The sequence below is a fragment of the Microtus pennsylvanicus genome, chromosome 21, assembly GCF_037038515.1.
Source record: "Microtus pennsylvanicus isolate mMicPen1 chromosome 21, mMicPen1.hap1, whole genome shotgun sequence".
In the NCBI taxonomy this organism is placed as follows: domain Eukaryota; kingdom Metazoa; phylum Chordata; class Mammalia; order Rodentia; family Cricetidae; genus Microtus; species Microtus pennsylvanicus.
Genome location: NC_134599.1, coordinates 7,065,122 through 7,116,117, shown reverse-complemented (window position 1 = coordinate 7,116,117; position 50,996 = coordinate 7,065,122). Strand labels below are relative to the sequence as shown.

Sequence of the window (50,996 nt, the reverse complement as noted above, 5' to 3'; positions counted from 1 at the left end):
CCCCGATATTCTATGGCAGTTAGCTAACTATTGCCACCATTCAGCTAAGTGGAAAGAAATGATGTATATCATGGCGTTCTTTTACATGGCCCTTAAAACTGACCCCTCCGCTGCTGCTCACTGTTCACCTGCCTACATGTTCTTAGCAATGCCATCCCTCCAGGAACCCTCTGCTCCTGCCATGGACCCCGCAGACGAACCTCCACCCCCCCACCCCTGTCTCGGAGAGCCACCTCCTCTGCCGGGTCAAGCGACACCTCACCTAAGCCTTCTTCTTCCAAAGTTTCTTCCAGGCATACAAAGCCCTCACCTGAGCTTTCTCACTATGACACCTCACGTAAATCTTCCAGTTCTAGGTCTCCAGAAGTCCCACGTAGATCTTCCAGGTCCAGGCATAAGAGAACCTCACCTAACCTTTCTCCTTCTAAGTCCCCGGAGACCCCACCCAAATCCTATTCCAGATCTAAAAGAGTCTCACTTAAACACCCTTCTTCTGCCAGCAGGTCTCCATCCGGCTCCTCAGGCTCCGCTTCCTCCCACCACCACCCCTCGTCGTAGGTCATACAGGTCATCAGAAGCCTCTTCAGATTCATCCTCCCCATCTCCCTCCCGCCCTACTCTGCCTCCTCCGTCTTCCAAAGCCCCGCGAGTTCCCCTTCCTCTCACACCGGCCGTCTAGTGCTAGCACCTTCCTTCACTCCTCTGCTCACGCATTCACGTGCCGCCACGGAGCCTAATCCTAACCAAGCCAAGCCTGCTGCCATCCTGCTGCTGCGGGAGGTGGCTGGTGCAGACGGGTTGGTTAGGGTTCATGCTCTGTTTTCCCTGTCGGAACTTTCCCATATAGCCAAATTACTTGGGTCCTATACATCTAATCCTACCACTTTTATACATGTGCAATCGACTGGGAAAGTCTATGGCCACTACCCAGAACCAGGGAAAATATTATATACCACACATTGCTATCCTGATGGGAAAAAAATCAAAATTCAAAGCCCCCAATAGCTCCCAACACTCTGTTCCTTTCCCACTACCACACAGTCTGGGAAATTCCTTGTGTGTATTTTCTGGTTCATTGGTTCTCTCTCTAACTATGTTTCTTATGCTGTTAAGCCCTTTTGTAACACTAAGACAAATTATGAAAAAATAATTAACACACAAAATCTGAGCACTAACTGGATGTTTTGGTAGGAAAAAAATTACTTTATATGTGATGAGATAATTGTGGGGTGTATTTTTTAAAAGGTCTTATTTTTTGTAGAAAAATATACTGAAATATTTTGGAGTAAAATGATATAATTTCTGGGATTTTCTTTAGAAATTAGAATGATTAGGGCCATCGTTGGCTTAGTAGGTAAGTGTATTCTCCATTTAAGCCTGGTGACCTAGGGTTGATCCTTGGAACTAAAGGTAGAAGGATAGAACCAATTCCATGATGTTGCCTCTGACGCCACACATGTACCACACTGCACGTGTGCCCCAGTCATCTGCTTTCTCTCTCTCTCTCTCTCTCTCTCTCTCTTACACACACACACACTGATAATAAATAAATTTAATCAAACAAATTAAAAGGACTAAGGAGATCAAATAGATAAAGTTGACCATGAGTTAAACAATGATTTGAGCCTACACTGTGTCAGCGTTGTGAGTTGTTTGTTTTTGGTTTGTATTTGAAATCTTCCAGTCTAAAACTAAAAATCAAACACAAATTAAAATAAAACCAAAACAGAAAAATGATTAGAACTAAAAGTTCTAATTTTTAGTATCATGAATTTGGTCTCAAAAAGCTTTCAAGTAGAAGGCCCATCAAGACAAAGGTTTTTTTTTTTAATAAAGATTTACTTATTTATTATGTAAACAGTGTTCTGTCTTCATGTACGACTGCATGCCAGAAGAGGGCACTAGATCTCATTACAGATGGTTGAGTCACCATGTGGTTGTTAGAAATTGAACTCAGGTCCTCTGGAAGAGCAGCCATCTCTGCAGCCCAGTTGGTTCTCTTGTGTTGCTTTAGCAATCTGTCAGTTTCAACTTCCTCTTCCTAAATATATGAAATAGGCTCAATTTTATTTTCAAATTCTAATGCTTGTCATATTACCTAGTCTGGTTCTGAACTCCTGGGCTCAAGGGATCCTCCTGCCTCAGCTCTTTGGGCTGAGTCCACGCCACCATGCCCAGATGAGAGACATTTACTTTATGTTCAATATCTGCAGTGGTTGCCAGTCTGTTTCTGTTGGCTCATTCATAGAGGATTGTTTGTACATGTGTTCAGGGAGCTGCTTTCAATTGCGACTTCATGTTCTTGAGGTTTTATCTGTGTGGCTTGGCATTCCTGCAGAGAAAGTTCACATGGTTTCTGCCAGGCAGACAGAAGCATCCAGAAACACTTTAAACATGATGTTTAGCTTTTACTTTTTGTGTTGAGTTCTTTTTAATAAGATTTATTTGTATTTACATGTCTGTATAAATGCCTGCCACGCGTGTGTGGATCCCCTGGAGCTAGAGTTACAGGCGGTTGTGAGCTGCCTGATGTGGGAACTGAACTTGGGTCCTCTGGAAAGATGACAGTCAGCACTCTTACTGCCTGCACCCACCTCTCTAGGCCCTGTAAATTCTTGTTGAGCTCACATGCACAGAGGCCTCTGGTTAGGAATTCTGTTCTCTTCAGCTTCCAGACCCAGCACACGACCCTTCCCCCATCCCCTTCCAAGTAGGTCTCTGACTAAGAACCCTGGCTTTATTCAGGAGAGTCGTGCGCGGCAGTGGCAGGGTGGAGGATGTGTCTCCATTTTGTTCAGGCTTCCTCATTTGCTGATCTTCAACCCAAAGATTGTCTTTTTTTTTGAGAGAGATTTTTATTTATTTTTATATGTGTGTTTGTTTTGCCTGAATGTACATCTGTGCACCATGTGTGCCATTCCCACAGAGGCCAGAAAGGGGCATTGGACCCCCTGGAACTGGACTTACAGACAGTTGTGAGCTGCCATATGGGTGCTGGGAATTGAACCCAGTTCCTCTGGAAGAGCAGCCAGTCAGTGCTTTTAACCATTGTGCTGTCTCTGCAGCCCCAAAGACTGAGTCTCGATGCCCACACTTTAGGTCCCCAGGTTGTCTCTTTGCCCTCCTTAGGAAACTCTGCCTCCCTGCTGGTTTCTTCTGTTGGGGAGAGTTGTCTTTTAGGGGTGGGATTTTTCTGTCAGTTCAAACATGTGTTAAAAGGCACTGTGACTCCCTGTTCCAATCTTCGCTCCCCCCCCAGCCAGGACACACCAATTTCCCAGCAATGGCAATGTCCCCTAACTTCCCCTACACAGCTCAGCGGGTCATCATTCAGATTCCAGTGACAGATTCTTCAAGGACTAAGGATTAAGAAAATGGTATTTTGGGGGCCTGGAGTCCAGTGTGGTTCCCAGGACTCATGTCAGGCAGCTGACAGCTGCCTATAACTCCAGCTCCGGAGGGATCTGATGCCCTCTTCTGGCCTCTGAGGGTCCCCCTCTAACATAAGTATAAATAAAAATAAATTTTAAAAAGAGAGAGAAAGTGACATCCTTGAAGTTTCCTGGGTAATTCTTGTTCAGATCCGAGACCCACCCTAGGTCACAGATGGGCAGACTCTCGGCCGCCCTCAGAACCGCACAGCTGTAGCGGATGAGCGCCAAGCACTCCCTGCTGCAGGTGCAGGGAGGCAGAGAGGAAAATGTCTAAGATTCGCTGAGCCCAGGAGTTTCAGGCTAGCCCAGGTAACAAATCTGGTCTGGAGGAGGAGGGAGAAAAAAAGGAGGGGAAAGTGGGGAAGGAAGAAGGGGAAGAAGAGAAGGAAGGGGAGAAGGAGGGAGGAGGCAAAGGAGAAAGGGGAAGAAGAGGAGGAGGTGGAGGAGGAAGAAGAGAAGGACGGGGAGGCGGAGGGAGAATAGCAAATCTTTGCTTATGGATGCCGAACTCTGCATCTGATTGTTTCCTGTCATCAGGAACGCACTGCTTCCCCTCCCCACTTCCTCGGCCTCCTTTTTCTTTCTGTGCTGGGATGGAAGCACACAGCCTACCTTGACTCTTCATTTTTTCCCCTGACCATTTACAAGTATAAAAACTATGCTTTGGGGGGCTGGAGAGATGGCTCAGAGGTTGGGAGCACTGTCTGCTCTTCCAGAGGTCATGAGTTCAGTTCCCAGCAACCACGTGATGGCTCACAAACATCTGTAGTGAGATCTGGTGTCCTCTTCTGGTGTGTTTGAAGAAGAATGTTGTACACATAATAAATAAATTAAAAAAAAACAAACTATGCTTTGCTTATGGGCAGGAGGGTGGTTTTGGCAGGGAAACTGGAATCTGCCTGACATAGACTGTCAGCCTCCTGGAATCTCTGTGGAGAAAGTGAACTGTCTTCATTTTCCACAGCAGAGCATCGGAACCAAAGACTCAGAAGTGGCCTTCCCCTCCTCCCCTCCGTTTGATAGATGAGGAGCAGAGAGGGAGGGGCAGACGCCTAGGTCCCTTACTAGTGAGACTGTGTCAGGCCAGAACCCAGGCCTCTCCACTCCAGCCCTATCTACTGTTTGGCACTCACTCAATTCCAAGGCTGATTTTACAATCACCTCCACAACCCAAACCCTCCTGCCACGAGCTCATTAACGGCGCCTTTCTTTTCAGGAAGGCAGAGACGGACTCATCCCACTCAAGTCTTGATGTCTGTTCTGTGCAGCTGTAAGGAACACACACTTGCACTGGGATTGTAAGGGGTGCTCTGATTAGTAGAGAGACACTGTGAGATGCCCTGCAAGGTTAGGCACAGACCAAGAACTGGCTAAGTACTAAAATTCTGTAAGAGCCAACAGGCCTGTCTTAAACTGTTCTACTGCTGTGAAGAGACACCACGATCAAGGCAACTCTTACAAAAGGAAGCATTTCATTGGGGCCTTGCTTACAGAGAATTAGTCCCTGACCAATATGGCAGGAAGGATGGTGGCAGGGAGGCATGGCACTGAGAGCTTTCATCTGATCCGCCAGCAGGCAGGTAGGCAGGCAAAAAGAGAATGAGCCTGGCATCCCCTCCCCCCCACCATGACACACCTCCTCCAACAAGGCCATACCTCCTGTTCTTTTCCAAACAGTTACACCAACTGGGGACTATGCGTTTAGATACGTGAGCCTATGAGGACTATTTTCATTGGAACCACCACAGGACACATTCGAACTCACCTCAGGGAGAGCTCTAAGGCAGCATTCACTCGAGATCTTGAGAACAAAGGGCCGGCTACTGTTATACAGAAGTTGCCCTTGCAGGGGAAGCGAAGGCCAGTGAGTCTGGCAGGCCAGAGCAGTCTCTGCAGAGACCTCATGCCCAGGACACACAATGCTGGTCTGGATCGAAGCTCCCATACACTCAGTCCTTGTATCTCTTATCATCTTCATTCTCTCCTAGACCCAAACCATCCAAGCACTGAATAAAAGTGATCAAAATCAGTCTTCAAGGGGTGTTCTTTGATTGTGGACCTTTGGAATAGGTGTCTTTGCAGGGCGCCTATCCCAGCTGCATGGAAAGCACTCTTCAACAGCAGCAGTAGCAGCAACAACAGCAGCAGCAGCAACAACAGCAGCAGCAACAACAACAGCAGCAGCAACAACAACAGCAGCAGCAGCAACAGCAACAACAGCAGCAGCAACAACAACAGCAGCAGCAACAACAACAGCAGCAGCAACAACAACAGCAGCAGCAACAACAACAGCAGCAACAACAACAACAGCAGTAGCAACAACAACAGCAAAAACAACAGCAACAGCAACCACCTTTGAAGGAAGGATTACCCTCCCCTTCCCCCAACCAGGGTCCAACCAAAAGGAGGCCACCTTCATCCTCTGGGTGACTGTTCATTCATCTGCTCTTTGTCACCTGAGCTTAAGAGTTAAGTGCGTTCTGTGTGCGATGAGCGCTCTGAAAGCATCGCCCCCCCAAACTTTTACATCATGGAAATTCAACTCCAGGAAACCAGTATTTATGAATGACTCAGAGGTGCCCAGGATGTAAACATTTATAAAAACCCTAGGAATAAGAAAGTCCTGAGCCGCTGGGTGGTGGTGGTGCACGCTTTTAATCCCAGCAACTGGGAGTCAGAGGCAGGCGGATCTCTGTGAGTTCCAGGCCAGCCTGGTCTACAGAGCAAGTTCCAGAACAGGTTCCAAAGTTAGAAAGGAAGGAAGGGAGGAAGGAATGAAGGAAGGAAGGAAGGAAGGAAGGAAGGAAGGAAGGAAGGAAGGAAGGAAGGAAGGAAGGAAGAAATTAATTTAATCCCTGGAATAATTTGTTACCTACACTCACTTTCCTTGGGAAGTTCAATTCTCAGCCATGGATCAAGCCATTCCTCTATCTCTTAGGCTGTTTTCTCCATTTTGCAGATAATGCCCCTAGAAGTTAAATGGCTTCTTGTCAGGACCACTTGGAAATATAAATGGACACAGTCTATTATTTCAGACCTCTTTCCTGCTATTTGTTAGATTAAAATTGGTTAGATGAAGCTAGATAAAGGCATGGACCTGCGGACTTGGTGTCTTACGAATTTGCTGTTCTCTGCTGCCCCCTGTTGATGGGTAAAGGAAGACTGCGCCCCAAGCCCATCTTGCTCAGGTCCTAGACACAACCCCTCTGCTGACCTAGAAATCCCAATCATGGGATCCCACCTCCACAAGACTGCCTTAGAAGCCATGGGGGTGTGGCTCAGCATCTGTCGATTCTGCTGCAACCTGAAATTGCTGTTCTGTTTTAGATACTAATGATCTGGCTCTTTAGGCATTATTAAAAAAACCAACCAAACAAACAAACAAAAACTCTCCACACTTGAGCTTCTGTCCTCAGGCTCAACGTGCCTGAGTATATATACATAACACTAGCCATACCAAGAGTGCCTTTACTTTCATATCTTTTCATTACTGGGAGTCGCCTTGTCCCCCCCCCCCCCGCATGCTAGACAACTGCCCCACAACTGCCATCTGTCCCCCCTGCTCTAGCTACATTCGTTCTTGCAGGTGGCTCTGTAGCAGCCCCGAGAAGTACACTAGAGGAGACAACATACCCTCTAAGTTGAGACAGAGATGGGAAAGGCTCCAAAAGTGTCACGGCACTAGGTCACCTGCCTCTGAGTGTCAGGATTGGGTCCAGAGTCAAGGCTTCTGTTTGGATATCCATGCCCAGGACTTCAGTGGTTTCTTTGCTATGGGGCTGCCCTACGGATTTCAGTGCGTTCAGCAGCATCTCTGGGCTCTCCCCACTAGATGCCAGCAGCATCCCACTCTGGTTGTGACAACCAGAGATCTCTCCAAACATTGCCAAGCACCCCTGGCTTAGAGCCCTTGCCCCACCACCGTCATACAAATAAACAGTTGGCCAGCAATGTTTGGATTCTTTGGAGGCCCTTTCCATACAAAAAGCTTCTTTCTGCTTCTAGGCCATCTAGGGTCAAAAATGCCACACTGAATGTGGTCCCCAGCAATGCCTCAAGGAACAGTTGTTCTGTAACACCAGCTAGTGTTTGGGGGTGTAGCCAGGTTTTCCAGTTGTCCCTAAACTATTGTTCATGGCCGTTTCCTACCCCCATCAAGGTAGATCCAATCCGGTCTCTCGGATCGCATGTGGTCACTGTTGAGTCTCTGCTGGTGTAGAGCAGACAATGTCTCGTGGGTCAATCGTGGCCCCCGCATGCCTTTGAGATAGGTTTCTGCTGGAAGGTCGCTGTGCTCATTCGGTGATGCGCCTCTGGTTCTCGGGCTACCGAGTTACTTTGAAAGAAACTCCACAATGGCTAAGATGTTTGCAAACTTCATAGAAAAAGTTCACCAACTCGTTAACTAGCCCCTTCTCCTGATTTGTCATGTGATGTTGGCAGCTCAGAATTAAAGACAAAAGGCCTCCTCTCTATTTAAAAACAAAACTCCCTTAGTTAAATTTCTTTTTCTTTGCTGGAAACAGAACGAAGGGTCTTCGTGCACGCTGGGCAAGCACTCCGCTGCTGCGCTGCATTCTGGCCCCAAACTCTCCTTTTATATTTTGATTATAAACACTTAGACACTAAATTTGTAAATTAAAACTTAATGACACATGCGTGTACACACACACACACACATCTTTCTGAGACAGGGTTCCATGTAGTTCTAGCTGGCCTCAAACTCTCTATGCAGGTGAGACTGGCCTTGAACTCCTGATTCTCCTGTACTTCCCAAGTGCTGGGATTAAGGGCACGAGTCATGATACCCAGCTCTTAAAATAGAAACTCTTGGGGCTGGAGAGATGACTCAGGTTCTGAACACTGCCTGTCCTTGCAGAGGACCCAGGCTCAGACCCCAGCACCCACATGGTCGCTCACAGCCATCCTCCTCTGACACGGACACCAGGCACACACGTACATATACACACATGAAGACAAACATTCATACACATAGAATAAATCTAAAAAAGTATGAGAGTATTATTGCTTTTTGTGAGGCATTAAAAGACTTTATTACTAAAATCATAAATGTAACTGAAAAGCAAACAATACATTAGAAATAATACCACCACCCAGGGCTCATCGCAGCCCACATTTTATTTTTCCAGGAAGTAGAAAAGAGAATGTCATTGGCACTGGACTTGAGTTACAAACAGAAGTGAGCGCCTTGATTATTTCCTGTATGAGTTTTCACACATTAACTGGTAGGAAAAGAAGTGGCCTCCCTTAGAAAACCATAGCACATGATTCTACGTGCACGCAGCAGCACACACTAAGAGCCAGATGTGCACAGGAGAGCCTCAGCTCTGGGGGCAAGCCCAAGTCCCAGCATCATGGTCGGTATTCAGAAAGCACTAAATAAATGCTCATGGCTAGATGAATGGATGAGTGCGTCAGTCAACTAGACAGGGAACGTTTTCCCTGATAGAATAACCACAGCAGCTTGTTAGGCTGTCTCTTTCATGAGCGTAATATGTACACACATACACCATACAAAAGGCTTGTAGTACCGTTCTGCCAGGAGCTCAGGCATGCTCAGCGAGCTGAAATGCAGTTGATGGACCTGGTTTCAGGTCAGGACTAGCTGGCTCATGCACGTGGTTATGTGGAAAACTAGAAGCAGGTGATCTCTTCTCTCAGTTAACCTACAGTCTTCAGGGGCGGCGACGTCTCCCTCGGTCCTCAGACACAGTAAGCCCATCCTACTAACAGTGTAAAAGCCACAACACAAATGGGATAAAACACGAGGTCGTTTCTTCTTCTCCAAAGTGCCATTGAACTAGCCTCCCCAAGCCATGATATATATTTCACAATAATCCTTCAGAAATGAGAGTTACCAGTCACGTGCTTCTGCGCAGCTCACGTAAACACACCGGAGTAGGATCCTGGTCAGAAATAAGGCTTAAGACTTAGGGCATTCCTGGCTTGCTCTGCAGCAGCGGATCCTTCTCCTGGTTTCCTCGGAAGAACGGGGCTTTTGCACGGCTGAGGAAAACACTCAGGCTTCTGCCTTTGACCGTCTTCCCAGGGCAGTTTCCTATAGGTTTGTACGCCTTGTGTTTTCTGAAAACAATGTGTTAGACAGGATTTTAAAAAATACCTTCCGCTGAACTAAATTCCTTTCTACAGTGTTTTTCATGCCAGGTGCAAAAGAGCTAACCATTCCACCCAGTCTGTCGCTGGCGACGCCCCAGCATCTTAGGGGAGTACAGCTATTTTCTCTTCAAGTAAAAAGTACCCACTTTGAAATTTTGGTAAACATTATATAGACAGACACAATTTTGCCAAGTTACTGATGTCTGGCAGCACTTTCGGGATTAAAACAAACAAATCCAAAACCACAGTAAAATTAATAGGTCCCAGTTTGGTATTCACGGTTCAATGGATGAGTTTCTTCTCATACACACAATATTTAAATGGGGAAAAAAGAAATTGGTATGTTTGTATGCAAGAATGCTATTTGCTTTTGACTGTCTGCTATAGAGATACAGTACAGTGTTACAATCAGAAACTTACTTGTATAGCAAGATGGTAACCATGGTGACAAACACGGCCAGGCAGCCGACGGAGATCAAGGCACCATTTGCCATTCTCAGCGGGGAGACTGGGTCTTAAGGCAGAAGGAAAACCCTGTGAGTTGTGTTCCATTGAAGGCCATCTGCTTGTGATGCTGCTGAATGGGGAAAGGAGCTGCGACAGAAGATACTACCCCACTCTGGCTGTATAGACTACCCCATCAAGCAACGTATAGACCTGGGTTGAGCATAAGCGGGCAGGCATGGATAAATGCCACAGTCTGGTGACACCCTCTCAGGACACTGCTGAGCTGTTGGCACCTGTGTGCTAACAGGCTCTTATGTTCCACTATGCTGGCCTCTGGTCCCATCTCATGCTATATGGCTGCCCCTATGCTAAAAACCCTAGAATTGTGGGAAACCTCCATGGCCCCTGTTGGGACCTCCCTTCCCTGGCTCATCTCAGTTTCCTCGATTCTGAAGGCACCACTCAGTCCTTCTTACTTCCTGCCTGCCTCTTCCTAGACCTGGGTCAGAGCCTTTCATTATTGCTTTCCATAGCTCTCCTGTACTGCAAGGGCCACAGAGGCAGGGACTTCATCTTCTCGTTCCTCTTTAACCAGCAAACCAACCAGTTCCGTCTCTACCCCAGGCATAATTAATTCAGTTACCTAAGCCGTCTCCATCTGCTCTGTCCCCATCCTATCCACCAGGCCCCTCCTAGGAGGTCCTCCATTGGTTGAGCCTCCTCTTACAATCATCTCTCCACTGTGTGCATGTGTTGTGGAATATTACTTTAACTAGGCAAAGATATGCTACATTTGCTTCTGCTGCAAAGTACTTTAACTGGATAAAGGTGTGTCACATTTGCCTCTGCTGCATGTCTCTAACAACGGAAGGCTGCGTTACATTTGTTTATACCACATTTGTTTAATATGAAAAGATGTTTTGCTGTTTTGCCTTGCCTGCCTAAGGTACCTGATTGCTCTAATAAAAAGCTGAGTGGCCAGCAGCTGGGCAGGGGAGGGATAGGCGGGGCTGGTGGGCAGAGAGAATAAGTAGGAGGAGAAATCTAGGCTGGAGAGGAGAGAGAGGAAGAAGGAAACGAGAACGAGAGAGAAAGAGAGGGATACCCCCGGGGCCAGAAACCAGGCTAGCCAGACTCTGGAGGAAGCAGGAAAGTAAGACAGACAGAAAGAAAGGTAAAAGGCCCTGAGGCAAAAGGTAAATGAGGAAAAACAGGTTAATTTAAGTTAAAGAAGAAAAAGCCCGAAATGAGCCTAAGCTAGGCTGAACAGCCATAACTAATGATTTAGAGCTGGGTGGTGGCCCCAAAGAAAAACCTAGTACGTGCATGTGAGCTCTTAGCCGCCAAGGCCTCACTCTTGCTGACGGAATGAAGCTTCGGCGACCCTAGCAGTGGCCTACAAGTGCTCTCTAAATGCGCTTAAATCCTTAGTCAGGAGGTCCTTTACCAAGATGGCGCTGCTGAACAGCAAGACTTGTGCCCACACCCAGTCTAGGGTGCTAACCACCGCCCTCACCTCCCACTCCAAGCCCACCCCTCTGACCTGGTTTGTTTTCCTCAAAATACCATCTTGTTAATTTGTTTACTGCCTGCGTTAGCTTAAGGCTGATTAGGTATTCTGAGTTCTGACCCAACTGACAGGTTCATAGGCGAGCAAATGGTAACCTCCTATGAGAATACTTTGTAAACAAAGACAGAAACAAGACAAAACAAAAAACATCTAGAGAGATGGCTCAGGGTTTAAGAGCACTAACTGCTCTTCCAGAGGACCCGGGTTTGATTCCCAGCACCTACAAGGCTACAAAAAGTAACTCCAGTTTACTCTGTTTACTGTGTCTTTTTCTGTACAATTTTTTAAATTTATTTATTATGTATACAATATTCTGTCTGCATGTATGCCTGCAGGCTAGAAGAGGGCACCAGACCTCATTACAGATGGTTGTGAGCCACCATGTGGTTGCTGGGAATTGAACTCAGGACCTTTGGAAGAGCAGGCAGTGCTCTTAACCGCTGAGCCATCTCTCCAGCCCCCCCTTTATTAGGTTTTTGATAGTGGGTTTAAGTCATCTCTAAAGTGACCTCTCACTAGAACAAAAATCACGGAATGCTAACAGTTGAACTTATAATCCTCACAGGAGGTCAGTGGGTTGCCAGTAGAAGGAAACAAAATGGAATAAATTAAGGTACTTTCAGGGTTTCTGTGTGTAACACTGGTTGCTCTAGAACTCGCTTTGTAGACCAGGCTGACCTCAAACTCACAGAGATCTGCCTGCCTCTGCCTCACGAGTGCTGGGGTTAAAGGTGTGTACCACCACGGCTGGCAGGCTAAGATTCTAAAGTTAATTCTGAAGGGCATACAGCTGGGGCAGCCCCAGTTCCACAGCTCCTGGAGATCCGGGCATTGAAACACCCACAGCCCTAGCTGCTTCACTGTATCTCTCTCCTCCCCAGCTTTCTGGCAGGCGCCAAGGTACCCTGTCCTGCAAGAGACAGGATACTTTTGCAACCTTGTTCTTAGGCAGGTTTTTCTTTTCCTTCCTTCCTCCCTTCCTCCCTCCCTCTTTCCTTCCCTCCCTCCTTCCTTTATTTTATCTTTCTTTCTTTCTTTTTTTTTTTTTTGACAAAGTCTCACTATGTAGCCTTGGCTGGCTTGAAACTCACTATGTAGATGAGGCTGACTATGTAGCTCTGACTATGTAGTCTCTGCCTCCCAGTGCTGAGATTATGGGTGTGTGCCACCACGCTGCATTGAGGCAGGCTTTCCAAAGCTCTCACGCGTAGCCCAGACTGGCCTTGAGCTCATGGTTCTCCTGCTGTGGGTGCCTGAATCCCAGGATCAGAGGTAAGAAATACCAAGCCTGGCTCAAGGAGCAGTCTTCTGGATGAGTGGGTAAACTGGCTTGTACTGTCTCGGGCAACTCTTAGTAGACTTGAGGAAGACTTTTTAAAAAGGCCACATGAGAATGAGAGGAAGCAAGATTCCAGCTCAGTTTCTCATTTCTTTTGGCTTTGCCCTGGTGGCTTCTCCTGAAACCCTGGTTTTGGCCTCTCCTTTATGATTGTCATTTTGTTTGTTTGTTTGTTTGTTCAGTTTCCTCTGGAAATACAAACCTCTTGGTCAGTGCCTTGACGACATCTCCTTATCACACCTCACTGTCCCTGGCCTGTGGTCTCGATGGTACCCTTCACGGATGGGCTTTTCTCTGGTCATTATCTCACCAAGTCTCTCTCTTCATCACGCTAAGTAGATTTGTGATTGGGTTTTAATGCTAGTTCTTTGCTTTTGATACATGGTTTCACTGTGTAGCCCTGGATGGCCTAACTCTGCAGACCCAACTAGCCTCGAACTCACAGAGAAGCGCCTGCCTCTGCTTCCTGCGTGCTGGAATTGAAGGCGTGCGCCACCACATCCAGCTTAATGCCAGAGCTTAAATCCGTATTAACAAGCGTTCAAAGAATCTTGCTGTGATACGAACACTGCTAGAGAAGCCTTTGGGGGCTTTAAATTGGGTGTACACTTCTGCAGTAGGAAATGTCCATAAAATTATAAGCCATACCTCACCTTTGCCAGGGATAGAGATCAGGGCGCTGGTGAGGGCGAGGCTTGTATCATCACCCAGAGTGATGTTCACACAGTACGTTCCAGACCCATTGAAGGCTCTTCTCACGGATAGCGGGCACAGCTCGTCCAGAGCCACGGAGCTGCAGACCCTGGTCTGGGCCACCTGGCAGGTGGGGTCAGAGACGACGGTACAAACTTCCGTGGGAGTGCTGTGACATGGGAGCAGGGTGAGCACATGAGGGAGGAAAGAGCAATGTCAGGGCTTGTGGGGGTGGGGGTGGGGGTGATGGTGAGGGGTTTTGCTGTTTTTGAAACAGGGTTTCACACTGTTGGCCTGGAACTCATGGTGATCCTCCTGCCTCAGTTTCTTAAGTTCTAGGATTATCGGCACAAGACACCGTGCTTGCCTCTGTCACGACAGCTTTAAACAGCAGCCTTTGCTTTTCTCCCCCGCTCCCTGCCTGCTTCTTTCTTTCTCTCTCTCTCTCTCTCTCTCTCTCTCTCTCTCTCTCTCTCTCTCTCTCTCTCTCTCCTTCTAAGACAGGGGCTCATGTAGCCAGGTTGGCCTTAGACTCACTATGTAGTTAAAGATAGTCTTAAACGTCTTCTCTTTTTTTTTTAGATTTTCAAAATAGGGTTTCTCTGTAGCTTTGAGGCCTGTTCCAGAACTAGCTCTTGTAGACCAGGGTGGCTTCAAACTCCCAGAGATCCGCCTGCCTCTGCCTCCCGAGTGCTGGGATTAAAAGCGTGCGCCACCACCGCTTGGCTCAGTCTTAAACTTCTGATTGTCTAGCCTCCACCTTTGGAGTACTGTGATTACAGGCACTACCCCATGTCCTGTTTCATGCGGTGATGGGGATCGAACCCAGCTTTGTGTATGCTAGGATGCGCTTTACCCTGTCCCCTCTTTGTTCTTTGTTTTGAGAGAAAGGCTCCCTATACAGCCCATGCTCTCCTGCCTTACTTAGCCTCTTGACTGCTGGGGTTACAGGCACGCACCCCCTCTCCTATCCCAGCTTGTCTGGGTTTTCTAACATGTAGGGTTTTGAATCAACTTCAAAGGGATGACTAGTAGCCGAGCCCTTTATTCAGGCTTGGGGTCCTCATGCGGCCTTTCCCCTGGCATGACACTGTACTTACGTCCCTTTGCAGGTCACAATGAAGTCCTTCAGGGAGTTGTCAGGCTGTGGCACGGGCATTGGGACATCTGCTATCTGGATGATGCTGACTTCTAGGATACCCTCTAGCGAAACAGCCACCGAAGAGAAATGTTAAAATACAGCAGAGACCAAAGGAAACCATTCTGCCACAGGCTCTTTTTCCTGGGCTGAAATCCCAGCTAAGTGAAGGAGTGAAGGGGCAAAGCCTTTGTTGGAGATGTGATCAGTGCCCTTCTGGAGAAACCTCAGGGAGCCCCCTTGTCCCTTCTGCTACGTGAGGACACAGCAAGGGGATGGTCTGCCATGAACCAGGAAATGCTCCTCACCAGACAGTGGAGCTGACATCCAGCCTTCAGAACAGCAAACAGTGAACCCCCAAACCTACCTACTACAGAAACTTAGATGCAGTAGGAGATGCCCCTTAACAAGAAGGAAAAGCAAACAGAAACAGCCTTCTTGCTGAACAGAAATCTAGCAAACATGGAGATTTAGCCCCCAGTGTTTTGCATTCATGTCCATGCAGGTTTTCATAGTCACATGGACCAGTTCTGCCCACTGAGACTCTTTCTCTAGAGCCTGGTCCATGTGAGAAAGTAGCATCCCCTTTCTGGGTGATGGGTTAGGAAAAGGTGACTTGGGCAGATGCTGACCCCGTGGATCACAGGTGGCTGACCCATCCTGTCCTCAGAGACAGTGTACAGCTACAACTTTTACACAATCCATGTTCTCAGAAACATGGATGCCCCAGCTGGCTGTGGTGCCCTCTGTTTTCTCTGCTGGGACCTCGGGGCAGTCCCTGAAGCATGCGGTACCTGAAGAGTGCAGGCCTCCCCTTACAAGTAGTAAAGAGAGACTTTGTAAAAGTCACACTGGAAGCAGAAGCAGTGAGCACTCCTTGCTGGCTTTCTTACCCCCACCCCCCATCCATTGAGATTTTTGGAGGCTCACATGGGATTCAAGCCCAGGTTTTTTAGCATTTGGGCGCCCAAGGGATAAATTTCTACCGGAAAGCATAAGGCAGGCAGGAGAACAAATGGAACATGCGAACTACAAGATGCTGCTTCCTGCCAGGCAGTGGTGGCGCACGCCTTTAAACCCAGCAATCGGGAGGCAGAGGCAGGCGGATCTCTGTGAATTCGAGGCCAGCCTGGTCTACAAGAGCTAGTTCCAGGACAGGCTCCAAAACTACAGAGAAATCCTGTCTTGAGAAACAAAACAAAACAAAAAACCAAACAAGATGCTGCTTCCTATGTTTGCATCACCTTGGACCAGACAGGTGACCCTGCTCCTTCCCCTCTACCCTTCTAGTGTTAACAATGTGAATGGGGTTGGCCTTGTAGACTGTGGCATCTTCTCCACAGGTCTTAAACCTTACCTACGATTGTGAGGGTGGCTCTGAAGTAACCGTATCTGTTTATCTGGCAGCTTTTGCTGGAAATGTCACTCAGCTCCATGGAGTTGTAACCTGTAAGCACTAGAAAGTTTGAGGAATAAAAGTTTAAAATAAGAATGTAGTGGAGGTAACATGATATAACAAAAATAAAGATACTTGTCCATCTGTTCTTTATTATTTTTGTTTTGGTGGGTTTTGGTGTTACTCTTTCTGCAGACAGGGACTCATGTAGCCCAGGCTGGTCTAAACTCACTATATAGCCCAGGCTGGCCTTAACTCCAGGTCGTATTCTTCCTACTGCCCATGTTCTAAGATTGTAAGTGTGAACTGTATACCTAAGGCACCATCTACTCCAAGCTCCATCTTCCCTTTAGAAGAAGCCAGGCGTGGTGGCACATGGCTCTAATCTCAGCACTCGAGATTGTAAATTCAAGGCCAGCCTGGTCTACATCCCAAGTTCCAGGACAGTCAGGACTAAGAACCAAAAACCAAAATTCAAGACCAAATCAAAACAAGCACTCTACAATTTTTTCAATTAAGGCAGAAACTTGAAGTAAATGTGTGTAGATTTCTATAGGTGTAGGCATTATGGCCATTTAATTCCATAAATGAACTGTGGGGAGGGGAGGGAGGAGAGTAAGCCCTGAGTGAGTGAAATCCTAAGTGAATGCGTGCTATTGGCATGGGTGTGGCCATATCAAGGACCCCAAGGGCTGAGCTCCGTGAGAAATGCAGAGCCTTCCTCAGGTGTCCAAGTGTGTGAGCAGTGTGTGCAGACAATGGCCACCGCAGCTTCCTCTCCCCAGCCTGAGTGTTGACAATGTGTGCAGGCAACAGCCGCCACAGCTTCCTTTCCTGAGCCTGAAGACTGTTCCCACGGAGCTGGACCATGCCCCTAGACCCGGCTGTGTGCAGTAACTCTGCCTCTCTCTTCACCTGAATATAATAAACATGCTAAGCTTCTGGGGTGCTGAGGCTTCTCCATCCGAGAGCCCAGACCACCAGACCCCGACTTTCTGTCTGAGTATGCGTCTGTCTGTCTTGTCTTCATTCCCTGGACATCTAGTCTGGTCAAGTCCCCAGCGGTGTAGCGAGGACCCAGGAGTAAACACCCTCTCCTGTTCAGGCGGAGATGGCGATGGGAACCGATTGCCCACACCAGGCAAGCAGTGTGCTGCCAAGCCACACCAAGTTCAAAGCACAACCCCAGATGTTTTTCAGAATAAGGAAGCAAATGAAAAGTGGAAACCCTGTTAAAGTGCACGGACAGGCCGCAGTAGAGAAGCCCCCTTCTCATCGGGAGGCAGCTGTCCTGGCCTTAACTCTAGCAGCCTGTCTGCTCATACACCATTTAGCTCATCCTTGCTGCCGTTCGCTCATCAGCAAAAGAGCTCTCTGACCTCCTGAATTTAAACCATTTAAAGCAAAGTGAGCTAAAGCAAGTGTTGCCTGCTTCTCTGCCAGGTGTGGTGTTCATGCCCGTGATGCCAGCACTCAGGAGGCCGAGGCAGAGGGATTGCTGTGAGTTTGAGACCAACTATATAGACTTAACCTATATAGTTAAGTTGGGTTACCATGAGAGACTTTGTCTTAAAGCAAACACCTGAATCTGCTGAGGTGTTGAAGAAGATGACTCCCATAAGTCATAAGTCACCCAGTAGATGCCTGGGAAGGATGGAGAGGTGTGATCTGAATCTAGTGGAGGAGGTATGTGGGGGTGCGGAGGGAGGGGGTGCTTGCAGTTTGAAAAGCTTCCTGTCAAAGTGCTCTTTGCATTCCTGTTGGCAAGTGAGCTGTCTCCAATGCTTTTGCCTGCTTTTGGGACCTGACTCCTCACACTGGGTTGCCTTGCACACCCTTAACACGAAGGGAGGTGCCTAGTCTCACTGCAACTTGTTTGGTGGATATCCATTGGGGACCTGCCTTTTTCTGGAGAGAAACAGATGAGTGGATGGGGGGAGGGGCTGGAAGGAGAGGAGGGAGGGGAAACTGCAGTTAGGATGTTAAAAAAAATGAGAGAAAGAAGATAAAGAAGAGGAGGAAGAAAGGGGGGAGGATGGGGGGAAGGAAAGAAGGAAGAGAGAAAGGGAGGGCCTGAGGAAGGAAGGGTGGGGGGAGAAAAGGGGCCTGTGTTAAGTTCATGACTTATAAGGAGGAAGCCTGCTGGGAGATCTCAATGGCTTCTCAGAGCCTTCTGAGGGTGACAGGCCCGTGGCTGTGGGCTCCTCAGAATCTTCCCATGACACGCTGGAAAATGCTGTTCCATGAAGCCCAGAGACATCCTGACACAGTTGGATTCTCACACAGGGGTTCATTAGCAGGACAGGCTTTCCCACTGGCCCCATGGAGTGACCACAGACCACAGGCTTTCCCGGTGGAGTCTAGAGCAGGAGGCTGGAGCAAGGCTTTGAAGAATACTAGTTCTTCCCCCGAGAGCTGTAGGACCCCTTCGTTTAAAGCTCAGGGTGAGCAGAATTTAGCTGTCAGTTTGAGCACAGAACCATGACTCTGTTGTATTTTACAGTAGAAAGCCTCTTTAGGAAGAAAACAGGGAAAGTCAGTGGGCCCGCCTTAGGTAGAATTCTGCGTATACAGATGCGTGTGGAGTTCTGCAGATGTCCATCTGTAAAGACAGATTTGTTCTTTAACAAATCGATCCTTTGATCCTTAAAGGGCAGGTGAGAAAAACTCAGTACTTAGTTCCCGCTCGCCCAGAGATTGATGGGAGAGGTGTTGGCTACAGTATGAAAACACATGAGACAATAGGGTGTGAGTAAGTGTGTGTGTGTGAGTGTGTCTGAGTGTGAGCATCTGTGTGTATGAGTGTGTGTGTGGAGTGTGTGCATGTCTGAGTGTGAGTGTGTGTGTTTGTGGAGTGTGCATGTGTTTGTGAGTGTCTGTGTGTGTATGAGTGTGTGTATGTTTGTGTCTGTGTGAGTGTATGAGTGTGTGTGTGTGTGGAGTGTGTGTATGTCTGAGTGTGAGTGTGTGTGTATGAGTGTGTGTGTTTGTGGAGTGTGCATGTGTTTGTGAGTGTCTGTGTGTGTATGAGTGTGTGTATGTTTGTGTCTGTGTGAGTGTATGAGTGTGTGTGTGTGTGGAGTGTGTGTATGTCTGAGTGTGAGTGTGTGTGTATGAGTGTGTGTGTTTGTGGAGTGTGCATGTGTTTGTGAGTGTCTCTGTGTGTATGAGTGTGTGTATGTTTGTGTCTGTGTGAGTGTATGAGTGTGTGTGTGTGGAGTGTGTGTATGTCTGAGTGTGAGTGTCTGTGTATGAGTGTGTGTATGTTGTGTCTGTGTGTGTGTATGAGTGTGTGTAAAGGCATGGTGATATTTAATGTAATACACATGACATTACACTGACCAGCATCTGTCTTACAAAGGCTGTTCTGTTGCTCAGATTTATTCACAAAAGCCTGGAAAATGAACAAGAGCAGCCAGAGAAAGAAAATCTTCTTTAATAGAAAAACTGGACAGGCACCCGCTCTCATGATTCAGTCAGCTGCCCAGTGCTCTCTTCAACTTGGCTATGATTTCCAGGGCTGGGTTGCACTTGGCTATTTATTCATTTCAGAGACAGGGCTTCAGGTTGCTGCCTGTTTATTTACTGCAGTGCTGGGAACGGAGCCCAGGCCTGCATGCTGCTTCCCAGCTACATTCCTAGAGTCCTTGACTTCTGGGTTCAGCTGAATTTTTCCTGAAGCTACTCGCCAAAACACAGGGCACACACTTCATTGCCAAACAATGAGGCTCACTAATGCAAGGGCCAGTGAGATGGCTCAGCGGGTAATGAAGGCTGTTGAGTGAACCTGATGAACTGAGTCTGACCCCTGGGTCCCATGCCTTACATCTGCACACACACACACACACACGCACACACACCCCACTACCACCACTGCCAATAATAATGATAATAATAATAATAGATAAGATTTTGTAAAAGAAATACAGATTCATTTATATGTTCTACATAGCTGGAAATGCTATCTAGGGAGAAAATTCTTTTCAAAGTCATGCTTAGCTCTCTGTCAGTGCCTACCTATAACCCCAGCCCTGGGCTGGGTGGAGACAACCAACCTAGCTGACAAGGCAAGCACAAACTCAGCAAGCTATCCTGCCTCAAAAGATAAGGTTCAAAGCCACGGTGGAAGACACCTGACATCAACCGCTGGCCTACACACACAGACTACTGTGGAGTGAGGTGACCCAGACATATATGTATACACCACATATACATGCACACATACATGCACACAGCACACCCATACAGACACACACACACACACACACACACACACACACACGGCTAAAATGTAAAAAGTCACGGTTAACTTCTGTAGTCACTTGGGGCCCTGTTTTTTAGCCCGCCCTGACCCCAGCTGCTTTAAAGCATCCTGAATTGATTATGGTTGAGTTAGCACCTTTGCATAAAAACAGGCCTCTTCCTTTCTAAGTAAAACTGAGCACGCAAGGGGTGCTGGCTTTCGACGTGAGGAAAACGAGAGCAGCAAATTAGAATACTTTTAAAATTGGCTTCAGAAATGCTTTTGATAACTGCCATGACATAGCTCCTGAGAAAAACAAGCTGGTTTATAAAAATGTGACTCTAAAAGCCAAAAGCAAGCGACCTAACCAGATTTTTAGACAGAAAGGCATCCGTAATTTATTTAGTTTTACAGCTGCTCTTTCGGTTTTTAAGGAAGATTATCTGCACTTGCAGATAAAGAAATTCTGGGGGCTGGAGAGATAGCTCAGTGGTTAAGAGCACTGGCTGTTCTTCCAGAGGTCCTGAGTTCAATTCCCAGCAATCACATGGTGGCTCACAACCATCTGTAATGAGATCTGGCGCCCTCTTCTGGCATGCGGGCATACATGGAGGCAGACTATTGCATACATAATAGATAAATAAAATCTTTAAAAAAAAGAAATTCTGGAGAGATGGCTCAGAGGTTAAGAGCACTGACTGCTCTTCCAGAGGTCCTGAGTTCAATTCCCAGCAATCACATGGTGGCTCACAGCTATCTGTAATGAGATCTGGTGCCCTCTTCTGGCTTTCAGGAGGCATCATGCAGGCAGAACACTGTATACATAATAAATATTGTGTTTAAAAAAAGAAATTGGCTCAGCTGGCAGAGGACTTGCCCGGCACTCGGTGTGGTGGTGCACACACACAATCCCAGTGGAGGCAGGAGAAGCAGCAGCTCTGGGCGGGCCAACACCCTTGATGATACATTGAGTTTGAAGTTAGCCTGGGATATGTGAGACACTGGGGAAGGGTGGGGAAGGAGGGGGGAAGACAGAAGGAGGGACAGAAGGAGAATAAGAAAGAAAGAAGGAAAGAAGTTTCTTGGAGGCATGCTAAGATGAAGCTGTCTGTCTGGGCATGCCCAGTGCGGCTCCATGTGTAACTGGACTGGGGAATCCCGGAGCCGCTCACCAGCAATCATGCAGGGTTAGCACATCCTGTGGATACCATGCTGCTACCCAGGCAGGTGGGATAGGTTTCTATGCAACAGTAACTGAAAACTGTTTGTGTTTATTTAGTGGAGAGAGGCAGATTGCAGAACAAAGCATCTGGCATGAACCCATTTACATAACATCCCAAATGACAAAGCCTACGTGTCCATGGAGAATGTTTGTAAACAAGTAGAAAATGGTCAGGACAGAAACACGGCAGCCACATCAGGGGGACTGGGGAAGAGAACACACAGGGACTTTCTTCTTATGCTAGGCTTCTTCGTGGTTTGTTAGAATCTTTACTAAGAAATGGGAATTAATTTTACAATTTAAAACATTCTAAGTTGGTCAGTGGTGGCACACGCCTTTAATCCCAGCACTTGGGAGGCAGAGGCAGGCGGATCTCTGTGAGTCTGAGGCCAGCCTGGTCTACAAGAGCTAGTTCCAGGACAGTCTCCAAAGCCACAGAGAAACCCTGTCTCGAAAAAACAACAAAACAAAACAAACAAACAAAAAACAAAAAAACCCAAAAAACCCAAAAAAACCACCACAACAAAAACCATTCTATAAAGGAATAAAATGGGCGCCGAAAACCTAACAGCAGCAGGGAAATCGCTACAAGTTTGAGGCCAGCCTCGCTCAAATATCAAGTCCAAGGCCAACGGGGCTACACAGTGTCTCAAGCTGACTGACTACGTTATTTAATAAACAACTGACAAAAACAACCACACGACCACCACCACCCTTCATTACCCAGAAAAATACTCACTTAAAGAGGGGCTAGGTGTTGGCGGTGTGGGTGAAGCTGATGAAGTTGGTGATGAAGTTGGTGGTGAAGATGGTGAAGCTGGTGAAGTTGGTGGTGAAGATGGTTGTGAGGATGGTGAAGTTGGAGGTGAAGTTGGTGAAGTTGGTGAAGTGGGAGGTGAAGGTGAAGGGCATGGCCCGGACACTGCAGCTTGCACGGTGAGGTTAAGATTGAAGGTTCCGTTGAGCACGTACGTGTGATTCAAACTGTGATTGTTGGAGACAAACAGGCCAGTGTTGTCCCCAAAGTTCCACTTGTAGGAAATGGCAGAGTCGTTGAGGAAGTGGCTGGGATCATGAATGAGGACATCGAACACAATGGGGAGGTCTCTGAGGAAGGTTCCCTCGGACGAGTTCCGGTTGTTCTTCTGGGACATGGTCACAAATACAGGGATCTGATCTAGAAGATGCACCAGGAGAAGGAAGAAAACACACTGTGTCTCGACTGTGAGGAGGGGGGCTACAATGATGTGTTCTGGCTGAAGAGTCAAATGGGACCTTCTCATGTGTAAACTTTAGAGTGTTCCTGCTAAAAAGCAGGTGGGGTACCACATAATTCAACATTTCGGCTCTGCTCGGAGCCGAGTCTTACCCTAGCCCAGACACTAGGTGTGAAAAGGAGCCCATGCCTTGTGCCCCACTGATGTGAGTTCACACCACGCACCTGTTATCACATACACGTCTTTCACCTGCGCGATGGGAATGTATGTCCGGCCGTGTCTTCGAAAGACAGTCACTTCCATGACCTGATGGCCAAGTGTCATATTGACTGTGTTTACAGAAACCCGTGCTGAACACCGACCCAGTTTTTGGAAATACTGACCTGTGGAAGACGGACATTTCCAGTTATTGGTGACATGCTGTGATCATTCGACAAAGCTATTTCTAAAAGGTTAAAGCCTGCCTTGAGAGGGCTGGAGAGATGGCTCAGTGGTTAAGAGCATGGACTGCTCTTCCAGAGGACCCAGGGTCAGTTCTCAGCACCCACATAGCAGCTTACAACTGTCTGTAACTCAAGTTCTAGGGGACCTGACACCCTTGAGCCAATGCACATAAAGTTAAATAAATTATTATTATTAAAAAGGCTGCCTTGAGGAGAGAACAGTTTGGAAGCTCCAGAAAAGGAGATGGTGCCTGGCTCTATGCAAAACCCGATGAAGCAACTCTACAGTTGCATGCAGGTAACTGCACACAGCTGGTTACAGTGAGAGAATTCTAGTGCGACAATATAGTTCCTAATTTATAGAAGAACACTTTATTAAGTTTCAATGAACATCATTTAATGTCAGGGTGAGGTATCTGGGAGAGCTTTAAATGGTTCTTTACTCACAAATCTACCATATTTTTATTATCATTTTAAAAGCAATTGATGTAAGTAGATGGGCATGGTTGTTTAGATTTTTCTGGGATATTGGAACTCCACTTTCTAGAAGTACTTGTACCTAAAACAAGCAAGACATGAGAGAGCAACTGTGGATCACGGATACAAAGGGAGTGTCTTCCATTTCCCTCTGCAGCCACTCATGAAACTCGTAGCTGCTGGCCACAGGGGTGCAGGTCAGTGAATGGCGAGCTTGGGGAGCTGACCAACAGGGCTATGATGGCATCAGGGAAAGCCAGCTTCATTTGTTGTTCAAATGGCATGCTCTGCTAATGCTGAAGGAAAAGGATGCTCTCAGCCAAAGGTCAAAACCTTTGGAAATCTAGGAGTTGCTCAGTTTGGAGCAGATCCCAAATATCAGCCTTGGTTGGTTGTGTGTGCGTTGCTGACCCTGTAACTCAGGGATCTTTGTACATGCTGGGTATGCATTCTACCACCGATCCATAGACTTGGCACTCTAGTGATAGACTGAGAATTCAACAGCCTTGTTTCTCTTAAAGTAACAGTTCGCTAATAATGCAGCAAAGTGAATGAACGCCTTTTGTGTTTTTGGAAACCAGAGAGTAGACTATGCCAGAGAAAAACAGTATCTAGATTGTTCTGGGCCCACACAGTGGTGTATTGTGCAGCCATTAAAACAATGTAAGGACATTTAAATAATACAGTCAAATGCTATGATAGCAAAATAAAAATGTGTATCCATTATGACCTTAAACAAGAATTGTCAAGATTGAAAACATCATTTAATAGCAGTAATTTCGGATGCTATCCGTAGATGATTCTTTTGTATTTTGTTTGTGCTCGTCTATGTTTTCAACCGTCCCATGCTTCTATAACTAAGTTCACTAATTCACTTAGAACATTAACAAATTAACAAATAAACAAGTGTACAACCATGTACTGTTCAAATAGATATTTTCATATACTATAGAAGACTATTCTGCTGCTGTGTAGAGAGCCAAAGTCACTTCCTTCTCCTTCTCACTTCATTCTGTGGTGTCCTACAGACTTGGCGAGGTTAGCCAGGACTTCATTTCCCTTCCCTGTCCTCTCCAGTAAGGAACCGACTGGGGATGGGGGCTACCCTCTCAGAAAATACAGAAAGACAATATTAAAGTGTGACAGGAGTGTAAAGAGCTAAGCGAGTTTGTAAAAGCCAAACCAAGTGTGTGAAAGACGTAGACGAAGCTCCACTTCTTCCATCCGTGGGGGCGAGGGAAGGGCTTCCCGTCGGGGAACGCCAGGTGCTGGCTCTGGCCGGTGCCGCCTTCCCAGTCACCACCCTCCGCGCCTGCTGTCCAGTTGTAGACCTACCGGTCAGGAGTGAACCCCAAATCTAATCGAGAGACAGACAGGGTTGAGTTAGTTTTCTGGCCTTTAAATGCCCAGTGCTCAACCCTCAAACACTTGCTTTCCCCAGAAGCCCTGTAGAAGCTGCTGCAGGGCTTTAAAGCACCCATGGCGTGCTGATGGCTCAGGCACTTTCCTGTGCATGTGCTGTATTCCAATAAAGTGTTATACCAATTATCAATACCAACTACCAATTACTATACTATAAACTTCCACTTGGGAGGCTGGAGAGATGGCTCAGTGGTTAAGAGCATCGCCTGCTCTTCCAAAGGTCCTGAGTTCAATTCCCAGCAACCACATGGTGGCTCACAACCATCTGTAAAGAGGTCTGGTGCCCTCTTCTGGCCTGCAGACATGCACACAAACAGAATATTGTATACATAAATATTTAAAAAAAAAACTTCCACTTGGAGATTTTACTTAAGCCACGTGTCTTCCTGTTGAGTCTCCGAATCCCGGTGCTATTCACACCAGACTACAGGGGACATCATCTTTTAGTGCACACTTTCCCTCACTCATTTGTCACCACAGCTAAGTCCTGGGTCACAGTCGACCCTGCAGAGCCACGCCTTCGCCCACCCCAGCACGCCATCCCGCATAGAACTCCCCTCCCACACAACAGCCTGGGGATCTGTCACCCTCTGCTGGCCTTGGAGGACACTAGCACACGCAAACACAGACACACAGCTACACAAAATAAAAAACATAAAAACAAATCCTTAAAAGAGAATCTGACTTTGCAGACACCAGGACTGCAAAATGGCATCGCTCATGCCTCTGAAAGAGAGGCTTTATGAGGGTTGAACCTGGAGAGCTGCCAAGATGGATACAGATGTGGAATTTCACCCCCGGCGGCACTGCAGGCGCTTTCCAGAGATGCTACATGGCATCACAAGTTCATCAACGTGCAGAACAGCAGCATGGTGGGGTTTAACATGGCGCTGGAAGCCTATGTGGTTTTCAGCTACTGCTTTTTTGTTGTTGTGGTGGTGGTGGTGGGGTGATTTCTTTGAGAAAGGGTTTCTCTGTGTAGCTCTGGATGTCCTGGCTATAGACCAGGCTGGCCTCGAACTCACAGAGGTCTGCCTGCCTCTGCCTCCCGAGTTCTGGGATTAAAGGTGTGCACCACACCCAGCAGCTACTGCCGTTCTTACAAGGAAGTTAAACATGAGCGATCAGGGCACGAGTGTCACGGAAGAGGGGTCAGTATGTCAGGCACCGCTGCCTGAGCAGAGCCTTTCCAAATGTGTGATATTACGTTCTGAGCAAGACCTGGTCACTGTCTTCCATCTAGGACATCCCCGAGTCTGTGTCCTGGAAGAGCTCCTTTAACCAGCTACTATTCCTTCTTATTCTTAAATGGTCCCGGTCCAGCCAGAGAAACCCCTTGAGCTGGTTCCTGGGTCCTTTAGCATAGCGTCACTGGTCTTTGTGTTCTTCCTGTTACAGTTACGATGCCTCCAGTCAGGCGTGACGGCGCACAGCTTTAAGATTAGCATTTAGGAGGCAGAGGCAGGCAGATCTTTGCGTTCAAGGCCAGCCTGGTCTACAAAGCAAGTTCCAGCACAACCGGGGCTACACAGAGAAAATCCGATCCCTGCTATGTAGTCCAGGCTGGCCTCAAACTCGAGATTCCCCTGTGTCAGCCTCCCAAGTGTGGGAATTACCAGCATGTGTTACCATCCTGGGCAGAATCAGCTTTTTCTTTTTTAAAAATAGGAAGTAGGGTATAGTAACACATACCCGTAATTACAACACTCTGGAGACTGAGGCAGGAGGATCATGAGTTTAAGGCTCGTTTGTGCTATATAGGAATATGAGAGAGAGAGAGAGAGAGAGAGAGAGAGAGAGAGAGAGAGAGAGAGAGAGAGAGAGAGAGGAGGGGGGAGTGGGAGAGAGAAAATATTAAATACTTACCACTAGATAAATAATTATACCCTGTGTATACAGAATTTAGTGTTTGCCTCAAAGGGAGATAAAAAAATTAATGATGGATGAACACATCAACAGATTCATAAAAGCCCCGGATGACACAGGCAGGGGCATCTTCGCCATTGGAGTAATCTCAGTGGTTATCTGAGTTCTCCAGAGTGAACCGACCTCGCGAGATAATGTTCCTTATCTCTTTAAGAGCAAAACAGAATCAGAGCATGCCCGTTAGCATCTGCACAGCAGATCATTTGTTTCAGAACATTAATCAACAGAAATAACCCCTTCAAGTGGAGCCCCGGGTGGTATTTCTTTTGTTTAAAATCAGGCGATAAAATGAGACTCTGAGCACAGACAGTGAGTTCACTGCTCAGTGGACGTGAGGGACAACCTGGGGGTCTCAAAGGAGGAAATAGACGTTTGGAGTTTTGAATGCATGTGTAGCCCTGGGGCTGGAACCCAGGGCCCTGATCGTTCCAGGCAAGTGCTAATTCACTGAGTTCCTCCCAACTCAATAGTAGAGCTTAAAGGGGGGTATTGGGAAGAGCTGGAACCAGAGAGGGGAACTGGAGGGGGACATGATCAAAGTCCATGACGTATATATAGGAAAAATATCTTGTACAAGAAAGTGACACCCCCCCACTCCACCACCCCCACCGCCCCACTCACTGCACAGGTACCAAGGAGCCATCAGTCTGCTAAGGAGGCTTGGCTAATACTAGCGTTATAAAAGAACCGGACAGTTCCACACATCCCTGCCATCTAGCTTGAAAGGAGGGTGGCAAGGGGTGGTGAGAGCACCTATGAGCGCTAGGATTATGGGTGGGGCTCCAGGAGAGCTGGCCTTCTTACCATTTCTGCAGTTCTTCTCATAAACGATGTTGCCATTGGCATCTTCCTTCTGGCATCTGGGGAACACCAGGTTCACCACAAACGTGATATTGGATCCCACCAGAGCTGGGGAGTCACTGGTCAGGACTGCTTGCACACGGCCTCCTAGGGTAACAAAGAAGGAAGCTCGTTCTCCCAGACGGCCTTTCACCAAATGTGTAAGTAATATCTGTGGATAAGGACCATGCGATCCATATGCCTCTTTACGGTGTGTTCAATTTATCTCCTGGACAGTAACTTTAGCTTTCACAATATTATAGAAAAATAAGTCAGAATAGTTCATGGATTTTATAATCATGGGAAAAAAAATCACTGAAGATAGAAGGGGCTGGAGATAGGACTCTGTGCTAAGAGCATTGGCTGCTTTTTCAGGGGACCCTGGTTCAACCCCAGCACCCACACCACAGCTCACAAGCTCCTGTAGCTCCAGTTCCAAGGGATCTGATGCCCTTTGATGGCTTCCTTGTGCACCAGGCACACATGTGGTGCACAGACACACACACAGACAGAACACCAATATTCACACACATAGCAAAAAAAAAAAGTCTGGCTTTTGGATTGAGGAGGCACATGTTGAAAGTTTGTAGACTTTAACCTTGAAACCAAATGACTGGAGACTCAGCCTGTGGCCTCTATGAAAGGATACACTTTCCGGGAAGTCACACTTCCGGATGATCAGGTCATGTCTCTGCTTTTCTGAGGTTGCCTAAGCCATGGTAGCCGCCAGTTTTGAAGCCAAATCTGCTTGCTCTCTAAAATATCCCAATAACCACAACCTTAGAAATGTCTGAAAGTCCAGGTGATTTGTGACTTAGAAAATGAAAATGGGGGTTGGAGGGATGGCTCAGTGGTTAAGAGCACTGGCTGTGCTTCCAGAGGTCGTGAGTTCAATACCCAGAACCCACATGGTGACTCACAACCATGTAATGAGATATGATTCCCTCTTCTGGCCTGCAGGCATACATGAAGGCAGAACACTGTATACATAATAAAAATAAAAAGAAAATAAAAATGGGCTGGGCCGTGGTGGCACACATCTTTAATCCCAGCACTTGGGAGGCAGAGACAGACAGATCTCTGTGAGTTCGAGGTCAGCCTGGTCTACAAAGTGAGTTCCAGGAGAGCTAGGACTGTTACACAGAGAAACCCTGTCTCAGGAAGAAAAAAAAATTGAAAACGCTGGGAGAAAGGGAAGCTTGCCAAATCCAGGGGCTGCTCATCTGCAGCTAGAGCGCTGTCGTTCAGGGCAATCTGAGGCCTTCTGTCCAAGGCTCTGGCTGAGGAGCTCAGCCATGGCTGTGGGGTGGAATTTCCGGCTTACCTTCCCAGGAGTTCTTCCATCTGCCATCTCCCCTCTTCCACACCGGGTACAGGTTTTCATTCCACTCCGCTTCATCAGAAGACCAGCCACGTAATTGGTTTTGCTCCCTCACGTGACCTGGAGACTGCTCGTGGCCCAGCACGTCACGGAATCCTAGGTTTGGGAAACAAAAGATCTTGTCTCTTCCATTTCTCATTTAGCGCTTCAGTGAGAACGGCCGATGAGGCTTCTCAGCTTAGGTCATTGGGAAGCGCATATATGATATAGCCAATAAATCAAGTAAACGAAGGTGCTTTAGAAACGGCAGCCTGGGCACAGTGGCTCACACTAATCCAGCCCGCAGGATGCAGTGAAGCTCTGCTGTGAAGCGGAGGCTAGCCTGGTGTACATCGTGATTTCTAGGCCAGCCATAACTGCATAATGAAACTCTGAGTCCAAAACCAGCCGGGTGAGGCTGGTGCACTGTCCCAGCAGGTGAGGTCACTGGCCACCAAGACTGACAACCCGTGTTCTCTTCCCTAGAACTCACGTGATAGAAGCAGCCAGTCAGAGACTTGTCCACTGACCTCTGCATGCCCCGCCCCAACACAAACAAACAAATAAATGTAAAAATAAAGTCAATCGATGGGACTGTTTGCAGAGGACTAAAGAAAGACATGTTATTTGGTTTTTGAGATTGCATCTCAACACCAGGATAGACCCTAGCTGTCCTGGAAATCACTATGTAGACCAATCTGGCTTCAAACTCACCTAGATCCACTGCCTCTGCTTCCTGAGTGGCTGGGATTAAAGGGCCTGACCACAAAGCCCAGCCTTTAAGAAAAAATTTTAAAAATATTTATTTATTTATTATGTATACAATAGTCTATCTGTATGCTGCAGGCCAGAAGAGGGCACGAGACCTCATTACAGATGGTTGTGAGCCACCGTGTGGTTGCTGGGAATTGAACTCAGGACCTTTGGAAGAGCAGTCAGTACTCTTAACCTCTGAGCCATCTCTCCAGCCCCTAAGAAAAATTTTTGACAGCCAATTTTTCTTAACTGTACTTATTAGCTTCTCAATATATAGCCTCCAAATACTTAGACGTGGTAATAGTATCTAAAGGGAAACTTGAATGCTGTTTTCTTCATACAGATTTGCATCTTTCCCCAGTCTTTTTCCTGTCTTGTCTAAATCCCAGAATGCCAAGCTTGGGAATGCTCCCAGAATGCCAAGCTTGGGAATGCTCCCAGAATGCCAAGCTTGGGAATGCTCCCAGAATGCCAAGCTTGGGAATGCTTCCAGAATGCCAAGCGAGAGATACATATGCAAGTACAGAAAGGCTCATGGTAGAACTCTAAGTATACATCTCGGTGAAAATTCCATATACATTGTAGAGTAATGCAATTGCATCATATCTATGCCCAGGAGGCTGAGACAGGAGGATTGCCATGAACTCAAGGCTAGCCTGGGCTACAAAAAGAGGCTTTGTCTCAAAAACAAACATCCCCCACTCAAATAAAGCATAAGCCAGTGTATAGTCTACATTTGCTAAGTAGTGATTTTTTTTAAAAAAAAAATGTTATTTGGGTTAGAGTTGTACCTTATTTCCTTTTTCCAGTTGCATCTCTTTTTAAATGCATTTTGAAGCTCTGTGGTTACGTATATATGCATTTAGAATGATTGCTTTTTAGATTGAATTGGATATTTTCATATTAGTGATACCCTTCCTGTCCTTGGCAACATTCCTTGCTCTGAAGACTGCTTTGCAGGGTTTACCTTTTCCCACTGTTTTTCTTTTTCAAAAAAAGACTTATTTATTTTATTTGACGTGTGTAGGTGTTTTGCCTGCATATATGTTTGTGTACCATGTTCATGGAGTGCCCACCGGATTCCAGAAGAGGTCACTGGAGCCCCTGGGACTGGAGCTACAGCTGTGAGCTGCCATTTGGTTACAGGGGAATTGAAACCTGGGTCTTCTGGAAGAGCAGCCAGTGCTTTTAACCTTGGAGCTGTCTCTCCAGCCTCCATTATTTTACTCCTAACTTGCATGTGTTCTTATTTAATGTGGGTTTCTTGTAGATGGTATATATTTAATTGTGTTTCTATAAATCAAATCTGAAAATTTCTTTTGTCTGAAGTCTAATATAATTTACATATAATGTAATAACAGATTGTGGATTTGAAGCTACCATCTTGTTTTTTATATATCCATCTTTCTTTTTTCTTATTTATTTATTTTGATTTTTTTTAAAAAAAAAAAACAAAGGGTTCAGTTTGCACTCAAACTTATTATACAGCCTAGGATAACCTTGAGCTCTTGACCTTTGTGCCTTTATCTCTCAAGGGCTGAGATCATAGGCACGCATCAAATCTACCTTCTTTTGTAGTTTGGGAGATTACAACTGGATTCCATTTTGTCTCCACCACTTCATAGTAATTATATCTCTTTATTTTGTTTACCTGCCTACTCCTTTCTTTTAATCCCCTTGGTAAAATAGATCCTTGTCTGTAGCAGATCACAACCCCAAAGGCTCTTTTTCCCAGCTTTCCTTGCAGTTGAGTAGGGGAAGACGATTATATTCTGGTTTAGAAAAGCTGAGAGGAAATCTCCTGAGTTCCTGGGAAGTGTTCCTCCCTTACAAAGGAAGACGAAGGAGAAATGGCCTCAGTCTTTTCTCTTCTGAACTGATTTCAGAGATGAGGTAACTGGCCTGATGTTTGGCCATCACAACCATCCTTCACCATGGAGATGCAGCTGTGGGAACACAGCCAGCACGTCGGTGGTGTCAGACTAGAATGCTGACAGAAATAACAACCACCTAGGTGACACTATTGAGTCATTGCTCCTGCGCTGCCCGTGGTGGTTTGAATAAAAATGGCCCCCATAGGCTCAGTGGGAGAGGCTCTGTTAGGAAGTGTATCACCAGAGGGTCAGGGGGTGGGGGTGGGTCTCTTTGAGGTTTCAGAAGCTTAAGCCAGGCCCGGTGTCTTTCTCTGTTCCTGACCCCCGTGGATTCAGATGCAGATCTCTCATCTCAGCTCCTTCTCCAGAACCATTCTGACTGCATGCTGCCGCGCTTCCCCATGCTGATAATGGACTGAATCTCTGAACTGTAAGCCAGCCCCAGTTAAATGCTTTCCTTTACAAGAGTTGCCGTGGTAGTGGTATCTCATCACAGCAGTAGAAGCCCTAACTAAGACATTATCTCTGGGCTGGATGTAGGAGATAAGAAGAATCTTAGGCTTTTCTATTCTAGCCCAAAGTTTACCTGCCAGGACCTAAGCAGCCTCTAGCCGGGCAGTGGTGGCGCATGCCTTTAATCCCAGCACTTGGGAGGCAGAGGCAGGCGGATCTCTGTGAGTTCGAGACCAGCCTGATCTACAGAGCTAGTTCCAGGACAGGCTCCAAAGCCACAGAGAAACCCTGTCTTGAAAAAACCAAAAAAAAAAAAAAAAAACCTAAGCAGCCTCTAACTACACAGCGTCTGCCACTGTTCTCTCATCAGTTTCTATGGTCCTGCATCTTGGCCATGTTTGTAGACCAAAACCTGTCTTTATGTCTTCGATGCTGGAAGAGATACCATGCGGTGTGGTAGTTAGTGACTTTGCGGAGAAGCCATTTTGAATGCATGTACTAATCTGTTTCTTCTAGTCAAGGTTTTACCTCTTACATGGAGAGCAGTGGCGGCACAGGATACTTAGAACTCGGGCCCCCTGCATTTTAGGTAAATGCTCGCATGTTAGGGAAGCTGGGCTACATCCCCTGCCCAGTTTATTTTTAGTGTGTGTGTGTGTGTGTGAGCATGTGCACGCGCCATACTCTGAAACGCTGTATACCTCCTTTTGAGACACAGTCTCTCATTGGTCTAGAGCTCACCAATTAGGACAGACTGGCAGGCCAACCAGTCCCATGGAGCCACCTGTCTCTACCTTCTTCACACTAAGAGACGAGTGTATGTACTGTTTTTGTGCATGCCCCCTCTTTTGGTAGGTGCTGTATACGGAATTCAAGCTTGTGCCTATGAGTCATGCAATGTACCCACTGAGCCATCCCTTAACCTCCCAATTCCTTTCTCAACAGAAAGGCAGGCACAGCGGGAAACAGCAGTGAGGTAGGAGTCATGATGCATGATCTCTGTGGTAAACGGCTGTGTGGCCTCAGCCTTCAAACCAGCAAACCCCAAGTCAGTCTTAGGACTGTTTGCACCGGGAGAAGACATTGGCATCAACCCATGTTTATAACTGGAGGTTCACTCTGGAGTCGTGTGGAAAGAGTGAAGCTGCTGCCATTCCAACCCACTTTAGAGATGCCGACACCTAGGTTAGAGATAGGGTTCCCCAGGGCCCTCGTCAATTTAGTGCATAAGGAGCTTCACCTCCTTCCATGCCCACAAGCTCTTCTCGCTGTTTCAGAATCTTTGCCACAGATCAGGTTGGAGTGTGGGACAGTGGGTCAGTGCCCCTGGCTTTGAACTCCAGCACCAACAGAAAAACAAAACCAAAAAAAACCAACCCTGACAAAACCACACAGATTGCTCCTCCGCTTGTAAATTTCAGAAGTCTAAGAAAAATACAGCCAGGCAGTGGTGGCCACGCCTTTAATCCCAGCACTTCAGAGGATCCACGCACGTTCCAGGTCAGCCTAGTTTGCAGAGTGAGTTCCAGGACTGTCGGGCTGCACAAAGAAACTCTGTCTTGAAAAAAGGAAAAAAGGAAGAAAAGAAAAAAAGAAAGAAAAAAGAAAAGAAAACTACAGGGAGCAGTGGAGGAGCCGGGAAGCCAGGAGTAAACCTGTTCGATCTGCCCTTCCCGTGTTCAGCCCAGACAGAATCATTCACCAGGGGAGCCGGAGGAGGACCCAGCGGTTAAGGTTGCCAGCTCCGCTTGCTCAGGACAGGAGCGGGGATCTTAGCTTAAGTTAGGAAGCTCACAAACATTCCAGTGCCAGGAGATCTGGCGCCCTCTTCTGGCCTCTGCGGGCATCAGCCCCCCCCAAATACATTTTTTTTAAAGGTTTCAAAAAGAAAAATAACACGATAGAGAAAAGAGACATTTTAAAAAGCAGCAAATATAGATGGAAACATCAGGACTTAGGGCTAGAAAAAAATTATTAGGTTAACCAAAAGCATAATCCATAAAAAAAAAAACCGATGGATGGAGCCCTTATTCAACTAAGAAACCTCTGCGCTTTGATATCCTGTGGGGAGAAGCACAGGAGAGCCACAGACTGGGAGCGGACCGTGAGAGAGCAATCCCGTCTGAAAGCGGAAAAAGACATGAGCGCAGGCTACAGAGGATGTGTAGGCATCAGACACTAGAGGCTCACTGATGAACCCTCCAACAGACCTGTCAGTCACTACCACCAAACCAAAAGTAGTGCCGGTGCCCGCCAAGTGATGGCAAGGACCTAGAAAAATTGCGTCACCACAGACTGTTGGCAAGAACTTGAAAAGGTGAAGCCATCCTTCTAAATTCTAATAAAACTCAACGTGCAATTAACCACGGAATAACTTCTCTCCCCCCCCCTTCTTTTTTTTTTGAGATAAGGTCTCTCTAGCTGTTCTGGAACTCACTTTGTAGACCAGGCTGGCCTCAAACTCACAGAGATCCGACTGCCTCTGCCTGCCGAGTGCTGGGATTAAACATGTGTGCCACCCCCACCTGACATGACTTGTTTTAGTTGTATTCTTTGGTATGAATCCCAGAGAAACAAAACTTGTAACCACATAAAAATTTACACATGGGAATCCATAGCCTCTTTATTCGGAAAAGCCCACCTTGGAATAACTCTGATGTCATTCAGTGGTTGAGGGGTTAAAGGGGTGTGTCCTGATTAATTCGGCAATGCCAACAATCCCCAGAAAACTACACAAAGAGAACTCTCCGGCCAATGTCTACAGTTACATGCCGTGCACAATTTCATTGTGCGGCATTCTGAAAACAATAATAATAAATATAAATTATTTCAAATGGACAGATTCCTAGTGGCCAGGGTCTGGAGTTGGGTAGAGAAGGGTATTTGGTGATAAAAGGTACTGGGATTGTTGGCGGTGGCAATGCGCATGTTCTGTATTTTGACTGTCCCTCCTCCAGGATCTTGCTGTAATTCTTGATTGTGTTTTGCCTAACTTTGCCCTTGGACAAATTGGGTAAAGGTTATTTGTCTGAATCATTTCTTTCAATTTCACATGAGTGCACAATTGCTCTAAAACATAGAAGTTTAATTTAAAACCAATAGCCCAATAGCGAGCAAACTTTAACAGGGCGGAGGCGGGCAGGGGTAGAGCGGAAGTAAACCTGCCGCTGCAGCAGGTAGAAGGGCTCCCCTCTTCATTAGGACTCCCTAGACCTGCTCTGCCAGCGCTTCTCCTGCCTCCTCCTCATTCTAGGGCTTTGAGACTTGGTCTGAGAGCCCCATTATTCAATTTCTGGCTACTGTTTGGTTGGTTGGGCTTTTGTCGGGGCACGTCTCTATGTAGCTCAGGCGGTCCTTAAACTCATTATATACACTAGGCTGTCTCACGGAGATTCACCTGCGTCTCCGAGTGGGGGGATTAAAGGCGTGGGCCACTTAGTCCAGCTTCGGCTGCTATTTTAATGAGCAGAGCCGTGGAGTTTTGGGGAGAGGACTTAGCTCCCTTTTGTGATAGGCTCCCAATTGTCTGTCCGCGGAAGGTACGGGGGAGGGGGTTCGGGGGCGAGCAGACCGGTCCTTAAGAATTACCACTGAATAATCACCACTGGCCGAGCACCTCTGCTAGCTGATCTCCCAAGAAACACACATTTGCAAATGAGGAAAAGGAAACTTATCGAAGCTAACTCGTAACCCAGACAAGCAGCTGACACGAACTCAACTCTATTCTACCCCAAACCCTGGAGGAAGAACAGCGGTGAGAAGACAGACGTCCCCTTCCATCTGCTCTGTGTGCGACCCGGGGCGAATTCCTGGCGCTCTCAGTGGCGGGGTTCCTTATGTGGGCAAACCGGACAATCACAAAGTCAGGTTCCCCTCGCTCTGTGAAAGCGCCACACCTAGAGGCAAGGTGGGACATTCCACCTGGCACCCCGCTGGCTGCTGTGTCTGTGTTTGAAGTTCAAACCCACAAGCCCGCAATCAGCCCCAGGGGACAGAGGTGGAGTCTCGGGCGGGGCGCCACAAGTCTAGGGCATCCCAGCTTTTGAGAACACTGAGGTGTTTAGTGGGACCGGGACGCTTGTCAGCTTGCCTGGCCAATCCCCGAGAGCAGGGTCCCCAGCGATTTCATTCTGCTTGGCCAGGGATCCACCCCGGCCAGGACGAATTAAGAGAGGGCCTGGCTTGCTTTAGAGGAGGCAGGGAAATGAGGTGACCGCTTCTCTGGAACTGCCCCAGGCCAAGGTGGAGTTGGGGTTATCTGAGCTAGCTGGGGTTACCAATCAGATGGCAGCAGTTGGGCTCAGAGAAGATGCGGGTCCCGACTGGTCCCTGGCCCCTGGAAAATGAGGTAGAGTGGCTCCCCCCCCCCCCCCCCACGCCACACAGTAACTCTGTTAGGAACGGGACAGCCACACCCGGAAGGGGACAAGTGGGAGTGCTGGCGAGCTACTCTATCCCCGTTGAGCACCAAGGATGCTAGACCAGGGCGCCCAGTTCCGGAAGACGCCAGACGCCGCTGTCCCTGACTGGCCATCGGCATTGTTAGTAGGACCCGTGCCGTAAAGCCCACCCCGGGTGGAGCCAGCTTGTCCCTCAGTACCCTCGCTGGAGCCGCCGCACCCAGAAGTGTGCAGGGGATGGTGTGGGGAGTTCTACTAAATGGGCGAGAACCTCTTCTAAAAGCTCCGCCTTGTGAGCATGAAGCAGTTGAGGGTGGTTTGGGAGACTTGCGTTATTCTTGGGGTACAGGCTGTCCCCCGCTTCCAGCTACAATATGGCCAGGGTGGAAAAGGCCTAGAGTAGCCGCGTGGCTTTTGCTCTCCATGAACCCCGAGCAAAGAACACAGTCCCAACATTCGGAATAGACCCCGCTTCCTGCGGATCCCCAAACTTCTCTCGAGGGCCCTAGCGCACCCCTTGGACCAGCGAATGCAAACGCCCAGAGAGGACGGGACTCACGCTTGGCCTCCTGGAGCGGCAGTCCTGAAGCCAGCAGCAGAAATCCCAGGACCCCGAGGAGATTTTCCATACTGAGTCCGAGCGCCCGCAATCGATCAGGGCTTAACACGCACTGCCCAGTCCCATCCACTAGTAGTCACGGTGTCAGCTTCCTGAGCCCCGCTCTGATTTATGAAATACGGGGCCCGAGGAAGATCATGTGATGTTTTAAGCAGTGTAGCTGGATCTCTCGAATTCCACCTCTTAAGAACTCGTGCTCATGACTCACTTGCCCTTGGCATCTATTTATTGACTTCGGATGTGCGGTCTTTTCATTGTGTGATCCCACATTCGTTTCTCTCTTTTCTTCCCCCCCTCCCTTTTTCCTAGTTTAAAGGGAGCTTCCTAAAATCCCATTCCGACATTCTTCGTTGTTGGTGAACGTTCATCGCAGCTGCTCAGGCGACACATCTTCCAGAATTTGGACAGCGGCACCTAGCTAGCATTCCCTCCCCAAAATAAAGGGAAGCAACAACCAAGTTTTCACCTTTTGGCAAACATCTTATCACCACCTGAAGTGTGGTGCCCTTTGTGGCTGGCATAGTTCTGTCTTGCCTTTTTGGTGAGATGAGCAATTCGTCTTTAAATGAATTGGACATATTAAACTTTTCTGTAACAAATCTTAGTTTTGTTTAGGAAGCTGCAACAATCTAATTATCTTTTATTTTTTGCCTTCCCTGATCTATCAAGAGAGGTGGCAGCCACTGGGGCATGAGTTAAAGGTTAGCTCCTGGAGATTAATTAATGATTAATTCTTCTTCTTCTTCTTCTTCTTCTTCTTCTTCTTCTTCTTCTTCTTCTTCTTCTTCTTCTTCTTCTTCTTCTTCTTCTCCTCCTCCTCCTCCTCCTCCTCCTCCTCCTTTTCTCCTCCTCCTCCTCCTCCTCTTCCTCCTCCTCCTTCCTCTCTTCCTTCTCCTTCCTCTCCTCCTCCTCCTTCTTCTTCCTCTCCTCCTCCTCTTCCTCCTCCTCTCCTGTCTCCTTTCTTCCTTCTCCTCCTCTAGAGGGTCTGGGTTCAGTTCCCAGCACCAACATCGTGGCTCACAACCACCTATAATTCCAGTTCAAGGGGTCTTACAGCGTCTTCTGGGGTCCCCAGGCAGGTACCTGCCATGTTTGTGGTACCCAGACATTCATGAAAGTAAGTCACTCATACATGTACCAATTTTAAAGGAGGTTTGTGATTCCAAAGAGCTGGAAATAGGATAAGCCGTCTTAGGAAACCAGACCAAGGCAGCACGAGGAACCCAAGGTCAGGGCTGTTGGGGAAAACGGATATTCACACCTTGTTTCATTAAGAGAAAATCATGATGTAAAGAGTTAGGAATAATTTACTGAAAGAAAGGAAACATCCGGACTCTTTGGTGTTACAATTACTCTGTTGAGGAAGGTGAGCTGTAGCCATCTTTAGAGAAGCAGCCCCAAGAGCCTCTCAGCACCTTGGATGCTGGCCCTCCTCCAGGTGGCCGCCGTCTTGGCTTTCACCGTGTCTAGGATGTGATGACTGAAGCAGTCACCAAAGGGAAACACAAGGTGGTGGCAGGCTGCATCCGAGCCTAGGGGTCACAGCTGAACCTCAGAGAGAGGTCTGGCCTCTAACTCACTGTGCAGTTGAAGCTGATCCTGAATTCTGATCTTCTTGTTTCCACCCCCTAGATGCAGAGATAACAGGTGTGTGCTACCACACCTGTGTGGTTCTGGGGAGCTAATCCAGGGTGCTATTGCTCTAGGCAAGCACCCTACCAACTCATCTTCATCCCCAGTGCTCCTTCAATTAACATTCTTTACTTTTAGAAATTGCTCAGTTTAAACTGGAGTTTTTAAGTGAGATCACAAAATCTACTTAAGATATACTCCATAACCTTTATTTTTTTCTTTTCTTTTTATGTATATGGGTGTTTTGACTACTTATATGTTTTTACACCACAGGTGTGCCTGGTGCCTGTGGAGGCCAGAAGAGGCTGTCAGATTCCCTGGAACTGGAGTTATAAATGCTTGTGAACCATCTTGTGGTTACCATGGTGGTATCAAGAGTACCATGTGGCAAGTGCTCTTAACTCCTGAGCCATCTCTTTAGCCCACAGACCCCTAACTCATAAGTAGCTGCTCAATAGTTCCCTTTAACAAATTGTCAAAACTCAGAGGCGTAAAACAACTAAAATTTATTAACTTGCTGGCCTGGAAGTCAGAAGTCTGAAATGGGTCTCAACTAGGCCCAACTAAAGTGGCTTCAGTGAAGAATCCACTTCTTTGCTTCTCTAGTCTCTGGCTTCTCACACTTCCTGGTTTGTGGCCTCCTTCCCTCTCGACATCCACCAATGGTAGTGGAATCTTGCTCACATTTCGGTCTGGCACAGGTTCTTCTGATCCTCTGTTTGATTTGCAGGTTCCTCATTATTTCATGGGACACACCAGGACGTTCCAGAACCTTTTCTGGTCTCGAGGCCAGTGGTCAGCCACTTTTGATGTAACCTTCATTTTGGTATTTGCCTTGTCACAAATTCATAGGTTTTGTGGGTTAGGATTAGATACCTCTGGGCCATTATCCTTCCTCACAGTTATCCAGAAGGTGGCTGGCAAAAAAAATAAAATAAATAAATAAATACCCTAAGATGAGAATGGTGTTGGATAATAGCCCGCGAATTTCACATACCTCTTGAAACTTGTGCCAGGGTAGGAAGCTAAGAGTAAACTCAAAGGGACCAGCTCCAAGAGAGAGGCAGCCCATGTGACTGCCAGGCCGTCATGCAGGCATTTGCACGTGTCGTGAGCAGAGTCACGATTTTCAGATTTAAGCATTAGCAGATGACTAAGAGACCTCTGCTGTGTCCAGTTCTTGGCTTTCTCCTGCCCAGTGGCTCTCTGCATGAATGAGTAATTTAAGCCCTTGGTTCTAAGGCTCATCGAGCTCCGAGCCTACTCTTTCTCCAAAATGGTTTTTTTTTTTTCCGTAGCTTTAGAAAAGAAGAGAAAAAACCACACGGGTTAAAACGTTCCTTCAAGAGGTTCCCTCCATTGCCAGCTTGTCTTCTATTATTATTTTTTGTTTTGTCTGGCCTTGAACTCACAGAGATCCGCCTGCCTCTGCCTCCCCGAGGGCTGGGATTAAAGGCGTGCGCCACCATCACCCAGCTCTGACTTGTCTTCTCTTGGGAGCAGTGAACCCCCAGATCCTGAATTTCTTGTAAGAAAACTTGTTTCCCTCTGCTCTGAGACAGCCCGCAGCTGCTCTGAGCACGAGACCCTCAGGAGTTCCTGATGGCAGGGGCGTGGTTTCTGGTGGGTTTGGCTGGGGCGTGGCTATCAGTTAAGGATCTTTATGTAAGCGGCTCTGGTACACAATAAAGGGGGCGTTCTTTGGGCGTTCCTGTTTCAAGGATGACCCGTGTCTCTGTGTGTCTTTGTGTGTTTAATTCTCCAGGCCCTTGCTCAGCTCGTGAATGGTCCTGTAGTGCAGACGCCGCAATACAGGAGTAGTACCGTACTGTCACGTAGTACAGGCGGTGGGTTTTCACAGTCTTCTATTATTACATTTTATTTATGTAGAGCGCATGTATGTGCATGCATGCCTGTGTGCCACAGTGCATGTGTGGAAATTGATTCTTCTACCTTGTGAGTTCCAGGGACTGACTCAGGTAGTCAGGTTTGGTGGCAGCACCCTTTACCTGCTGGGCAATCTGGAACCTGTGTCTTTTGTTGAGACCAATATTTCTCTCCCTCTCTCCTTCCCTCCCTTGACAGGGTCTTTCTATGTAGTTTAGGCTGGCCTGAAACTCCCATCCCTTTGCTTTAGCCTGCCAGCTGCTGAGATCACAAGCAACTACAACTGTCTGACTATTTTTAAGGCAGTCCTAACTATCGCCGGTGTGCGTATTTAAAGTCATGTAAGAACAATAGGAGTTTGAGAGGCTGGAAGAAAGATGGGTTTCTAGAGAAAGTGTGAGCTGCTTCTGACATTGTAAGTTGAGCTAACTAAAGTGTAAACACATGTGGAAAGAGAGCAGCCAGGTTGAGGGGCCACAGGAACAGAAGAGAGACTTTATTCTTCTGAGTCTGGGTCTCACACAGCCACGGCTGGCCTGGAACCTGGTCTGTAGCTGAGGATGACCTCGAACCTCTGATCCCCCGTCTCTATTTTCCAAATACAGGAACTCCAAGTTTGTGCCACCACATCCAGGTTTCTTCGAAGCTGGGGATTGGACTTAGGGTATACTAGGTGTGCTTTCTGCCGGCTGAGCTGCAATCCCAGCCCTAAGAAAAATAATTTGAAAAATAAAATATTAAAACACGCTCTAGGGTGATGAACCTCAAAAACATTGTGCCAGGTGAGGGAAAGCATACATAAAGGTCACATAATTCCATTTATATAAATACCCCAAATAGACAAATCCATGGGAACAAAAGGAGGGTTGGTGATTGCCAGCAACTGTGGGGAAGAGGGAATGGAGCGACCAAGGGATTGGGAACAGGCAGAGGTGCTGGCTGGACAATGTTGGGAATGTACAAGTAGCTATTGGCTTGTTCAGTTTAATCAATTAATATTTTGTTTTGAGAGAAGGCCTCATGTAGCTCAGGGTAGTATTGAACTTGCTATGTAGTTGGTAGATGAGGCTAGCCTTGAGGTTCCCCCCTTCTCCATTTCCCAAGTGTTAGACCTACAAGCTTGCCTTACTATACCTGGACTTGGGCTGTTTACTTCAAAGTGGCTAATTAGGAGACCATGGAGATGGCTCGGTGGGTAACATTGCTTGTTGTGCAAGCAAGGACCTGAGTTTAATCCCCAGGATGCACACAGAAAGCTGGGTATGAACACATACCTGTACCTTGAGAGCTGTGGTGGCGGTGGTGGAAGTGGAGGTGGTGGTGGAGGTGGAGGTGGTGGTTGTGGAGGAGGTGGTGGTGGTGGGTTGGTGGTGGCGGAGGTGGAGGTGGTGGAGGTGGTGGTGGTGGGTTGGTGGTGGCGGAGGTGGAGGTGGTGGAGGTGGTGGCGGCGGAGGTGGAGGTGGTGGAGGTAGATGTGGTGGAGGTGGTGGAGATGGTGGTGGAGATGGTGGAGGTGGTGGAGGTGGTGGAGGTGGTGGAGGTGGTGGTGGAGGTGGAGGTGGAGGTGGTGGAGGTGGAGGTGGAGGTGGTGGCGGAGGTGGAGGTGGTGGCGGAGGTGGAGGTGGTGGCGGAGGTGGAGGTGGTGGTGGTGGTGGAGGTGGTGGTGGTGGTGGAGGTGGTGGTGGAGGTGGTGGTGGAGGTGGTGATGGAGGTGGTGGTGGAGGTGGTGATGGAGGTGGTGGTGGTGGTGGAGGTGGTGGTGGAGGTGGTGGAGGTGGTGGAGGTGGTGGCGGGGTGATGGTGGTGGGTTGCTGGTAGTGAAGATGTGGAGACAGATGGATCCCCTTGCTAGCCAGTTAGTCTAGCCAAAATGGCAAGCCCTAGCTTCAGTGAGAGACTTTGTTTCAAGAATTAAGGGGAGTAATCGAGTAGGACACCTAGTATCCTCCTCTGGTGCAAGTGCAGGCCATGCGCGCGCGTGTGCGTGCACACACACACATATACACACACACACACACAAGGTTAAAAGTGTTAATATTGTCATGGGAATCTCACATCGATGAAATTAATGAATTTTATAGGCCGATGAGATGACTCAGTCAGGAAAGTACTTGCCTCATAAACAGGAGGACCCAACTTTGATCCCCAGACCTGTGTTAATAAGGCAGGGGTGACGGCGTGCTTGGAAGCCCAGCACTGGGGAGTCAGCGCCAGGTGGATCTCCAGCCAAGCAGACTAGCCTACATAGCAAACGCAGGTCAGTGAGAGCCTGTCCCAAAAAAGAGGTGGAGGTCAGCGGAGGAGCGGTACCCAACAGGGTCCATTGTACATGTGCACAAACACATGTCACCCCCCACATGCATCTACACACATGTATGCAAAGAGTGAACATGGATGATTCATCATCAATAACATCGTCAATAACAGCCTTGACCAGCAAGGGTTTTGCTAAATTGAGGAAATGCAGGAGTCAGGCTCCTATTGGTCAGGAGGCATCAGCCAGGTGGAGAAGTATGTTGGATGTTCTGATTGAACATGTCAGGGTTCACAGGGTGGCATAGGCGGAGGGGCTACAGGTCTATCTGGGAGGCACTGCTTGGCACAGATATAGGTAAAAGCCACAGAAATTAAAACTCCTGCAGCTACATTTTAAAACGAAGCTGTTGGGGCTGGAGAGATGGCTGCTCTTCCAGAGGATGCAGGTTCAATTCCCAGCACCTGCATGGCAGCTCACACCTGTCTGTAGCTCCAGTTTCAGGGGATGTGACACCCTCTCAAAGACACACATGCAGGAAAAATGCCAGTGCACATGAAGATAAACTTAAACATGAAGCTGTTGCAATGGCTTCCTTAATGAGATTTTCCTTTAGCCCATGCAAAGTCTTTGCTAGCCAGTGTGTGTTTTACGGCACACATTAGTTTAGGTCTGCACACTGTAGGTACTCAAAAGCCTTGTGTCTCAGGGGCCATTCTCTTGGACAGCAGTTCTGGAGGGACACCGGGGGCTTCCTGTGGCGAGGTGCTTTGAGATGCTCAGAGAAAATTGTGGAAAGCTGAGCCCAGAGGAGTGGTGGGGACAGAGGGAGTGCAGTGACTGACCTGCTCACAGAAGAAGCCAGCTAGCTTCCTGTGGAAAGGGAGTGACCCCAACAGATGTTTTCATGCACCTCTGGTGGTTTTTCCCTCTGATTTCTCAGGAGTGGATATTTAAAAAGAGGTAACAGAGGCCAAGTTCCCATCACACGTAATTGATTTAATGACCACTCCCACACTCGACTGCCTGTCTCCAGCACTCTTCAAAGTGGAAATGAATCTTGCAAAACTCAGTTGTAAAGCTTTTGATCTTGGCTAGTCATTAGTGTCTTGCTCAAGATAATATTTCAAGGTCACTTGGTAAGTAACAGTCTCTCAAGCAAGGGGCTTTGGGGGTGCGGAGCCCTGCCTACAACTTCAACAACAATTTTATTTTATTTTATTTTTTTGGTTTTTTGAGACAGGGTTTCTCTGTGGCTTCGGAGCCTGTCCTGGAACTAGCTCTGTAGACCAGGCTGGTCTCGAACTCACAGAGATCCGCCTACCTCTGCCTCCCGAGTGCTGGGATTAAAGGCGTGCGCCACCATCGCCCGGCTTCAACAACAATTTTAAACTTTGTTCTGAAATAACCTCAAACACACAAGAAAGTTGCAAAGCCAACACAACAACTCATGCACCCTTTGCTCAGACTTGCCAATTTTAATAATTCACCATACCTGCACACATAATTTACATGCATGCGTGCATGTGCGTGAAAACACACACACACACACACACACACACACAAACACATACACCAATTTTTAAGGAACTGTAAGTTGCAAACATTATGCTCTCTGTGCTCATCTTTGCTGGCGTTCCTGAGGTGGAGGATGTTCTTGATGTTAGCACAGCTCAGTTGACAAAATTGGGGAACGTAACATCAATACAGTAATCCAATATTGCCAATCCTCTTAACAACATACTGAGCAATTTTGCCCTACCCTATCCCAGCCAGGACTGTATCCAGGGTCATGGATTGGATTTAATTATGTCATATTTATCCCTTTAATCTGGACTACTGTTACTGCAGCCGTTGTATTTCATGACCTCACCCCTGGTAAAGATTAGCTTCTGCAGCATGCTCCTCACTTCAGAGAGGTCTGATGACAATATTTAGGTGCATTTGGGGGCAGGAATACCACACACGTGATCTCACTCCCTTTGTAGTGTGTTGAATATCTCAGTAGCCTTTGTATTATTTTTGTTCAATAAATTAAAGATGATAGGATTTATTTATTTGTTTGTTTGTTTGTTTGCTTATTTATTTATTCATTCATTCACTCATTTATTCATTCATTCATTCATTTATTTATTTATTTATTTATCGCAGGATCCCAGGCTGGTCTTGAACTCGCTGTTTAGCTCATAGTGAAGCATTTGCTACTTGTGCCAGGTTTTATTCAGTGCTGAAGATCACACCCAGGGCTTCCTGTAAGCGAGCCACACACTCTACCAACTGAAAAAAATAAATATGGCATAGGGCAAGACATAGAACCAGGGACAGATTGTTGACTGATTATTAAATCGGGGAGACTAATTGTCAATAAGGAAGGACATTTTATTTCTTGTTTACTCAGTATATTCATGCTTTGTGGCCATACAAATTAGCAAGCTGTTCTGATTTCAGTATATATAGGGGACATTGAAAAGTGTTGTGATTTCATGAGGCGAGGCTTACACAGTGCAATGAAATATTCTTGAGTTCGCATGCAGAACAGCACAGCACGCCTTCTGGTTACAGCAGGTTCGTTTCTGTGAAAGGCTACCTTCTGCAAGTGTTCCACCCTACCCTCTACTTTTCACAGTTTTTAGTTCACAAGGTTGGGACAGTAACTGCCTTGTGTATATATTTACCTTCTTGTTAATAGTCTTGTGCACATAAAGCCGACAGACCTTTAGAGCTAACTGGCATTTCCCAGCAATCCTTCACAGGATGGAATAGGGTGAAAGTTCGCTCAAGGCCTTTCAGTTTCGCCTAAATATGGACATGGAGGGTAAAGAAATCCACTTGGCTGGAGTGTGCTCAGCTGCGTGGACCGAATCCAGGTGCTGCAGAGCAGAGACGTCTACGCAGCATGGGAAACTGGGCCTGGCATTGCCTCTGCCCCTCGGATCCTGCAGGGTTTTGCCTGGGACCTGGCCGTGCTACCTCATTTCTCCTCTTTCCCACCCCTTCTCTATGGATGGAAATTCTAGTCAGACCTGTGTGTGGCCGTGTGTGTGTGTGTGTGTGTGTGTGCATGCACTCATGCTCAAGGGTGTAGGTGTGTGTATGTGTATAGCATCTTTCCCCTGACAGGTTCACCAACGCTTTAAGAAATGACCTTTTGGAGTGAATTCTGAGAATGACCACAAACTTCTTGGCTGAAGGAGAGAGGACTGTCGGCAGCAGAATCTCTGGCCACAAAGAGCCTCGGTGGTTCTCTCGGGCAGTTAACTCTCTCCGGGAGCTATTACACGGCTAATGATCACCACTCCTGCATGGCTGAGTTCTTAATGGTAGACCCACTGTTTCTTGGAGAAAAAAACAAACAGAAAACCTTTTTTTTCACATCCCATAGCTCTAGGAGGGCTTCCTATAACAGCATTTATACTTAACCTTTAATATATTCTTAAAATAGTAATGTATTTCTTTTTAACTCTTTAAGGTTTGATCAGGGTCTAATAGGATGAAAATACGATTTATAACAAAATAAGGGATTTATAAACTCAAAAATAAATGACTCTGGAGTGAAAGGGAAGACGTTGAAAGCCACAGCAAAGGGTTTTCAGATCGCACCGAGGCCAGAATTAGCAAGAAGCTTGCGCAGTATTGGCTCAAATACACTTAATTGCCGGCGGATGGTGGTGCACGCCTTTAATCCCAGCACTCGGGAGGCAGAGGCAGGCAGATCTCTGTGAGTTCGAGACCAGCCTGGTCTACAGAGCTAGTTCCAGGACAGGCTCCAAAACCACAGAGATACCCTGTCTCGAAAAACAAAAAACAAAAAAAAAAAACAAAAAAACCCAAAACAACAACAACAAAAACCACTTAACTTTTAGACTGAGACTCTTAGGAAAAGACACTGCAGTTGATATATGGCAGACTATGACATCTCAAGCCTGGAAAGCGAGCACACAGGCCTATTTACCTGGCTATTAAACCCTTGGTTTTAAGCCCGTAAGATTCCTACTATGGTATTCTTCAAGCCTGTTTTTACCATCTCTTACCATGTCTGTAACTCGGATACTTCTGCACAGTCAGCATGGACTTCGCACACTGGGCAGAAATCGGTCCCTTCATCATCAACCAGGTGTGGTGGGAAACAGGGACCGATAAGCTTTCTGAAGCTTCTCTTCCTGTTTGCTGTTCATCTTAAGATGTAGCCAGGTCATTGGACAAGAGTTTACATCCCGTCCCCGGGAGGATGGCAAGTGCTCTTCTGAGGTTGAAGGATTTAGATAGCGCTCAGAAGGCGCGACTGTGGAGGGTCACTCTCCAAGCCAGCCTGGCTGAGCTAAGTGAGGGCTGCAGCCAGCTGAGAGAGGCAGACACACAGTGACAGGGCACACTGTGGGAGGACAGCTTCAGCCCGCACCCTGCTTCTCTCTCTCATCGACACTGTGATATCGGGCAGCATAGAAACTTCTGTGAGATGGGGAGAACATGCACACACAGGTACCAGGATTGTGGTAGTTTGAATGTAATTGGCCCCCATAGTTGTAGGTGGAGACTGCTCATTTGTTCCGAGCCACCCAGACCCCAAATAATCTCATATTATATTAATTATCATATTGAAAACTATATTAATTACAACACTGCTTGGCCAATAGCTTGGCTTCTTATTAAGTAATTCTTTTTTTTTTTTCGAGACAGGGTTTCTCTGTGGCTTTGGAGCCTGTCCTGGAACTAGCTCTGTAGCTCTGTAGACCAGGCTGGTCTCGAACTCACAGAGATCCGCCTGCCTCTGCCTCCCGAGTGCTGGGATTAAAGGCGTGCGCCACCACCGCCTGGCTTAAGTAATTCTTATATCTTAAATTAACCCGTTTCTACTAATCTGTGTATTGTCACATGACTGTGGTAAGGTTCCGTCCAGCATCTGTCTCCTTCGGCAGCTACATGGCGTCTCCTTGATTCTGCCTATTCTCTCTGTATCTCTTCCAGTCTGGCTATATTCTGCATTGCTACAGGCCAAAGCAGCTTCTTTATTAACCAATGGTAATAAAACATATTCATAGCATACAGAGGGGAATCTCACATCATATAATCTCATAGGGAGTGGCACTATTCAGAAGTGTGGCTCTGTTGGCGTGGGTATGCCCTTGTTGGAGGAAATGTGTCACTATGGGGACAGGCCTTGAGATTTCCTATGCTAGGGACACTGCCAAGTGTTTCAGTTGACTTCCTGTTGCCTGCCTAATCAAGATGTAAGGAATTCAGCTCCAGCACCGTGCTACCTGCATGCCACCACGCTCCCTACCAGTGATAATGGACCGAACCTCTGAAACTGTTAGGAAGCCTCCTCAATTAAAAGTTTTCTTTATAAGAGTTGCCAAGGTAATGGTGTCTGTTTACAGCAATTAAAAACCCTATCTAAGATAGAAATTGGTACCAGGGACTGGAATATTATGGCGATAGGCCTGACCATGTGTTCGTTTGGAGGATTTTGGAGTTTGATGCCTTGGATTTGGAAAGCAATGGGTTATTTTAAGCACGGCTTGGTAGGCCATACTAGTAGGACCACAGAAGGCAGTGCTAAGAGTTCTTTGAGCTATGGGGGACTCACCTAAGATGTTTCAGAGGAGAACTTTAGTATGTTGTCTAGAGAGTGTTCTTGTGATATTTTGGTGAATTTTTTTTTTTTTTTGCCCTTGACCAAAGAGTCCACCTGAAGCTAAAGTAAAGAATTTTGGATTAATTCTGTTGGCAGGGAAATCTCATAACAGCCTAGTATAGACTCTGTCATGTGGGTTTTAGTGGTCCTCTAATGAAGATCTATAATGAGAAGGAGCAAACTGAGCAGGGTAAATCACAAAATGAAAAATTTGAGGAGAAAACAAGGGAGTGCAATGGAGCTAAATCCTGTGTTCAAGGAAATAAAGGGTTAAGGAATGGAATAAAGGGAGTGGTGATCCCAGGGCAAGATCCCATTCCAGCTATGTTTCCAACTCGTGGAAAATAAAAATAAAAAAGTTTAGAGCCAGGTATGGTGGGGCACACCTTTAATCCCAGCACTGGGAAGGCAAAAGCTGGAGGAATTCTGAGTTTGAGGCCATCCTGGTCTACAGAGAAAGGTTCAGGCCAGCCAAGATTAGGCAGTGAACGACAGAAAGCTGGTGAAGATGTAACTGAATGAGGGGCCATGTTCCAGCCCCAGGAAGCAGCAGAAATGGGTAGTTTTGACCACGTAGTTCTGGGTTAGAGTTAAGGATAGAAGAAAGAAGGGCTGTTAACAGGGAGTAGAATCAGCCCACGAGAAAGAAGTGTGTGCAGTCAACAAGGCTAACGAGCATTTTGACATCAGACATGGAGATGCAGAGTTTGAAGTTTGCCCAGCTGTTTTTCAGTCTTACTTTGGTCCAGTATTTCCTCCCTATGCTCCCTTTCCTGCGTTTTGGAATGGTAATGTATATCTTGTGCTATTATATGTTGGAAGGATGTGATATGTATATTGATTTTTAGTTTTTACAGGGGATTACGGCTAAGAGGCTGCATGAATCTCAGAAGACACTTTGAACTTTAGACTTTAAAACATTGTTGAGACTGTCATAGACTATGGGGACTTTTAAGTTGAACTATAAACAATTTACATTGTGATACTGTTGCATGCTTATGGGGGCCAGGGAGTGGAATCTGGTAGATTGAATGTAATTGGCCCCCATAATCTCTTAGGGAGTGGCACTGTGAGGAGGTGCGGCTCTGCTGGAGGGGGCATGCCCTTGTTGGAGGAAATGTCTCACTGCGGTGGCAGGCCTTGAGGTTTCCGAAGTTTGGGATACTTCCAAATGTCTCAGTCGACTTCTTGTTGCTTGCCTATCAAGATGTAAGGACTCTCAGCTGCAGCATCGTGCCTGCCTGCATGCCGCTCTGCTTCCGCCTTCATGATAATGGATTGAATCTCTGAAACTGTAAGCAAGCCTCCTCGATCAAATATTTCTCTTATCAGTGTTACCATGGTCACGGTGTCTCTTCACATCTTCACAGCAATAAAAACCCTAACTGAGACAAGTATGTTCTAGTTTTATCCTGATAAGTACATGAGTTCATCTGTGAAAATAATCCAGGAAGTCTTTAATGAGAAAGTCCACATCCTCAAAGCTGCCGTTATAAGCATTTTGAAAGCTATCCCTATTGGTCCTAAGGTTTTATGTAGTGGATTTGGGGAACTAGCTCTTGATGAAGAGTTCAGTACATGTGAACTGTGTAGTTGCAGAATTGTTGGGGCATATTCCCCTCCCTTATGATTTACCATATGTGAGATTAGCACACCGCTAGCAGGCATGTCTTCAGTGTGTTTTGTCTGCTTGAAGAGAAACCTTCAGAAGTAGCTGGGGAGAACACAAGCCAGGGCTGGCATTGTGCTAACCACATCACGTGACTGTTTCTTTCTGTGCAGTTTACTTATACTTTTCTATCATAAATGTTACTTATGTCACTGGCAAAAAGTTCCCCACGTAATTGAAGCAGAACATGCGCAGTCCAGTATCTGAGTGTCTGGGCGAAGTTTGTGTAAACTGAAAGCTAGTGGCTGGAACCAGAGCTTAAATTTTAACAGTTTGGATATATTTTGGTCACCCTTTTCTGATCAGGGAGCATGTTCGAAGCCAGGGTTATATATGTGACTGGACAAGACAATTGGCCTTTTTGAAGAATAAAGTTTGATCCACTGTCTCAGTGTGCATCACTGCGCATGATGGTCCCCACTGCATCCAGGTTTGTGGGGGGGGCCTGTATGGGTAGAGTGTTCACATCTGGGGGTGGGGGTGGTGTGTTGTGGGGACATAGTCCACCAAAG

At 47.1% G+C, this 50,996-nt stretch overlaps 1 protein-coding gene and 1 pseudogene across 1 annotated transcript; one reads left to right on the top strand and one right to left on the bottom strand.

Moving 5' to 3' along the window:
* Nucleotides 1–8,469: 8,469 nt before the first annotated feature.
* On the bottom strand, nt 8,470–37,630 carry Gpnmb (glycoprotein nmb). The gene is made up of 11 exons (XM_075955698.1): nt 37,348–37,630; nt 29,270–29,422; nt 27,910–28,053; nt 24,941–25,114; nt 23,062–23,220; nt 22,360–22,797; nt 16,117–16,215; nt 14,722–14,824; nt 13,582–13,790; nt 9,993–10,086; nt 8,470–9,539 (listed from the first exon to the last, which is right to left on the bottom strand). The coding sequence occupies exons 5-11, from the start codon at nt 23,159–23,161 to the stop codon at nt 9,386–9,388; spliced, it is 1,197 nt and encodes a 398-aa protein (XP_075811813.1). The 5' UTR covers nt 23,162–23,220; nt 24,941–25,114; nt 27,910–28,053; nt 29,270–29,422; nt 37,348–37,630; the 3' UTR covers nt 8,470–9,385.
* On the top strand, nt 25,888–26,631 carry LOC142839564 (ATP synthase F(0) complex subunit f, mitochondrial pseudogene; annotated as a pseudogene).
* Nucleotides 37,631–50,996: the final 13,366 nt, after the last annotated feature.

What these genes read in the sequence shown, in the direction of transcription:
- Gpnmb (XM_075955698.1), bottom strand. Translation starts at nt 23,161, where the DNA reads ATGACACTTGGCCATCAGGTCATGGAAGTGACTGTCTTTCGAAGACAC. An exon ending in AACACCTAGCCCCTCTTTAA is followed by an intron (nt 16,216 to 22,359) that starts GTGAGTATTTTT and finishes CAAACTTTCTAG; the next exon opens with TGCTTACAGGTTACAACTCC. An exon ending in AGCCACCCTCACAATCGTAG is followed by an intron (nt 14,825 to 16,116) that starts GTAAGGTTTAAG and finishes CTGTTTCGCTAG; the next exon opens with AGGGTATCCTAGAAGTCAGC.